Source organism: Homo sapiens, chromosome 5 (genome assembly GCF_000001405.40).
Source record: "Homo sapiens chromosome 5, GRCh38.p14 Primary Assembly".
Classification (NCBI taxonomy): Eukaryota; Metazoa; Chordata; class Mammalia; order Primates; family Hominidae; genus Homo; species Homo sapiens.
Genome location: NC_000005.10, coordinates 57,001,386 through 57,073,474, shown reverse-complemented (window position 1 = coordinate 57,073,474; position 72,089 = coordinate 57,001,386). Strand labels below are relative to the sequence as shown.

At 41.0% G+C, this 72,089-nt stretch overlaps 1 long non-coding RNA gene across 1 annotated transcript, besides 4 other annotated features; it reads right to left on the bottom strand.

Annotated features, from left to right (window-relative positions):
* Window positions 1–35,399: 35,399 nt before the first annotated feature.
* On the bottom strand, window positions 35,400–43,146 carry LOC124900981 (uncharacterized). Its single transcript, XR_007058778.1, has 2 exons — window positions 43,050–43,146; window positions 35,400–38,815 (listed from the first exon to the last, which is right to left on the bottom strand). It is a non-coding gene; the product is annotated as an uncharacterized LOC124900981 (long non-coding RNA).
* Window positions 35,759–36,053: an enhancer, noted in NCBI's record as "tiled region #9364; HepG2 Activating non-DNase unmatched - State 13:Ctcf, and K562 Activating non-DNase unmatched - State 12:CtcfO". NCBI's record gives its function as "activates a minimal TATA promoter and a strong SV40 promoter by Sharpr-MPRA in HepG2 and K562 cells {active_cell/tissue: HepG2 | K562}" and the evidence as "EXISTENCE:reporter gene assay evidence [ECO:0000049][PMID:27701403]".
* Window positions 42,908–42,967: a silencer, noted in NCBI's record as "silent region_16029". NCBI's record gives its function as "represses an Ori minimal core promoter by ATAC-STARR-seq in GM12878 lymphoblastoid cells {active_cell/tissue: GM12878}" and the evidence as "EXISTENCE:reporter gene assay evidence [ECO:0000049][PMID:35858748]".
* Window positions 43,088–43,237: an enhancer, noted in NCBI's record as "active region_22576". NCBI's record gives its function as "activates an Ori minimal core promoter by ATAC-STARR-seq in GM12878 lymphoblastoid cells {active_cell/tissue: GM12878}" and the evidence as "EXISTENCE:reporter gene assay evidence [ECO:0000049][PMID:35858748]".
* Window positions 44,979–45,273: a silencer, noted in NCBI's record as "tiled region #15622; HepG2 Repressive non-DNase unmatched - State 24:Quies". NCBI's record gives its function as "represses a minimal TATA promoter and a strong SV40 promoter by Sharpr-MPRA in HepG2 cells {active_cell/tissue: HepG2}" and the evidence as "EXISTENCE:reporter gene assay evidence [ECO:0000049][PMID:27701403]".

The window sequence follows — 72,089 nt, the reverse complement described above, 5'->3', positions numbered from 1 at the left end:
CTGCTTCTCCTCCTCCTCCTTCTCCTGCTTCTCCTCCTCCTCCTTCTCCTGCCTCTCCTCCTCCTTCTCCTGCTTCTCCTCCTTCTCCTTCTCCTGCTTCTCCTCCTCCTCCTTCTTTTCTCTCTCTCTCCTTGCCTCTCTCTCCCTCCTCTCTTCGCCATGTCTCTCACACACTATTTATTTATTTATTTATTTATTTTTGAGATGGAATCTTGCTCTATTGCCCAGGCTGGGGTACAGTGGTGCAATCTTGACTCACTGCAACCTCCGACTCCCAGGTTCAAGCAATTCTCTTGCCTCAGCCTCCTGAGTATCTGGGATTACAGGCGTGTGCCACCACACCCGGCTAATTTTTTGTATTTTTAGTAGAGACAGGGTTTCACCATGTTAGTCAGGTTGTTCTTGAACTCCTGACCTCAGGTGATCTGCCCACCTCGGCCTCCCAAAGTGCTGGGATTACAGGTGTGAGCCACTGCATCCGGCCCGCACCAATTATTATATTTCCTTCTCAGAGACCTATTCATTGTTTTAACATAACATAACTTGAAAGTATATTTTCTAGTTACTTACATTCATGACCAAAGTTTTTTGCAAGATAAGGCAGACAGCTCTTCCTTCTGAGATATGAGTGTGCTGATGGAAGCCTCTCAAGGAAAATTCTATATGATCCCACCCAGCAAGCACCTCCCTCAACTTGTGTGTCCTTCTGGCTCCACTTCTGCTATTGAGGAAGACCTAGGCACTCCTACCCTCAGTGACCCCTCCTTTCCTCCCTCTTTCTCTTCCCTGTACTCTGACAGAGATTCCCTAAATTCCTCCCATTCTTTCCATCCCAGGTCAGGTCAAGCCTAAGAGAAATAAAGTCCAGAGAAAATGTTCCTTTATTTCTTGATAGGAATAAGCAGGTGAGGAATGCATACAGAAACATTACATTGGATGCAGATATTTCTCATCCAGACTGACATCAGTCTTTAAAATTAGACTGGACGTGGTGGTGCATGACTGTAGTCCCAGCTACTTGGGAGGCTGAGGTGAAAGAATTGCTTGAGCCCAGGAGCTTGAGCCAGCCTGAACGACATAGTGAAACACCTATCTCAAAAGCAAACAAATACATCAAGCTGCATCAATGTTACATCAATGTTATATCTCAGCGAAAAGTTAAAAAATATGTTAGCTTCATCAAAGACCACTGACCATTTAGACCTTCCTCCTAGCTTTAGACTCTCTAACTGTATCTTTACTACTTAGATTCCTAAATAGTTGTAAATCTAATTCTCTTTAAGTATTTTCTGGGGAAGAAAGTTGATTGCTTTCATCAACGACCAATGTCAGAGCTTAATGGTTCTTAATGATTCTTCTATTTTCATCAGAGATAATTATTTTCATGAAACACTTGAATCCGCATTCCAATTTATGCATGTGTAAGAGTCAGTTTCTTTCACAGGTTGTCAACCCTGGCTACACTTGAGGAGCCTTTAGAAAATACTATTATAATGCCTAAGACGGTGTCAAAAAGAAGTTAGGAAAAACAAGACAGGTAACAAATATAAAAAGACTGGTGGTGGCTGGGCATGGTGGCTCACACCTGAAATCCCAGAACTTTGGGAGGCCAAGGCAGGTGGATCACAAGGTCAGGAGTTGAAGACCAGCCTGACCAACATGGTGAAACCCCATCTCTACTAAAAATACCAAAATTAGCCAGGCATGGTGGCTCACGCCTGTAATCCCAGCTACTCAGGAGGCTGAGGCAGGAGAATCGCTTGAACCTGGGAGGCGGAGGTTGCAGTGAGCTGAGATCACACCACTGCACTCCAGCCTGGGTGACAGAGCGAGACTCCATCTTAAAAGAAAAGACTGGAGAAAGTATGGTTCTAAGTACCAAAGAAATCAAACATAAAGATAAATGTCTGGGGATGGGAGGTGGGTTATCTATGAAGATAACAAACTACTCAACAAGATGAAAACTTTGGAAAACCACAAAGCTAGAGAGAAAGGAGGAGACAAAATGAAATTGGATTTGACTGACCAGCTAAAGACCTTGATCCACTGGTCAGCACAACCCAAAGCTGGGGGTTAAGAGCAACCTCTGATAATGTGCAAGAGGCTGCAGATATTTCATTATCACAAGGTAAACCTCTGGGGAGGGATTATGACAATAATGAAGAATGACCAACAATTAGTGACAATATTTGAGAAGAAATAATAATAGCTAACACTTGGTAGGCACTATTCCAAGTATTTTACATACATTAACTCATTTAACCCTGAAAATAACCCTACAATGTAGTCTGGGATACCATCTATTTTGTAGATGAAGGGGTCCAGAATATATCACCCCCAAATATGCCACTTTAGCATAGGTATTATTTTGAGCTGAAAGCAATTGAGAAATAACAGATGCAGGAAGAGACTCTGCCCTTCCTCCATCTGCCTAAAAGCAGGGCATACATTTTCTTTTGCGAAGCTGGCATAAATCTCCCCCAGCATTCCTGTACCAGGATGAAGAGAAAAACCTTTATCATCAAACAGAGAACTAACACTGAGATAAGTTTGCAGAAACAAACCTTACTCAAATAACTCTTATCTTTCATTAGTTTCCCCCATATATTGCCTAGTCACTTTTCCACAATTTTCCACCCCTAGAAGCCAAAACTTCCTTTCCTTTATCTAGTCACTTCTCTACAATTTATCATCCTTTGTTAAAATGATATAGAAACTCCTTTGTCTAGGTCAGGTACAGTGGCTCACACCTGTAATCTCAGCACCTTGGGAGGCTGAGGTGGGAAGATCACTTGAGGCCAGGAGTTTGAGATCAGCCTGGGCAACATAGTGAGGCCTTGTCTCTAGAAAAAATAAAACACAATAAGTGGAAAACAATGATTCACCATTTGATTGAGACTTCAACTCTCATTCTCTCAATGCCACCATTTGCTGTCTTTTATTGTGGAGGGGCTGATTTTGTCTTCACTGATCAATCAGAGCTTGTATTCAAGGACGGTTCCTTCACTCCTTACTCTGATGCATTAATCCAGATGCATTAATCCATTGCTCTCTCCAAAGACTTTCTGATTGGGTGGCTTCACACTCACATTTGTTCTTCTCACTCTGTAGGAAAACTAGTTTAGGACACCTTATAAAGAAAGGATTGCATTGTCCAGGATTCAATACGGAAGCTTTTTAGTCATCTTGGTCACCTTGGTTTCTTAGGCTTGACCCATACTCACACTCCCCAAAGTTCTGACCCTTCCTCCTTGTCTACAGAGCTATCTGATTAAAGCAGATCATGATCCTACAGACCCCCTCTAAGAACCCAGTTCCTAAAAACAGGTGACAGACACTCAGGTACCTGAGACATTAAGAAGATAAGCTCTGGAGTTAGATTGCCAGGGTTCAAATCCTAGTGCCTTCTATAATGTTAAATAAATGTTATTTATATTCAATAATTGAATAGAAGATACAAGGATACATTATGAGAGCACTCTACAACTTAGAATATACATATTGTTTCTAGAGTTTACATGAGATAAATATAGTCACTTATTCATTTTAGTTTATATTTGATATGTTTTATTTCATATTTTTTCATACAGGTGAATGCACTTAGAACAATTTTTACACTGGGGTAAAAGAGAATGCATAGTTTTTAGCATTTGTTGGGAATCCTTCAGGTGTTAGATACTGTGAGTTCTAAATTTCTCTTCAAAGAAGCAGTATGTCACTATGTTCAGTTCTTTGTCCTCCATTTTAAAGTTTAACTTCCTCATAGTTTCAGTAAACAACCTTTTCCACCAGTTTTAATCAGCAGTTCACATCTGTTCCCCGGGTCACCTGCTCTGTCCTGACTCATCCTGGTCACCTGCTTTGACCTGAGTCACCCCTGGTCACCTGCTATGATTTAAGTCACCTTTAGTTACCTGTTCTGTAACCGTCTTTCCCTCCAAACTGCTCACCCCACCACTCTGGCTTATACCCCTGCTCTCTTTAAAATAGCCAGTTGGGATTAGCCTAGACTGTGCAGTCCAACCCTAGCCAATGGGGAAATGACACAGCAGCAGGGGCTACCTGCATCAGGAATAAGAACCCCTTCCCCTCCCTTGTTCACGTGTGCTCTCACCGTTGCTCCATCCTCAAGTCGCACCCTTCTATAGAAGTAAAAATTGCCTTGCTGAGAAAATTAAATTTATCTTTGAGTGCTATTTCTTTGGTGGCACCAAAAATTTATTTATAACACAGTTAACTTGAACTAAACAGGAAAATGAAAAACATGAAACTTTTTTCTAGTTTATAAAAGAGCACAGGCTAAAATAACATTAATTTAAAAAGTAGAAAATCGAATTTTGTCTACAGTATAATTAAAACTGAGAACAGTTTGATTTATGGTGATATTAGAATTACGGGTGAAATTTTCTTTTATTTCAATTTATGTTAAGGCTGTTATAGCTATCATGTACAATAAATGAATAAAATTGAGCTATTAAAAAAACTACATTATAGTGTATATGTAAATTAAAAGATTTTCGTCAATTAGTTCCATGTTTAAAAGCATTGAAAACTAGTATAATGTCTCAACAATTTTTTTTTTGAGACGGAGTCTCACCCTTTCGCCCAGACCGGAGTGCAGTGGTGCTATCTTGGCTCACAGCAAGCTCTGCCTCCCGGGTTCATGCCATTCTCCTGCCTCAGCCTCCCGAGTAGCTGGGACTACAGGCGCCTGCCACCATGCCAGGCTAATTTTTTGTATTTTTAGTAGAGACGGGGTTTCACCATGTTACCCAGGATGGTCTTGATCTCCTGACCTCGTGATCCACCTGCCTCAGCCTCCCAAAGTGCTGGGATTATGGCGTGAGCCACCGCGCCCAGCCTGTCTCAACATTTTTGTAATTGCATCTGAGGCTATAATTTTCAGAGAATTGGTTATTAACATAGAATTAAAGCAGGTAAAAATCATATTGGTTGTTGACTATGAGAAAGATATAGTTATTATCTAAAGTGAATAATAAAAATTTTAATATAGTTGCATGCCACAGAATACATTAGTAGTAATTTCTCAATTAGAAGAAAATAAATCTACAGATAGAGTTTTCTTTGGTTGATCTCTTTTGGGAGAAACAGGAAAAATCTGTAGCATACATATACTATGTGTCTATATTCCCAAACTTTCAGTGTTTGGCTCTGCTGGAGATTCAAGTCCATTATTCTATCTCGATCTAGAAAATTTTCTATGAGGTTTGAAATTAAAGGTCAATACTGAAGCTGTAAAACTCCTAGAAGAAAACACAGAGGAAAAGCTCCTTGACACTGTCACTGGCAATGATTTCTTGGATATAAAGTAGTCCCCACTCATCTGTGGAAGATGTTCCAAGACTCCTAGTAATGTAGGATTTTTCTGCTCCTTAGCTCAGCTAAACCCAGGTTCTTTTCTCATGACCAGGAAAAATTGGGCATGCGGACATTGAAGAGTGAGTGGAGTAGAATTTATTAACCAAAAGGAAAATTCTCAGTAAAGAACAGGGTCCTGAAAGCAGGTTTCTAGTTGCCCCCCTTCACAGTTGAATACAAGAGCTTTTTTTATCCAAGCTCATGGGGCTGGGTTCCCTATTTGTATAAGGCATGAATTCCTGGTGGCTCCACCTTGTCCTTCCAGTGTGCATGGGGGGTTTTAATCTGAGCCACTCCATATTGATGTATTTCCCCTTACTGTATGTTTGTTAAGGAATGGAATTTTCCACTGTGGACATGTTTAGGCAAGCCCCTTGTGCAGCTTCCCTTATCTGCATAAAACATCTGGTATAAACACTTGTGGGGCAGGTTGGAGAGTCTCTGGGGGCCCTTCCCTTACTATCTTCCTAAAGTAAGCTAGCTAACTCCTTTCACCAGTGGATGCCTGAAACCATGGATAGTACCAAACCCAATTGCCATAAACAGGAACACATTTCTGTTTATGTATTTCACGGATAAATTTAATGCCTTTTCTATCTTAGTTAAGCACTTATCACACATTGGATGTAACTTTTGGAGTTTGAGATGTGATTCCCGCCAAGCTGCTGTTTGTTCCAACTATAGATCTTAGCAACCTCAGCATACAATTTTTTTTTTTTTTTTTTTTTTTTTTTTGCTTTCCTTATTAGGTTGAGAACTTTCACCTTTTCACTTAAGGAAATACTTTATTTTTGCTCTTTGGCATATCTGAATTGGCAACATCACTCCTCTTGTGCTTTGGTCCATTTTTAAGTAAAATAAGGGTGACTTGAACACAAGCATTCTGATACCACAGTAGATCTAATAACTGAGAAGGCTACGAAATGACTTTTGGGTGGGTCACACAGACAGTGTGAATCGGTTGGACAAAGGGATGATTTATGGCCTGGGTGGGACAACATGAGATTTCATTATGCTACTCAGAATAGTATACAATTTAAAACTTATGAATTGCGCATCTCTGGAATTTTCCATTTAATATGGTTGGACCCCGGTGGACCATGGGTAACTGAATGAAAAGAGAAACAACAGATAAAGAGGGACTACTTTAACACCAAGAGCTCTGGTAACAAAAGTAAAAATAAACAAGTGGAATTACATCAAACTAAAAAGTCTCTGCACAGCAAAGAAAACAACCAACAAAATGAAAAAGTAACCTATGGACTGGAAAAAAAATTTGCAAACTAAAAATATTTTGGATAAGGTGTTAATCACCAAAATACATACAGAACTCCTACAACTTAACCACAAAAAATCAAATAACCTGATTGAAAAATGGGCAAAAGAAATGAATAGACATTTTTCCAAAGAAGACATACAAATGACCAACAAGTATATGAAGAGGTGCTCAACGTCAACTATCATCAGGAAAATGCAAATCAAAACCACAATAAGCTATCACCTCATACCTGTTAGAATAACTATTATCAGGCCAGGTGCGGTGGCTCACACCTGTAATCCCAGCACTTTGGGAGGCTGAGCTGGGCAGATCACCTGAGGTTGGGAGTTTGAGATCAGCCTGACCAACATGGAGAAACCCCGTCTCTACTAAAAATACAAAAATTAGCCGGGTGTGGTGGCAGGTGCCTGTAATCCCAGCTACTAGGGAGGCTGAGGCAGGAGAATCACTTGAACCTCAGAGGCAGACGTTGCAGTGAGCCAAGATCATGCCATTGTGCTCCAGCCTGGGCAACAAGAGTGAAACTCGGTCTAAAAAAAAAATAGCTATTATCAAAGAGACAAAAAAAAAAATAGTTGTTGGTGAGGGTGTGAAGAACAAGGAACCCTTGGCTGGGCACGGTGGCTCACCCTGTAATCTCAGCACTTTGGGAGGCCAAGGCAGGAGGATCACTGGAACTTGAGACCAGTCTGGGCAACATAGTGAGACCTTGTTTCTGCAACAAATAATAATTTAAAAGTAGCTGGGTGTGGTGGTGTGTGCCTGTAGTTCCAGCTCTGCAGGAGGCTGAGGTGGGAGGATTGTTGAGGCTGGGAGATTGAGGATGCAGTGAGCTGTGATTGTGCCGCTGCACTCTAACCTGGATGAGAGAGCCATACCTAAGAAAGAAAGAAAGAAAGAAAGAAAGAAAGAAAGAAAGAAAGAAAGAAAGAAAGAAAGAAAGAAAGAAAGAAAGAAAGGAAGGAAGGAAGGAAGGAAGGAAGGAAGGAAGGAAGGAAGGAAGGAAGAAAGAAAGAAAGAAAGAAAGAAAAGCAAAGAAAACAAAGAAAAAGAAAAGAAAGAAGGAAAAAGAAGGAAAGAAGGAAAGAAAAGGAGGAGGAGGGAGGAAGGAAGGGAAACCCTTGTACACTGTTGGTGGATATTTAAACTGGTATGGCCATTATAGAAAACAGTGCAGAAGTTCCTCAAAAAAATTAAAAATAGTACTACCGTGTGATCCAGCAATTCGTCTTCCAAGTGTACCCGAAGGAAACAAAATTAGTACCTTAAGGAGGTATCTGTGCTCTCATATTCATTGCAACATTAATCATGATAGCCAAGATGAGGAATCAACCTAAGTGTCCATTGACAGATGAATGGAAAAAGAAATTGTGGTACATATACACAATGGCATATTATTCAGCCTTAAAAGAGGAGTAGATCCTGTCTTTTTTTTGTTTGTTTTTTGAGATGGAGTCTTGCTCTGTTGCCCAGGCTGGAGTGCAGTGGCACGATCTCAGCTCATGAGAGCCTCCACCTCCTGGGTTCAAGTGATTCTCCTGTCTCAGCCTCCCCAGTAGCTGGGACTACAGGTGTGTGCCACCACGCCTGGGTAATTTTTGTATTTTTAGTAGAGATGGGGTTTCACCATGTTGGCCAAGCTGGTCTTGAACTCCCAACCTCAGGTGATCCACCGGCCTTGGCCTCCCAAAGTGCTGGGATTACGGGAGTGAGCCATTGCGCCGGGCTAGATCCTGCCATTTTTGACAACATGGGTGAACCTAGAGGACACTATGCAAAGTGAAATAAGCCAGACACAGAAAGAAAAATACTGTATGATCTCACTTATATGTGAACTCTAAAAAAGTTGAATACATAGAAACAAAGTAGAAGGGAATGGGGAGATGTTGGTCAAAGGGTACAAGGTTGCAGTTAGGATGAATCAGTCTAGAGATCTAATAAACAGCATGATGAGTACAGTTAATAATGTTGTATCATAATCATTCTGTATAGTTAGTAACACTATATTGGGAATTTGCTAGAAGTAGGTTTCAGGTGCTCTTACCGCACACACACAGAAAGTAACAGAAGATAACTATACACACACACAGAAGGTAACTACATGAGGAGATGGATACTGTATTAGTTTGTTCTTGCTCTGCTATAAACTGGGTAATTTATAAAGAAAAGGGGTTTAATTGGCTCACAGCTCTGCAGGATGTACAGGAAGCATAGCGGTTTCTGTTTCTGGGGAGGCCTCAGGAAGCTTCCAATCATGGCAGAAGACAAATGCGGAGCAAAACATCTCACATGGTGGGAGCAGGAGCAAGAGAGAGCGAGGGCAGCACACTTTTAAATGACCAGATCTCTTGAGAACTCACTCACTATCATGACAATGGCACCGAGGGGATGGTGCTAATCCATTCATGAGAATCCACCCTCATGATCCAACCACCTCCCACCAGATATGTAATTTGCTTGACTGTAATAACCACTCACTATATATATGTATATCAAAACCTCATGTTGTATACCTTAAATATATACAATTTTTATGAAAAAAAGAAATTAAAAGTCAATACTAAGTTAAATAAACAAACCAATTAAAAACACTTTGTGTCCCCAAAGGGAATAGTAATTATTTTTTCTCAGTAGAAATTAATGATGCATAGTAAGATCATCAGAACCACAGAACCCCAACAGCGTCTTGTCTGACATGGAGTGAATATGAGAATTTTAGATGCAGACTGTGGGCTCTGCATGATGTTTCTTCCTTTGAATCATGCCATATTGCCTGGGCCAATTTAGTTCAGCCAACATTTATAGATCTGCTGCCTGGGACTAGATACTGTGCCAGGAGCTAGAGACTCCAAGACTGCCAAAATCGATCCCTTCACCTCTTGGCCACCCTGCATACAGCAATGGTATTTAGTTTGCTTAGCTATTTAAACAACTGTGAAGTATTACAGAAACACAAATGTATATTGTGTGATGTGAAATACAAATGTACACCCCATAATTGTAAAGCAAATACAAGTATAACCATTCAACTAGGAAAAGAAAAAACAAACAGTAGTGTAATCGTCCTCCAAAGCAAGAAATAAGACAATGGTAACACCCCTGAAGTATCTACCAGCTTTGTAACTCTTCCCCATGACATCCCCTCTCATCTCTCCCAGAGCTAACTTCTCTCCTGATTTTAAAGTAATCACTACTTTTTCACTCTAGCTATCTAAAAAAGTATAGATACATACTTTTTTTTTTTTTTTTGAGTCTCACTGTCTCCCAGGCTGGAGCACAACGGTGCAATCACTGTTCACTGCAATCTCCACTTCCCAGGTTCAAGGGATTCTCATGCTTCCGCCTCCCAAGTAGCTAGAATAACAGGCACGCACCACCACACCTGGCTAATTTTTGTATTTTTAGTAGAGACAGGGTTTCACCGTGTTGACCAGGCTAGTCTTGAACTCCTAACCTCAGGTGATCCACCCGCCTCAGCCCCCCAAGTTGCTGGGATTACAAGAGTGAGCCACCGCACCCAGGCTATGGATACATACTCTCTATGTATGCATCCCTTAAATAATATAGCTTAGTTTTGCTTGCTTTTGAATTTTATGTAGATGCAGCCATACTGTCCATGTTCTTTTGTGTCCTATTTCTGTTGTGCAACAGCCTAAGATTTATCCTTATTGCTCCATGTAGCTGAAAGCTTATCCATCTTGATTGCTGCACACTACCATTTATTTATCCGTTCTACTGACTGGGCCACAGAGCTGCTCCAGAGGCCAAGAACCTCCAGGACTGTCCCCACAGTTGATGTCCTTCTTGTTGATGTGCTTCAACCCACTAGCTTGCAGGTCCTTTTCTTCCAGTCAACCCAGCCAGCATGCTACATACTTCCATAGTCCTTGATGTTGTGTCAACCAAAAAGGAAAACATTCAGGAATCTTGGAAGCCTTTTATTCCAAAAATGATTCACTAAAAGAAATGTGGTCTTTCTAACAACAGCTTTCTGTCCTCATTTTATTCAAGGTGTATAATTTAAATTCTATTGGTGATGAGAATGGCAAGTTATCTGAAGATAATCAACACTATCTACCTTAATTTTTCCCTTTTCTTATTTCTAGTTCTTTCACTTGTAGCTATATACATTTTCTGATTTCAATAGAGGCTTTTCTCTCTTCAAAAAAAAAAACCCACATCATTTTCTTTAAAGTTAATATGAAATTCAAATCCATTCATATGGTAATTCCATCATTCAAATTTATGGCTGTATTGAGAATCTTACATTATTTGATCTAAGGATAATAAAAATGAATAGAGCTATGGTCAGATCAAAGTGAGTTTTCAACACATGCAACACCAAAACTAAATGAGGTTATTTAATACTGTCTAATATAATATTCAACAGTCATGGAATACTTCCCTCAATTTCTTCAAAGTTATTCTTCTCTATAAAGGACAAATATGAATAAAAAAACCACCACAGATGCTGCTGCCTATCAATTTTAACGCCTCGAAATTCTTACCACATGTGAACTACATTTCAGAGACATTCATTTGTTCGCGTATTCTATAATCATTTGTAGACTGCCTGTTAGGAACCATGTTAAGCACTAAGAATACAAAAGTAAATCAAAATAAGACAAAAAATGATTTGTCCCTTATTGATTATTTGGATGGCAAGGAGTTGGAGAAAGAGACTTAGGAAAGAAGCAGGACATCAACTAAAATTATTAAATAGTGAGATACATGCTGTAATAGAGCTAAACCTAGGATGCAAGAGAGAGATGGGAGGGGGAAGGAATACAGCAATGCTGGGTGGGATTTGGGAAAATTTCCTTGAGCAGCTGAATCTGCAAAATAGTAAGAACCAGGCAAAAGGAGATGGCAAAGACATTTCAAACAGAGGTGGGCAGAAAAAGCAAAGATCTAGAAATGAGAAAGAGCACCTTATGGTCCCTGAACTGCAAGTGGCTTAATACAACTAGCTTGGAATGAGAGGTGGAGAGTGGTAAGAGGTGAGGCTGGAGAAGTGAGTTGGTACCACATCATAAAAGACCTGTAGGCAATTGTAATGGGTTGAATATTGTCCCTCCAAAATTCACATCCCCCTGGAATCTCAGAATGCGACCTTATTTGGAAATAGTCTTTGCAGATGTAATTAATTGAGAATCTCAAGATAAAAAGTCATCTTAAGGTGGGTCCTAAATCCAGTGATCCCTGATTTTATAAGAAAAGACTCTGGCCTGGTGCGATGTTCATGCCTGTAATCCCAGCACTTCAGGAGGCTGAGGCGGGTGGATCACTTGAGGTCAGGAGTTTGAGACCAGCCTGGCCAACATGGTGAAACCCTGTCTCTACTAAAAATACAAAAATTAGCCAGGCATGGTGGCAAGCACCTGTAATCCCAGCTACTCTGGAGGCTGAGGCAGAAGAATCACTTGAACCTGGGAGTCGCAAGTTGCAGTGAGTCAAGATCGCACCACTGCACTCCAGCCTGGGAGACAGAGTGAGACTATGTCTCAGAAAAAAAGAAAAAAGAAAAAAAGCCTCAAAGAGACACAGAGAAGGCCATGTTAAGACTAAATCAGAGACTACAGCAATGCAGCTACAAGCTAAAGAATGCCAAGGATTTCAGGGAGCCATGAGAAACTAGGAAGCAGTAAGGAAGGAGTCTTCCCCGGAGCCTTTGGAGGGAGGATGGCTCCGCCGAACACCTTGATTTCAGACCTCTAGCCTCCAGAACTGTGAAAGAATAAATTTCTACTATGTTGTCTCTGTGGTAATTTGTTATGGCAGCCCTTAGAAACTAGTACAATCATATTAAGGAGTTTGAGCAGATTTGTAGATACTCATGTATCCTATGACATGTCTTACTCTTTTAAGGAAAAAAGTGACATCAAATGAGTACTTTCTTTTTTTGAGAGAGAGAGAGTCTTGCTGTGTCGCCCAGGCTGGAGTACGGTGGCATGATCTCAGCTCACTGCAACCTCCACCTCCCAGATTCAAGCCATGCTCATGCCTCAACCTCCCAAGTAGCTGGGATTACCGGCATGTGCCACCAGGCACGGCTAATTTTTGTATTTTTAGTAGAGATGGGGTTTCTCCATGTTGGCCAAGCTGGTCTCCAACTCCTGACCTCAAGTGATTCACACGCCTCGGCCTCCCAAAGTGCTGAGATTACAGGCATGAGACACCATGTCCGGCCGCAATGGGTAGTTTAGAAAGGTCATTTTGAGGCAGGGCATGGTGGCCCACACCTTAACCCCAGTACTTTGGGAGGCAGAAGCAGGAGGATCGCTTGAGGCTGGGAGTTTGAGACCAGACTGGGCAACATAGTGAGACTCCATCTTTACAGGAAGTTTTAAAAAAATTAGCCAGTTGTGGTCACATGCACCTGTGGTCCCAGCTACTTGTAAGGCTGTGGCAGGAGAATTGCTTGAGCCCAGGAGTTTGTGGCTGCAGTGAGCTATAATGGCACCACTGCACTCCAGCCTAGGTGACGGAGCAAGACCCTGTTTCTAAAAAATAAAAATAAAACATAAAGTCACCATTTTGCAAACTCTGGTGAAACATGGGCTATAAGGAATGCTCACGAATGGCTGCTAAAGCCATTAGGTGAAAGGCTGGAAGGGAAATTTGTTTATTTATTTATTTAGAGATGGAGTCTCACTCTGTCACCCAGGCTGGAGTGCAGTGGCACAATCTCATCTCACTGCAAACTCTGCCTCCCGGGTTCAAATGATTCTCCTGCCTCAGCCTCCTGAGTAGCTGGGACTACAGACACGCACCACCATGATTTTTTTGTATTTTTAATAGAGACGGAGTTTCACTCTGTTGGCCAGGTTGGTTTCGATCTCCTGACCTCTGATGATCCACCCACCTCGTCCTTCTAACATGCTGGGATTACAGGTGTGAGCCACCGTGTCCAGCCGGGAGGGGAATTTTATAATGAGTTGATCAGGTATAACAATACCTGAATTCATCCATCAATCTCAATATCACTATAAGTGGAACAACCAGAAATTAAGAACATCATGATGTGACACAATATGAAATATATCACACCACCTATGAAAAATACTCAACAACAACAAAATTAAACAAATATCAGAAATATCAGAAACAGGCTGGAGATACTTGCCAGCACAATTATTATTCAGCATTGTTTTGGAGGTTTTAGCTGAGGGAGTAAGGCATAAAATAAATAATATTAAAATAAAAATGTTCAAAAAGAAGACACAGAATTTGAAGATAATATGATTATGCATCCAGAAAATATAACTCAATTTAAAAACTATTAAAACTAACTAGAGGCTGCTGAGTAATGTAGTTAAATACAAATGAGGTATATAAAAATCTATTATTACCTTTACACTAGGAATAATCATTTGAAAATTAAAGATGAAGAAAAACATTCACAATAGAGACAAAAATAAAATACAAGGGAACAAATTAAATAGGGACAATTTTAAAAGACTAAAACTTTATTTAAAGGCATAAAAATGGAGTGTCAGATACAGCTTAATAATGGCTGTGAGGGTCGATATTATAAAAATGCCAATCCTTCTTTAATTAACATATAAATTTAATGGACTTCTAATTAGAATCTTGTTTTTTTAATGAAGCTAAGCAAAATTATATTAATTAAAAATATTTGGTCAGGTGTAGGGGCTCATGTAACTTCAGCACTTTAGGAGGCCAAGGTGGAAGGATTGCTTGAGCCCAGCAGTTCAAGACCAGCCTGAGCAATATGGTGAAATGCTATCTCTATTCAAAAAAAAAAGTTAGGCCGGGCGCAGTGGCTCACGCCTGTAATCCCAGCACTTTGGGAGGCCAGGGCGGGCAGATCACCTGAGGTCAGGAGTTCGAGACTAGCCTGAACAACATGGTGAAACCCCGTCTCTACTAAAAATACAAAAAATTAGCCGGGCGTGGTGGCTGGTGCCTGTAGTCTCAGCTACTCAGGAGACTGAGGCAGGAGAATGGCATGCACCTGGGAGGTGGAGCTTGCAGCGAGCCGAGATCGCGCCACTGCACTCCAGCCTGGGCGACAGAGTGAGACTCCGTCTCAAAATAAATAAATAAATAAATAAATAAATAAATAAATAAATAAATAAAGCCAGTCATGGTGGCACACACTTGTAGTCTCAGCTACTTGGGGACACTGAGGCAGAAGGATTGTTTGAGCCCAGGAGGTCAAGGCTGCAGTGAGTCATGTTTCTGCCGCTGCACTCCAGCCTGGGTGACAGACAGAGACCCTGCCTCAAAAAAATTATTTAAAATTTTGTATAGAGTGATATATGCCAGAATAATTAGGAAATATTTGAATAAAAGACTATGGAGGAGAATTTGTCCTATCAGAGAGTAAAACTTATTGTAAAGTATCTGTAATCAAAACAGTAAAGAAATAGAGAAATATGTATAAAGAGTGTAGAAATTATCTAAATGTACATAGGGTATTACTAGGTTGATGCAAAAGGAACTGTGGTTTTTGCCAGTTGTTTCTGTACCAACCTAATGTTAGATTACATTTAAGTGGGAAAAGGACCTTTTATATAATAAATGGTACTGGCATAATCTGCTAACAATTTAGAAGAAAGTTAGATAAACCAGATGGAAAGAAACATAAACTTTAGTAAACCAGTACCTAAGAGTAAGATTGAAATATACTCAAAAATATCTTTCATTTCACCACCTTCCATAAAAGCACTAGGCCCAGACAATTCTTGTGATTTCTATAATACTGTCACATTTATTAAGAAATAAATTATTCTCTTATCAAGCTGACTCAGAAAAGTAATTTTTTAAAGTATGATATTAGGTGGGTGGGAAGCTATTTGACTTATTTTGTGAGATAAATATAACATTAATGCCTAAACTGAGTAAGCCCAGTGTATCAGTTAGTTGCCTTTTGTTGCTATAGCAGATTACCACATACTTAGTGGCTTAAATACACAAATCTATTATCTTATAGTTCTGGAGGTCAGAAATCTGAAATGAGTTTCACTGGGTTCAAATCAAGGCATTGGCAGGGCTGTGTTCTTTCTGAAGGCTCTAGGGGACAATCCATTTTCTTGCCTTTTCCAGCTTCTAGAAGCTTCCTGCATTCCTTGGCTCCTAGCCTCCTTTCCTCTTCAAAGCCAGCAATGGCTGGCAGAATTTTTCTCACATGGGCTATTCTGACCCTGACTCTTCCATCTCCTTCTTCCACATTGAAGCGCTTGTGCTTACACTGGGCCCATCCAGATAATCCAAAAATATCTTTCTATTTTAAAGTCAGCTAATTAGTAAACATAATTTCGTCTGCAAATGTAATTCCCCCTTCCATGTAACATAACATATTCACAGGTTCCAGGGATTACATCGTGGACATCTTTAGGGAATGATTATTCTGCCTAACAGAAACAGTATAAGAAAAAATAACCATAGGTAGGTGAGTAACTACCCTGGCTTGACTGAGGGTTTTCTGGGATGTGGGGCCTTCTTTTTGTTTGTTTGTTTGAGATGGAGTTTCACGCTTGTTTCCCAGGGTGGAGTGCAATGGCGTGATCTCGGCTCACCGCAACTTCCACCTCCCAGGTTCAAGCGATTCTCCTGCCTCAGCCTCCCAAGTAGCTGGGATTACGGGCCTGCACCACCATGCCAGGCTAATCTTTTGTATTTTTAGTAGAGACAGGGTTTCGCCATGTTGGTCAGGCTGGTCTCAAACTCTTGACCTCAAGTGATCCACCTGCCTCAGCCTCCCAAAGTGCTGGGATTACAGATGTGAGCCATCAGGCCCGGCCCAGACCTCTGTTTTAAAACTAGGATGGATGGTTCTGGGCCAACAAGGACAGTTGGTCAGCCTAAGAAGGTTAATATAATTATAAGCACACATGTGAAAATCTTAACATTTAAGCCCAGGAATGAAAGATTGTTGCACATCAGATAGTTTTTTCATATAATTTACCCATTTATAGACTAAAGCAGCAGTCTCCAACCTTTTTGGCACCAGGGACTGATTTTATGGAAGACAATTTTTCCACAGACCGGGTAGTGGGGGATGGTTTTGGGATGATGTTTCTCTATTTTTGTGTAGGTTAATGTTTTTTCACGATAAATACTGAAAAAGGAATTAGGTATAATCACCACATATTTTACAACTGCAGCTTATGAAAGGAAGAAAACAGATGTATTTTTCCCAATTCCAAGAGAATCTGACAATTGCTTTACACTTGTTGAGTTTGGATTACAATAAAGATTGGTTATAATGTAGATGAGGAAATTCAGATTGAACTTTTTGTAACAATGAAGAAATAAAATTTCTCAAAACAAACAGTAAAACAGGCACCTTTGTCTCAAAATTAAAGGTTGTATAACAATAAACCATAGTAGTTAAAAATCAAGATGCAGCTGGGAAACTTCTTAAATGCACACTACGGCCGGGCGCGGTGGCTCACGCCTGTAATCCCAGCACTTTGGGAGGACGAGGCAGGAGGATCACAAGGTCAGGAGTTACAGACCAGCCTGGTCAATATGGTGAAACCCCATCTCTACTAAAAATACAAAAATTAGCTGGGTGTGGTGGTGCGCACCTGTAGTCCCAGCTACTAGGGAGGCTGAGGCAGAAGAATTGCTTGAACCTGAGAGGCAGAGGTTGCAGTGAGCCAAGATCATGCCACTGCACTCCAGCCTGGGCAACAGAGTGAGACTCTGTCTCAAAAAAAAAAAAAAAAAAAAAAAAAAAAGCACACTAGTCAGAATCAATTTCATGATGACAAGAAACATAAATCTGTGGAGAAAAGAACTTCACCCCAACCTAGCTAACGTTTACATTTTTAATGTGTTCAAGATATCTGATTGGTCCTTATCTCTATAATGAGCTGCAATGGCCAGTTTAGTATTCTGTAACCTTAAAATGCCTGTGTCAACATCTCACCTGGCCAAGGTTCTTGTTACTGAAACATATGGCACTTCTGGTACAAGTACAGTTTTATTCAAGGCTGACTTAAAGAGATTTGGGGCTTAAATGTTTTAAAAATGTCCACTGCTCTAGGTCTGTAATTTTGAGAGTCCATGAGTGGGGTAGGCTTGGGAAAGACTAATGCTATGTAAGGGAGATTGTTCTCCCCTGAAGACTTGAGATAGTCCCTGCAGGATCATCAAAGGAGTTGGCCACAGTTGATGATGTTCCAACATGTTGTTAGATGATGTAAATGTCAACAATATGTGTGCTAGCCAGAAGTCATGACACTGGGTCCCAGTCAGACTCCAGAGCCATCTCTACCTGGGGGTGGAAGGAAGACTAACCCCCTTTTGGCTGTGAAAACCTCTAAGGCTTTTAGACAATTCAGAGGAAATGTGGAGACTTCAAGAAGTAGATACTGAAGTTTTCTAGCTAAAAAGGCCTGTGGACTGAGGGTTTTGTGGTTCCAGACATCCTAAGTGTGTGGAGCACTTCCTTCTGAATGCACCTGCGAAGTAGAGTCAGTGTCCTCTTCTGGGCTTAAGGAGGGGTCTGTAGAGTAGGGGAGTTAAGGGTGGAAGTTTGGAACAACTGCCATGAGGAATTGAAGAAAAATCCAACAAAGCATTCATTGAAGGACTTTGGGTTATGAGGAAGAATAAGTTGAGGCTGGAGAACCTTATTACCCTAAAGCAGCTTGAGAGCGGGCCCTGAAGTTGGATGGGTAAAGGCTAGGGTACGATGGGAGGCAAAGGAGGGGCAAAGATGGGAGGTCCCTGATGAGACCATGATTAAACTGATGCATCCAGGGATCTGGTATGAATGAAGAAAGTAGGGAAGACAAAAAGGGTATGAAAGTTAGAGAGAAACACAGGGCAGTTCCTGGGTAGGGGGTGGAGGGGTGGGGCCTTGGGTAGATCAAAGGCCAAGTGGAGGAGTGAGATGTAGAAGAGCTAGAAGCTTGTGATCAGAGAGCAATTTACTGGAATTCAATATATCAGAGGTGGAGCACATAGCTGTGCAAAGGTCCCCAGGTGTGCCCATGGGAGGAGGCATCGATATGGAATAAAGGTCATTGTATATGAAGCCATCATGAAGTTAGGGTGTTGATGACTTATCTGACTTATCCTTGTGGGTGTTTAAACACTCAGACTCATGACAAATACCAAAGAGACTCTCTGGCACAAATTTAGAAGAATACCAGCAGATTAATAGATGACAGGCTGCTTTTATTTGTGAGTATCTGTCCCAGCCTCCAGTCTGTAGCCGTTGTATTCTGGAAACCTGGAGAAGAATCCAAGGACCCTGATCCCGCATTTTCTGAATATTCTCTAAAACACACACACACACACACACACACACACACACACACCTCTGAGGCCTCTTTCCTTCTAAACTAGGAAAAAGCAATTGAAAGGTCCTAAACATAAATCTCTCATTAACTCAAAGGAGAAGAAACTTAAAATGACAACAGTTTATAAGACAATTGGTTTATTGCAGTATTATGAGTCAAGAAGTCAGTACATTTATTGCAGGTTTATTTTATGCTTAGCATAGCATTTAAAGGTATGGCTTTTGGAGTTTAGCTGTCCTAAGACCAGATCTAACATTTAATATCTGCATGGAGAGGGCAAGTTACTTTATCTTCCTAAGCTTCAGATTGTTGTCTTAAGGTTATTATATTATGACCTACTTCACTGAGTTGCCTTGAGGATTAAATGAGATGCTGCATGTAAAATATAAAGTGCTTAGAATAGTAAGTACTCAGTCCTACTAAGTATTGTTATCACTCTCATTCCTCATTCTTGAGGCATGTTTCTCACAGGCCTCTCTTTACTCATTCTAGAATGAAGGTAAATTCATGCACGTTTAGTATTTTCTAGGGAACATGGTGGATCCAGCTGATGCCAACTCAGGGTTGTGTGCATCTCTTCCCAACTTGTGGTTCAGCGATGTTGATAGCTGAGGTCCACCATGGTGGTAGTATTTACACATGGAAATTGGCAAATACTACAACCAAAATAGCCCTCCTTCCCTGTTTTTTGTGGAAATCAGTTTACCAGCACACCATTGCATCTTGGGTTTCTGTTTGGGTGATTCCTTCTCAGATCTGTAACTAGATAGCAGGCTCATGTGCAGCTCCTAGCCTGATTCCCAGCCTCTTGCAGGTTTTCACTGGGTGAAACTTTCCAGGCCTTAGATGATAGCCTCTCCTGCTCCCACTGCCTCTGTCACCTTCTGATTGCTGGGATGTGTGAAACATACAATTGGCAGATTCCACGACTTTCACAGCTCTTTCTGTCTTTTGGTCTCTATAGTGTTAAGTTAGGGATCTATAACACCTCCAATATTACCCCAGTTCCTGCCTTGTTTTTGTCATAGTATTTAAATGTTTTTAGAAAGAGAATGGAAGATTGGGAGAGAACACGCCAGCTCCCTCAAAACATGCCTCCCATAAGGGGAGGTTTGGCTGTCCAGGGTCTTCATTGCTGCGGTCTTATTTTTCTTTTTCTTCTTTTTTTTTGAGATGGAGTCTCACTCTGTCACCCAGGTTGGAGTACAGTGGTGCAATCTTGGCTCACTGCAACCTCCGCCTCCTGGCTTCAAGCGATTCTCCTGCCTCAGCCTCCCAAGTAGCTGGGACTACAGGCGCACACCACCATGCCAGGCTAATTCTTGTATTTTTAGTAGAGTCGGGGTTTCACCATGTTGGCCAGGCTGGTCTCAAACTCCCGACCTCAGGTGATCCACCCGCCTCGGCCTCCCAAAATGATGGGATTACAGGTGTGAGCCACTGCACCCAGCCTATAATCTTATATTTAAATCAGAGCAAGGTGAAGATCTTTCCACCTGCTTTCTTGCGTAACGTTTATCCTTTTTCTCCAGTGGCATAGGAAGATAGAGCAATGGATTAAAATTTTCTAAATGGTTTCATCTGTCTCATTCTTAGTGGAGTATGCTCCCTGCTTCTGCCCGTAGGTTGTCAGTTTTCACTTTAATTTTGATTTTTATCTTTTTTTCTTCTTAAGTATTTCAATTGGAAATTTAAAAAGAATATGTCAGGATTTGTTAGCTGAATGCCATTTTATATTGGAAATCTTCCTATGATAAACACAACTTTACTTACAAACTTTATTTTTCTTCTAGCCCTTTTCATGCAAAAATGTTGTGATTAAATAGAGCTATTTCACATTATATTTCCTTAGAGCAAGAGCATGTAACGAGGACAGACCCAATTCAGTCTAGAATTTCTTTTTTTTCTTTTTCCTTGTCAGCAGGAAGTCATCTATCTAGAGTCTGTAAGAATGTGTTGGAATTTACAGTGGTGCCCTGAATAAAAAGATTCCTTTAATATGCACAAATGAATTAGCAGAATTATAAATTCTGCTTAGAAGGAGAGCTGATGGTGCTGTAAGGATAAAAAGCATCTACTGAAGCATGTTTTTTTTTTACTACACTGAACCTGGAAACATTGGAATTTCTAGACAATCATGGAACAGTTGTGTAGTCCACACACACAAGCAGCTGTGCTCATGCTCAGCATGCGGAGCTGGTCCCCCACCATGAGGAGGAGCTCAGGGACACCGAGTGTGACCACAAGATGAAGGAGACTCTATGGAGAGCCACACTGGGGGAGGACATATCCTCCTTCTTATCCACCAAACATCCTTTTAGCAAGACCAGGAAAAGTCAGGAGACCACTCAAAAAAGAAGGAGACTCTGAGAAACGATCTCAAACAATGTCAGCAAGACAGGATCATTGTGACATTTTCAAAAAAGACTTGTGATCCCAACGCTTGGCTTAAGCCTCAGCCCTGGTCACTGCTCTGTTCTCATCCTCCATGAGTCTGTGGCTCTCATCTGTAAAGTGGGCACAGTGGTGAATTTGCCGGACTGTAATGATGCCTGAGCTTATGTATGCTGAGATATTTGTAAAGCATCCCCAAATAGTCATATTCAAGTTATCATAACTATTAATAATAAATAATTGTTATTACTTTTATTTAAAAAAAAGGAGAGGTGAGAGCCAAAAAATAAAGACTCAAATTTATTAAAATATGTTTCCAAAAACTACCTTTTAACTTGAATAGCTAATGTGTATATTCAAATTGAAACTTTAAAATTCTCTTTTTATTATTATTATTTTTAGAGACAGGATCTCGTTTTGTTGCCCGGGCTGGAGTATAGTGGCACGAACATAGCTCAATGCAGGCTCAAACTCCTGGGCTCAAGTGAATCCCCTCATTTCAGCCTCCTGAGTAACTGGGACTACAGGCATGCACTACTATGCCTGGCTAATTTTTGTAATTTTTTTTGTAGAGATAGAGTCTTGCTATGTTGCCCAAGCTGGCCTTAAACTCCTAGGCTCAAGCGATACTCCCCTGCCCTCCCTGCGGGCAACCAATACCCACTAAGCTAAACCCCCCATCCTCTGGGGCTGTCAAAGTGCTGAGATTATAAGTGTGAGTCATCCTGCCCCGCAGAAAATTACCTTTTTAAAAAACTAACAGATTTAGGTCAAGCGGGAAATCAAGCCTCAAATATACATATGTATTAGATACCATCCACCAAAATAATTTCTGGCAGAGAAAAAAATAGCATGCCTAACAGTAGCATGGCAAAAACCATGCCAGAAAAACCTATATATTTGGGAACATCTTTAGGAATGCATGTTGTACAACTAATAGTGGAAATTTTCTGAGTAAGATCTGGTGATTCGAAAGGGAAAGGAACAGTTAACTGGGAGGGTATCCGCGGGTTTCTAAAAGGCTGGTCTGGTGCTGCAGAACTCTGTGGACCGCCTTGTCCTGGGAAACAACACGGGTGAGGCTCTCTTCCTGTGTTTCTCACCTATGGGCAGTCTAAGGGGCTGAGTCATGCCAGTTTGATTTACTTTACATGCATGCTGTTTATGTTTACGTGCATAGGCTATGATTAGCAGTAAAGAGGAGTAGCCTCTCTCCTGTGAGTGAGTCAACAAGTTCTTTTATTTCTATAAGAGTAACACCCCAGGCCGGGCGCGGTGGCTCATGCCTGTAATCCCAGCACTTTGGGAGGGCGAGGCGGGCAGATCACGAGGTCAGGAGTTTGAGACCAGCCTGACCAATACGGTGAAACTCCATCTCTACTAAAAACACAAAAATTAACCAGGCGTGGTGGCATGCGCATGTAGTCCCAGCTACTGGGGAGGCTGAGGCAGAAGAATCGCTTGAACCTGGGTGGTGGAGGTTGCAGTGAGCCAAGATTACACCACTGTACTCCAGCATGGGTGGCAGAGTGAGACTCCATCTCAAAAAAAAAAAAAAAAAAAAAAGAGTAACACCCTCCCTTCAACGTTGGGGGAGCCAAGCAAGCGTGGCAAATCCTGTGAGTGTTAGACATTGGTAAACAAATTAGAATCCTTTTATTTGGCAGTAGGCACCAGCTTGGGTTCACCACGGACAAAGCATGTCAAACTGACCTTATTTTCCAAATTTAAGAAAGACTGATAGAAGAGAGGAATGTTATAGAAAGTTATTTCTTGGTTTAGTGAGACACCCAACAAAGACAATTAGGATATCTTTGTGGATGAGTCCAGGAAATGTCATATGGGAAATAAAACAACTATCTGTACTTGATTTCTAGCTAATTTAACAACAGTGGCCAAACATCTCTGTTTACACAACCCATATTTGCTTAGAGGATTTTTTAAAATAGCTTTATGCAGGATTCATGAATTGTTCATATCTTTATTAGTTACCTTGATGAAGATCTAAAAAAATGGTTAGCAAATAGGAATATGACTCAAAGTTGAAAGAACAGATTACAGGTTGGGTGATGGAATCAAGATCTCCGCAGACTACATGATAGACTCTCAAAAGATAAAATGTGGCATGGGTTTATAAGTTTATATTTAAATTGTAAAGATTAGCCTCATAAATACAAGTTGAGGGAGACCTAGAGAAGAAAAAAAAGTCTTTAAAAAATAGTAAAGGGTTTTGTTGATTTTAAACTTATGTTACCTAATAGTTTGCCACTAAAGAAGAAGTCAAATTATTAGTTTTTTGTTTGTTTGAGACAGAGTCTTGCTCTGTTGCCCAGGCTGGAGTGCAGTGGTATGATCTCAGCTCATTGCAACCTCTGCCTCCTGGGTTCAAGAGATTCTTGTGCCTCAGGTTCCAGAATAGCTGGCACTACAGGTGCCTGCCACCACAGCCTGGCTAATTTTTGTATTTTTTGTAGAGACAGGGTTTTGCCACATTGCCCAGGCTTGTCTTGAACTCCTAGCCTCAAGCAATCCACCTGCCTCAGCCTCCCAAAGTGCTGGGATTACAGGTGTGAGCCACCTCCCCTGGCAAATGCTTGTATTAATAAAAGCACAGCAAAAGATTATTGAAGCCCATTGTTTTCTGTAATGATTAGACCACAGTCACTCATGATTATTTATTACCATGGCTCAGGTCATTATTCTAGAAGTTATCGGAATCTGAAGATGGATCAACCTGAGTTACTTAAGGAAGCTTCCAGTTTATTTAGAGGATAAATAAGACTGTATTTTAATAGCTAAAGTAGAAGTTAGGAATCAATACTGGAAAGAAGTACAGATAAAGCCGTATATAAATTCAGAGAAGCTAGAGATTGTTTCTGGGAGTAGTGATCAGGAGATGCGCATTGAGCAGAAGGAACAACTAGAGTCTAGAACACAGTCAAATCTCTTGTGCTGTGCATGAGCCTTGTAGGGGGCTTCGTGTTCGTGGCCAGCAGATATTTGGTGTACAGCTGCAAAGGACCAATTTAAAGTGCCAGAGGCAAAATCGATATAATTGGAAATCCGAGTGCAGAAATGGCACAGAAAGTAATTAAGTCCAACTGAGTTTGTCAAGGGCAATAGTATGAAATAAGTTTGGAAAGGTAGTTTGGAGCTAGAAAAATTTGCTTCATTAATATGAATAAGAAGGGACCTCAGGTCTTCAAAGAGGTCTTTTGCCCTGAGACAAAGGTTGAATTTCCTAGCGTTTCCTTTGTTCTCTGGCTGCAGTCTTACTCTGGGTTATTATTCTGCAGCTCACCCCACTGGGGATTTGCTGTTTCTTGCTATGCAGACATATATATGACTCTGATTTCCTTCATATCTGTTTTTGCATCCTGCCTATGCCCCCTCCAAAACCCAATCTCAGGCCACTCATGTCTTGTACTGTACTTGTAACACTTATTTCTCATGTAGAAGTCCTCACATGCCAAACGAATGTGTTTGCATTTTACAGAATATACAGCCAAGTGGAGTAATCACAGAAATAATTTGAACAACGAATCAACCCTGTAGGGTAGACAGAGTGGAAAGGAGAAGGCTGAGGTAGAGAAAACTGTAAGGAAGTTTAGGGGCCAGGCACGGTGGCTCCCACCTGTAATCCCAGTTACAACAAGAGTGAAACTGTCTCCAAAAAGAAAAAAAAGGAAGGTCAGATTTAGGGTTGTACTTATAGAAGTCTAAAGGAGGGAGCAGGTTTTTAAAATGTGTTTATTTGTTGTTGTTGTTGTTGTTGTTCTTGAGATGAAGTCTTGCTCTGTTGCCCAGGGTGGACTGCAGTGGCACAATCTTGGCTCACTGCAACCTCCGCCTCCCAGGTTCAAGTGATTCTCGCACATCAGCCTCCCACTAGCTGGGATTCCGGGTGTGCACCACCACGCCCAGTTAATTTTTGCATTTTTTTAGTAGAGATGGGGTTTCATCATGTTGGCCAGGCTGGTCTCAAACTCCTGGCCCCAAGTGATCCTCCTGCCTCAGCCTTCCAAAGTGCTGGGATTACAGGTGTGAGCCACCATGCTGGGCCAAGGGAACAGTTTTTAAAAATAAAAATATACATTGTCACTGCCAACGCAGGACCTTACTTACTGGGGAATTCTGTACACATTGTTGCTCAGGCAAGAATGATCACCAGCTCCACAACAAATTAACTGCCTAGGAGATTGTAGCCTATACAATCACACAGTGGAAGACAACTAGAAGGTTAAAAGATGGAAAGTAAGAGGCAAAACTGTCTTTATTTCTAAGTGATATGATAGTTTACCTGAGAAAATAAATAAAACTGTAAAATTGAAAAAAGATAAAAACAACTCAATCTAACTATGTATCAGATTGGTAATTCAACTATAAAGAGAAAAGAATTATTTCAGCTCTCTTTAGAACATAGAACTCTGACCATACATCCTTAGCGAAATGTAAGTGTAAAAAAGGACAAAGAAATCTTCCACTTTAGTAGTAACTTCATTATTGATATTGATATTATAATTTTGAAACTTTTTTCTTTTTTATTTTATTATTATTACATTATATTTCTGAAACTGTTTTATGCATATTATAGCATAAAACAAAAACTATGATAACATTATCAGGAATCAGTATTTTCAGCGTGAGAGAAGAGATAGAAAGTCAGAAAGAAGATAAGAAAAGCTTGTGTCATTCTAAAGCTGGGAAGGGAATTTAGCTGATTTTGGTAAGGTACTGCAGGGGAGAAAGAGTGAAATCCTTTCTTCTCCATCACTAGTTTCACGGATGAGGCATCTATAACAGAAGACAGATCAACAAGAGAAAAGCATGGGAGCCTTCAGAAGTGAAATGGGGAAACCTGTGTATTTTTATGCTTAAGTTTGATGAAGAGAGGACAGTCACGCAAAAGTACGATTGGACAAAGGGGGGTTATTACCATCCAATGGTAATAAGCTAGGGGGAGCTCTGCAAGGTCTGTTTGTTCAGATTAATCTCTGTGTCCCTGTGTCTTCAGAGAGAAGGGCATTCCTTTACTCCAGGTATAGAGCAGGCACGTCTGGAGCGAGAGTCATAGGCCCTACTTTACAGGACCCAGAACTGCTGAGGTTTACGACCTACTTCAGGGGAGAAGAGGTGAGGGGAAGGTAAGAAAGTCCTTCCTGCTTCTGTTGTTTTCTCAAATGCCAGGGTCTTCCACATTTTGGGGTTGTGTGTCCTGAACACCATCAGTGCACATACAAAACACAACCATAATAATAACTAATATCATTTAATGGCAAAATATTGAATTTTTCCCGCTTAAATTGGAACAAAACAAGACTATCTATGGTTATCACTTCTTTTCAACGTTGTACTGGAGTTCCTAGCCTATGCAAACAAAAAGAAAAGAAAAAAAGGACAAAGAAAAACAAAATAGAAAAACGTACAACTGGAAAGGAAGAAGTAAAATTGTCTTTATTGGCAGAAGATATGCTTATATACTTATAAAATCCAACCACAGCAACACATACATTTCTAGAAAAAACAAGTTGAATTTAGCAAAGATGGCTGGATACAAGATTAGTTGGAAAACTAATTAATACTCAGGAATGAAGTTAATCAAAGATATGCAAACTTCTATAATGAAAACTACAAAACATTGCCAAGAAAAATTAAAGATGGCCTAACTAAATAGAGAGATACACCATTTCGAGGATTGGGAGACTCAATTCAAAATGTCATTCTCCCTAAATTGATCCATCGATTTCATACAATTCTATTAAAACAATAATCTCAGCAGGTTTTTTCGTTTTGTTTTGTTTTGGAGATGGAGTGTCACTCTTGTCACCCAGGCTGGTGTGCAATGACGCAATCTCGGCTCACTGCAACCCCTGCCTCCCAAGTTCAAATGATTCTCCTGTCTCAGCCTCCCAAGTAGCTGAGACTACAAGCGTACACCACTATGCTGGGCTAATTTTGTATTTTTAGTAGAGACAGGATTTCACCATGTTGGCCAGGCTGGTCTCAAACTCCTGAATTCAGGTGATCTGCTTGCCTCGGCCTCCCAAAATGCTGGGATTACAGGCGTAAGCCACCGTGCCCGGCCTCGGCAGGTTTTTAACCATGGAATTTGACAAGCTGATTTTAAGATGTATATGAAAAAAGAAAAAAAATTATAATAGTCAAGCAATCTTGAAGGAGAACTGACTTGGAGGACTAACCCATGAGACATCAAACTTAAACGTGAAATCTAAACTGGGCACAGTGACATGCACCTGTAGCCTCAGCTACTAGGGAGGCTGAGGAAGGAAGATTGCTTGAGCCCAGTATGGGCAACATAGCAAGATCTTATCTTTTTTTTTTTTTTTAAGAATTAATCTGAAACTTAGCCTAAAAGAGTCATAAAGGAATTGTGGTACTGGCATAAAGACAGACGACTTAATGAAATAGAGTCCAGAAATAGATCCATGCACACATGGTTACTTGCTTACGATAAAGTCACCAATGCAATTCAGTGGGAAAAGGGTAATTTTTTTTCAATAAATGAAAAAATCGAATAGTTACATGGAAGACCCTTGTAATATGCTCAAAAATGAACTTATGATTAAATCATAGATATAAATGTGAATGACAAAACTATAATGCTTCTAAAAAAATATAGAAAATATATTCATGGAATTGGGGTAGGCAAAAAATTTATAACTAGGATACAGATGAATTAACCATAAAAAGGAAAAGTTGATACATTGGGCTTCATTAAAATAAAAAACTTCTATTCATTCAAAGCACAAAATAAAATAATATATCTACAAAGAGACTTTTACTAGAATGTTCATAGCAGTTTTATTCATAGTACCCCGCAAACTGGAAATGGTGCAGGTATCCATCAACAGGAGGATGGATAAATCAACTGTGAGTGTATGGGTGACCACTGGATGATCCTTTCAACTTTTCTACATTTTTGAGATTATTCATAATAAGATTTTGGAGAGAAAAGTGTGGGAAAGAAACAAACATGAAAGGGTGCAATACTAAATGTGCTTTTTAATTGTCTTTCAGTATTCAGATGTGAAATGAATGTATGAACTGACAAGGACACACGTCTTATTATATAAAATCATTTCTACTTTCTGTTCCATACAGCATATCTGGATAGTTTAAAATTTAGTGTATATATATTTTAATAAATCATAAGTTTTACTTTCTCACATGGTATAAAAGAAGTTTATTCACATTCTGTTACTGCAAGTGCACCTATAATTGAGCCAGTGCCAATACATTTTCAATGAGATTTTAGAGGCACATTGAATTGTCTGACTTTTCACAATTACTCTTTGAGTGTATAGTACCAAGTAAGATGGTTATTTTAAAAACATGGAAAACGTGGAAATAACTAGTGCAGCAGTAATTTGGATGTAGTTCTTTGTTATTTAAGTTGGATATTTCTTATATTACTGAAATTGTTTTTAGAATTTTTTTACCCCAAAATGCAGGCAGTATTTTCACAGAAGTTAATGTAGACTGATTAGAAGTATTTTAAAAAAGAAGGTAATGCATGCTTTTTCTATACAAAATATATGAAAACAAAATTTTCTTCTTTTGAGACAGAGTTTTGCTCTTGTTGCCCAGGCTGGAGTGCAGTGGCGTGATCTCAGCTCACTGCAACCTCCACTTCTTGGGTTCAAGTGATTCTCTCTTGCCTCAGCCTCCTGAGTAGGTGGGATTATAGGCACGTGCCACCATGCTCAGCCAATTTTTTGTACTTTAAGTAGAGATGGAGTTTTATCATGTTGGCCAGGCTGGTCTTGAACTCCTGACCTCAGGTGATCCACCCACCTCAGCCTCCCAAAGTGCAGGGATTATAGGCGTGAGCCACCGTGTCCTGCCAAAACCAAAATTTTAAAAAAGAAGATAAAGGCCAAGTGCAGTGGCTCAGGCCTGTAATTCCAGCACTTTGGGAGGCTGAGGCGGGTGGATCACTTGAGGCCAGGAGTTCGAGACCAGCCTGGTCAACATGGTGAAACCCTGTCTCTACTAAAAACACAAAAATTAGCCAGGCGTGGTTGTGGGTGCCTGTGATTCCAGCTACTGGGGATGCTGAGGTGGGAAGATCACTTGAACCTGAAAGGTGGCAGAGGTTGCAGTGAGCTGAGATGGCACCACTGTGCTCAGGTCTGGGCAACAGAGTGAGATACTGTCTCAAAAATAATAATAATAAATAAGTAAATAAATAAATAATAAAGGGAAGAATTGGAACGGTAGGGAAGGCACTGATATAAGGTGGAGATAGCACAGAGCTTCAAGCCCATGGGAATGCTGAATGGGTTCTGACCCAGAATGCCAGCTCCACCCAGCCAAGCCCTCTGAGAGGTTTTTCGCCTGAACCCCACAGGTGGAAGCAATCCCAGGTGGTGGTTTTCAGTCGTGCTGTTATCCACATGTGCCTGCTTCAGCTGATTGCAGTAAGTTGGCCCCGCGGGCGCTGCAGTGATTTTCTGGACAAATCAGATTCTTTCTGTTGAGGAGTTCAGAAAGTTTCAAGAGAGAGCTGTGTTGCTGACACACTGGAGTAGAAGCAACGCTCATACAGAGGGAAAGCAACATGCAGACGCTATGGGGGAGTCCAGGCCTGAGGAAGAAACCATGAGTGGAGGACATGAGCATGAGAAACACTAGTGGAAAAGTAGTTGGCTGACAGGAATGGAAAGAAGCAGGCATGAATTTGAGCTGTGCCAGAATGCTTACATGGGGCTGGTTGCTTGCCAGGGAATGTCCACATTTCATCCATAATTTAAGGTAGATATGTTTATTATTCCCATTTTTACAGATGAGGAAACTGAGGTGGAAAAGTGTTAAGTGTCTTGGCAGCCTGGTTCTTGAGCCCTGCTTTCAGCCACTGCACTGTGCTGCCCTTGTCCCCACCTTATGCCCACCAGGAGAGCAGCTGTGGGTCCTCAGGCCATGTGCCACAGCCAGCGAGTCCCTGCTGTACAGCTGGTCCCATTCTCCTGTGAGACCTTTTTTTTTTTAATGATGTCTGACTCTACACCTGAGGCTCTACCTTATGATACATGGAGGACAGAGGAGAAAAAAATGGCCCCAGGAGGAAAACAGTCATGGTGAGAGGTGAGACTTGAAGAGTCAGCAGTAAGCATCCTATGAGCCATGTTAAAGAGTTTACACTTTATCCCCAAAGCAAGGAGTACCATTGAGGTGTTGTTGCAAGCGTGGTGGGACAGATAGGGAGGAGAGGCAGGAATCATGATGAGATTTGCTTCCTGAGAAAGATATCCTGGCAGGCTTAGTGGAGGAGGGAGCTGGCAGTAGTGAGTGGGGGAAGCTGAAGCAATCTAGGTGAGGGTGATGTCAGCCTGCATTAGGAAGGCTGGCAGGGGAGATAAAGAGGTGTGGACAAGTTTGAGAGGTATTTAAGTGGGAGAATTCAGGACCTGGTGATTTACTGGCTGTTAGGAGAGAGAGAGAAGAAAAGTCAAGAGTGATAGTCAGAGACACTATAGATGATGATGTCATTCTTGAGATAGAAAACACAGTAGGAGAGAGTCCATCAGGTCGGGCTGGCTTCACGGGCACACGATCTGTGCACAGAGGAACCATGAGTGGCTAATGCTCTACTGCTCCTGCCTTGATTTTTTTTTTTTTTTTTTGGAAGAGATGGGGTCTCCCTATGTCACTTATGCTGGTGTTTTGAACTCCTGGCCTAAAGCAATCCTCCTGCGTTAGCCTCCCAAAGTGCTGGGATTACAAGCATAAGCCACCATGCCTGGCCTGCCTTAAAATTCTTAGTAGCTTTTGAACAGGGAACCCCACACTTTGGTTTTGTACTAGGCCCTACACATGATGTAGCCTATCCTGCCATCAGGGACTTAGGAGTGCAGCCTCAGAGCACAGAGGAATAAGGATTTGAGTACTGTTCCCCAAAGAGTGTTTTCAAAGGGTACTAACAGGTATTGTGTGGGAGGAAAAAGTAGGGTCTATAAAATGAGGCTCCATGGTCAAATAAATTGAGGAAGAACTGGTTAAGCAAAGTTAAATCTTTTTTTTAACCTACAGACTATCCCAGAATTATTAATATGCCAATGAGCTGTGGCATAATAAAAAATATCTGAGTTTTGTCCCTTGCTCCTGACACAGGGATTTAAAAAATCTTTGGAATTATCCAAGTGATAGAGGGAGAGGGGCCCTGATGGCCTCAGGATGGGGGCTGGTCATCAGAGAAACCAAGCCTGTGATTAGGGAACTGGAAATTTCAGCCACCCAGCCTCCAAGGAGGGGAGGAAGGCTGGACAGTGAGTTCAATTACATGGCCAGTGATTTAATCCATCATGCCTGTGTAATGAAACCTCAATAAAGAACCCTGGACTCTGATGCTCAGAGGAGCTTCCTGGTTGGCAACACTGATGTCCTGGAGGGAGGACATGCCCAGATTCCACGAGGAGAGGGCATCAAAGCTGTGTCCTCCCCACCATCCCCAGACCTTGCCCTGTGTGTCTCTTTCATTTGGCTTTCCTGAGTTGTATGCTTTACAGTAAAACTGTAATCATCAGTATAATTTTTTTTGTTTTGTTTTCTTTCTTTTCTTTTTTTTTTTTTTTGAGACAAGAGTCTCGCTCTGTCACCCAGTCTGGAGTGCAGTGGCGTGATCTCGGCTCACTGCAAGCTCCACCTCCCGGGTTCACGCCATTCTCCTGCCTCAGCCTCCCGAGTAGCTGGGACTACAGGCGCCCGCTAATCACGCCCGGCTAATTTTTTTTAGTAGAGACGGGGTTTCACCGTGTTAGCCAGGATGGTCTCGATTTCGTGATCTGCCCGTCTCGGCCTCCCAAAGTGCTGGGATTACAGGCGTGAGCCACCGCGCCCGGCCTCATCAGTATAATGTTTTAAGGAATTCTATGAGTTATCCTCGTAAGTTATTGAACCTGAGGGGGTCATGAGAACCCCCAAGGTTATAGCCAGCTAGTCAGAAGTGGGGGTGGCCCCAAGACTTCAGCTGATGTCTGAAGTGGGGGCAGTCTTGTGAAGGACTTTGTGCCAACTCCTGGTGGTTAGTATCAGAACTGAATTGAATTGTAGGACACCCACTTGGTGTCAGAGCACTGACGTTGGAACAGTCGAGCTGTAGCAGTTGCTTTGGTATGCACCATCCAGCCCAGATTTCCCGTTCAGGACGGAGGCACTCATTTCCCCAGCTGAAGGAGGGAGGTGTTGATTGACGACTGCTTACAGCTCCATCCCTTTCTGGGGAATGTCCTGGCAGAAGAGAGCTGAATTGCCATGGTTACTTCCCCTCATCCCTGGTAGAGCCTACCTCCAATGACTAGAGAAGCACAACCCCTCTTGCCTCAATACAGAACAACTCTGAAGGGCTATTCCAGCTCTAGAGCTTCCTGTAGGATCAGCTGACAGTGCTGTGGCAAGTGTGGGACTTATATCCAGAATTATTAAAAACTCTTACAACTAAAAAATTAGAAGACAACCCAATTAAAAAATGGGCAAAGGATTCTAAAGAAGAAATACAAATGGCCAGTAAGCACACAAGAAGAGGCTCAACATCATTACCCTTTAGGGAAGGATCCAGTGAAAATTGAGGCAAATGCACAAGAGAGGCCAGAATTAATGGTGCAAAGTTTTGTGAGAAAGCCGAAAGTTAAACTAAGGAGAAATGGGAGACTTACTTTTGGAAAATGGGCAGGATATTTCTCTAAGACAGCAGGAACGGACCACCCAGTACACAAAGACGTTTGGAGGTCGTGAAAGAAAATCTGATGGAGTCCTCGTCCCATGGTCTCTACCTTCACAGTAAATAATTCTGTGAAACAAAGTTATCCTAAGAAAGTGATGAAAGTTGAATATTTCATTTAGCTCTATATAATACAGATTTTTTATGAGTTCAAAGTTTGGGTGGGGTCGGGTGTGTTGGCTCACGCCTGTAATTCCAGCACTTTGGGAGGCCGAGGAGGGTGGATCACTTGAGGTCAGGAGTTCGAGACCAGCCTGGCCAACATAATGAAACCCCCATCTCTACTAAAAATACAAAATTAGCCAGGTGTGGTGGTGGGTGCCTGTAATCCCAGTTACTTGGGAGGCTGAGGCAGGAGAGTCACTTGAACCTCAGAGGCAAAGGTTGCAGTGAGCCGAGATCATGAAGCCTGGACAATAAGAGCAAAACTCCATCTCAGAAAAAAAAAAAAAAGTTTTGGTGGGGTATAAGGAGTCTTTAAAAAAAAAAAAACTTTTATTTCCAATGAAAACGTTATAGAACCCTTTTATAGAAAATTTTGTACGGCAATTGAAGAAGAAAATGCTTGTAATCCTGTGACCCTAAATATAACTACCAGTAATATTCTGATGAATTTCCTTCTAGCCTTTTTAATGCACCCTTTAAAATTTCACTGTACTTAAAATGTCCAGTTAATTAGTATCTTGAGTTTTTTGTGTTTCTTGTTTTTCCCTTATGAGTCTCCCTGCCCGTTTCCTCCACCCTGCCACCCCATGATGGTGTATAGCCTTAATATAGTGGTAATTTTTAGGGACTGCATAAAGTTGATAAATAAATTTATTATAATTAAACAATAAGTTCCCAAGAATTGAACATTGGTTTCACTTTTCCAACATCATTAACTCTAGAAAAAAAATTTTTATACTTAGTACAGATTATTTCCTTAGAATAAATTGACAGGTAGAATTACTTGGCCAGGAATTATAAATACTCATATGCCTTGTGATACAAATTATTGGTTTCAGTACACATTGAGAAACTGTTTTGCCCATCTCACCAATAATTGAAACAAAAACGAGGTATCATTTTTGGCCTACCATCAATTTGGTTGACCAAATCTGCCAAAAAACTTAATAAATGAAAGTATTCACATAAGTGATTATGAGTTTTTATAAAGCAATTTGACAGAATATACCAAGGGCCATAAATGTTTTTATACTCTGTTCACCACATGTTTAAGGGACATTGCCAAATTAGAGCATGCTGAGCAAAAGTATTCAAGATTTTCCAAAATGGGAAATCCTCAAAGAGATTGCGATCTACTTAAATTTCAAAACCTGAAAACAATGAAAATAACCAGCCTTCAGTTGAGTATGATCATCATAAAATTAGCAAACAAGACATTACATTACAAATTCTAAGTTTAACAAAGATTTAATTACTCATCAAAAACAATGAAAATGAGCAAGAAAATTATTCTCATCAAACACACAACCACACAACTTGAACAAATAGATAAAATTTCTGCAACTGCAAATTTTGTACCAAATGGAGGTTACAATTATTGATTAAAAAGAAAATGTGAGTAAGCTTCAGGTGTACGCTTGCCTCAGGCCCTGTAAATGTTAGGGATGGGTCTGTGGAGGCAGGAGGTAGTGTTGAGGCAGAAGAGGTTAACCAGCAGGCCAACATTTTGGTGTGGGTAAGCCGTTTGTTTTTTTTCTGAGCTCTACTTTTGTATTATTTCTAAATAAAATATAACAGCTTTCAAGTACATAAACTTTGAATATATTTACAAAAATATAAAGTGAATTTTCAAAAATAAAAAATTATTTTATATATGTGAGATGGTTAATTTTATGTATCATCTTGGCTAGGCTATACTAGCCAGTTATTCAAGTGAACACTAATCTAGGTGTTATTGTGAAGGTATTGTGTAGATGTGGTTAATGTCTACAATCAGTTGACTTTTAAGTAAAAGAGACGACCCTTGATAATGTTAGTAGGCCTCATCCAACCTGCTGAAAGACCTTTAAAGAGCAAAAACTGAGGTTTCCATCAAGAAGAAATTCTGCCTCAAGACTGCAGCATCAATCCTGCCCAAGAGCTTCCAGCCTTGCTGGCCTGACCTACAGATTTCAGACTTGCCAGCCCCCACAATCGCCTGAGCCCATTTCTTGAAATAAATCTCTTTCTGTCTCTCTCTCTCTCTGTGGCGAACTCTAAAATAATATGTTTTTAAAATAAGGTATTTTTTCTTCTAAAATATTCAAGACCATTTATTAAAACTAGAAGACCAAATCAATTCAAATCATAATGCATTAATATAAAAAATGCAAACTTAAAGTATCTTAATAAAATGGAAGTTTATTCAATTCGTTAACAGTTTAATTAGCTCTTATATGAAATAAGTTTGGAAAATAAAGCCATTCACAATCCCAGTGCACTCTGTCCACGTAGTTGCACTGTAAAGAATTGTCATGTTGCTTGCTTCCCACATTTAGATCCACAGTGTTGATCGGGGCAGTTAGGAAAACAGAAGCCACACTAGTTGTTTTCACAGCAAAAATTAAGGGATTGGTTGAACAGGTATCAGAGGACTAAAAAAATGAAAAGGTGACATGAAGGTACATGCACATAGTATCTGCAGAAGCCATCATCTGCAGAAAGAAGAAACTAGAAGCTCAGAACCCTGCAGAACTGGGGCACGGATTTTGAACAGGAGGCGTTGCCTGGGTAGTGCTGATGTCTCCAAAGGGGTGTCATGAGGCTGGTTCTGGGACTGCGCAAAATAGCTGGACACTGGACAAGCAGTGGCAGTTCCAGCCATGTTGAAGGGCTATTGTGGGGCTGTTGCCAACAGGAACATCCAGTAAACAGGGGGAGGAGCCAGCCCCTCCCTTCTCTGGCCTTGCAGTCTCCCTCTAGCATGCCCTATTGGCAGAAAGTAAAAATGTAGTTTGCAGAGCTTCAGTAACGCCTCACAAAAAAAAATATAGGTGGATTCAGATCTGAGGGATAATACACATTTAAGAGTAAAACGATTTATTCGGTGTTACAAAATGTGCCTCTGCCACCATATGCAATTGTGAATACAGCATTAATTCGTCAGTTACTCCAGAACCATTAATTGGAACACACCAAAAAAATAAGAATGCTTGGTGCTATTGGGACATGCTTCACTATGGAAAATTTGTTGCTTTCATGCTCTCTGAGAAGGATTTGACAAACTAACAAATCAGTCTTTTTTGTTACCTAAGCAGATCTGCTGCTCAAATCTGTCCTGAACTCCTAAAAGGCACTGGCCTCCAATGTCAGTGGTGGAACACTCTACAAATCTTCTTGGTATTTTGACACAGCTGGCTTTTGTTTGGAGGATGGAAGAGCCATGAGAAGATGTATTCCCCTGGGACCAGAAGAGTGTTACTCATAGGAGCAGGTGTTTAGGGTTAGAGGTTGTGCCATGCCAGTGCTGATGGCAGGATTCCAAGTGAGACATGCTCTTTGATTTTTCTCTGTATGTATACTGATGAGAGGCAGGGTTTGTGATCTACAACCGAAGCATGAAGCCCCGGGCAGCGGTCCTTCTTGTCTGGATCTGAGAGTGATACTGCTCAAGTGTGACCTGGCAGTGTGGGGGAGTTGATGCTCCTGAGGGAGAAATTTTGACCAATGAAAGATGGGAGTCAATGGATAAATTCTTCCTTTGTTTCCTTTCCTTCCCCAAGATGATGCTGAGATGGTGTGTATGTGGTTTCGCAGGGGTACAATCTTATGGCTTGGGAAATCAGTTGTGTTTATTGGTGGTCAGCTTGATACATCATCTTGGTATTGGTCCTTTCTCCTTCTCTGCTTCTCTGCCCTGGAGCTTTACTCCTGCTCTTTGGAATTGCATTTCCTGGTAAGGTACCCATGCATAAGGCCTCTGCTTCAGGCTCTTTTTTTTGGGAGCCTCAGCTAAGACACTGTCAGTACCGTAGCATGAAAAACACAATTGGAGAGTACTTCTGTTCTGGTTAAGAAAGGTAAGACCAGTTCTCTAAGACATGGTTGGGATCAGAGTGAGGAGAGAGAGATACCTAGGAAGCAAAATTTAAGGGAACATTCACTCCCAGGGTCATGCAAGTATAGAGTTGGCCTTAAAAAGGAGTGCCTCCTTAAATTTTGTGCCCTAGATGTCTTTCTTGCCCTACCCTAGTCTGCCTTTCTCTGAGATCACTCTGTTAGAGGTTAATGGTGTCAATCAATCACTCCTGCGCCTGGAGTACCAATCAGTTAGAAACGGATGTAATAAACCAATATAGCAGAAGCTATATTATTAACTGGGCAGTGCCAACAACTATAAAATAGCGAGTTTCTATTGTGTTGGAGAATGTGGATTTACACTGTAATTTTCTTCAAATCCACATTAGTGACATTTTCTGAATACTTCTGTATAAGTAGACAAACAAGCTCATCATTGTTTTTCAGCAAAAAATATCTTCCTATCATTAGGCTGTAGGTGCAGAGAAATGAGTTAATCATTCTCGGTGTGTGGCATATTATTTTTGTTTCCAGGATGTCTTCTGAACATTAATGCCCAGCCTTCTTTAAATGTCCCTTTTAAAAAACTTTATTTTTTGCTTTTTTGCTTTTTTCTAATTATTAATTCCTTTTAATTGCAGAAAATTTAGAAAGTTTATTAAAATATAAAAATACTCATAACCCTACATCCAAACAGTACCATTGTTAACATTTTTATAATTCTTTCTAGACCTTTCTCTGTATATTTTAATGTTTTAGGATATATTATGTATATACTTCATGATTTTTTTTATCATGCTTTTAAACTTAAGAGTATATTGTGATAATTTTGCAATGCCATTAAAAACTCTTAGGCTGGGTGCAGTGGCTTATGCCTGTAATCCCAGCACTGTGGGAGGCCGAGGCGGGCAGACCACCTGAGGTAGGAGTTCAAGACCAGCCTGGCCAACATGGGGAAACCCCCATCTCTACTAAAACTACAAAAATTAGCTGGGTGTGGTGGCATGCACCTGTAGTCCTGGCTACTCAGGAGACTGAGACAGGAGAATCACTTGAACTTGGGAGGTGAATGTTGCAGTGAGCTAAGATTGTGCCACTGTACTCCAGCCCGGGCAAAAGGGCCAGACTCTGGCTCAAACAAACAAACAAACAATCCCCCCACCCCCCAAAAAAAACCTCTTAATAAAATTTTAAGATAGAAATAACTTGATTTTGGCAATAAAAGTAATACATGCTTATTATAAAAATTTTGCTAGCACAGAAACATTTAAATAATAAAATAAAAATCACCTGTAATTTCATATCTCAAATATGCACTGCTAACATTTTAGAATATAGTATCTTTGTGTCAGATTATATGCAAAAATGGCCACAATTATTTCCTCTCCTGAATTCACACCTCTTTGCCGTGTGACCTGGCAGTTCCTTATATCAAGAGATACAAGATATGAAGAGTCTATTTGCTCTCCTCTTGAATCGGAGCTAGCTTTGTGACTTACTTTGGCCAACAGAATGTGGCAGAAGTAGCACACCAGGTATCAGCTCAGGATTCACTCTTGCTCTCAGAACCTTGGGGGACACTCTATGAACAAAGCCAGCCTTGTTTTCTGGGGAATGAGAGGCCAGGTAGAGCAGAGACTGGTGGGACCAGTTTTCAGGCAACCGGCTGCAGGCCACAGATGCATGAATGAGCCTAAGACTAGAAGAACGGCCCAGCTGAACACAGCCCAAATTGCTGCCCTGCAAAATGATGAATGAAAGAAATGGTTGTTATTTTTTAAGCCATTGAGTTTTAGGGTGGTCTGTTATGCAGCAAAAGTGAACAATGCAGTCTTTCCAGACTTCCTTCCTTTCTTCCTTTCTTCCTTTCTTTCTTCCTTCCTTGCTTTCTTGTTTTGCTTTGCTTTCTTTTCCTTCTTTTTCAGACAGGGTCTTGCTTTGTTGCCTAGGCTGGAGTGCAGTGTGCAATCATGGTTCACTGTACCCTGAACCTTCTGGGCTTAGGCAATTCTCCCACCTTAGCCTCCTGAGTAGCTAGCACTACAGTGCGTGCCACCACACCCAGCTAATTTTTTATTTTTCGTACAGACAAAGTTTTCTTATGTTGCCCAAACTGGTCTTGAACTCCTGAGCTGAAGAGATCCTCCCACCTCAGCTTCTCAAAGTGCTGAGATTACAGGCATGAGCCATCGCACCCAGCCTGGACTTCTTTTTCTATGCTTCATACACACATAGACTTTAAAAAAAAAAAACAACACTATCTTACTCTATGTATTATTTTGTTTCCTGCATTATATCTCTTTAATAACATAGCATGTGCTAAATAAATATCTTTCTGTGCTAAATAAATTAGTTTAATAGTTGCTTCATATTATTTTCATATTAATATTATGATCTTTTAATACCATAATTTATTTAACTACTTCTCTATTGGTGGACACTCAGGTTCTTTTCTGTTTGATTTTTCTACTGTAAAAGCCCTGATTAACATTCCATATATTATATCATTGCAAATTTGTACTGCTATTTCCTCTTATTAAATTTTTAGAAATGACTTGTTGGGTAAAAGGCCACATATGTATTTAAGTACATTAATACATGTTCTTTTTTGTTGCCCAGGCTGGTCTTGAACTTCTAGGCTCAAGCAATCCTCCCAGCTGAGTCTCCCAAGTATCTAGGACTACAAGCACGTGTCACCATGCCCAGCAACATGTTCTAAACTGCCTTGAGAAAGGTGACATCACATTGCCAATTCTGTTCCTCATTATCTCTATTATGAATTTTAACTCTGCTATCCGAGTTCATCTCCCTTTTCCTTTCATTCCATTGCCTTTCCACCTCAACCTGTTCTATGGTTTTCTGATTCTGCTTCAGAGAGGTGAGTTACTTTGCAGTCTTCTAAGGATGTAAATTTTTCTCAATTTTTCTTTTCTGTTTCCTGTAGGAATAAATGAAGCCCAGATATCTAATTTTCTTATTCATTATTTATTCTCTCTCTGGAGAAGCCACCTCTATCTAGGGACTTCACTTGGGTGTGCTTTTTGCCCACAGTGCTGCTCCCTGTTCACTTGGGCACAGGTCAGGTCCATGAGTCAGATCCATGGCAAATGGCCAGCAGGTACACACCCCACTCTGGATCCAACTCAAGTATCAAGTAGATTGTCATCAGCTGTCTCTGTTGGAATGTGGTGGGATCTTCTTTCCTCTTTTTATTTTTTTTTTAAGATCTCAGCTCACTGCAACCTCTGCCTCCTGGGTTCAAGTGATTCTCCTGCCTCAGCCTCCTGAGTAGCTGAGACTACAGGTGCACGCCACCACACCTGGCTAATTTTTGTATTTTTAGTAGAGACAGGTTTGGCCAGGCTGGTCTTGAACTCTGGACCTCAAATGACCCACCCACCTCAGCCTCCCAAAGTGCTGGGATTACAGGCGTGAGCCACCGCACCTGGTCTGGGCTCTTCTTCCATACCCACTCTGAACAGATACCATTTACAAAAAATTACAGTGTCCAGCATGCACCTCTCAAGGGCTCTTTCTTTCTCTGCCCCCATCTATAAGGACTCTACTTGAGAAGCAGCCACATCACAATTTAGTTGAGTTTTTTGTATCTAACGGCTCTCTAATTACTAGTTAGGTTGTCATGTAATGACATTGCATTAATTAAAGACTTAAATGGCACACCTCTATCTATTGGAGAGGCTAGGGTTCAAAATGTCCACTGTGATTTGACATTCCATTTGTATTTCTGCTCTAGCAATTTTCAGAGTTCTAAGCAGTTGGCCAACATTATCTCCAGTCCTCAAAACAACCTCAGAAGACAAATAGGAGGCAGGTGTTCTTGTCCCTGAACTTCATGGGGAAGCAGAGGCACAGGGGGACAATGTGACTCATCTGCCCAGTCTGTGGACATTTGTCAGCTGCCTTGCTTCCCCTCCTTTGCTCCATGCTTCCTATCTTGTGGCACCATGCTGCCAGACTGCCCATCCCTGAGGCTGGTTGGACTGCAGTAGAAGGTCAATTAGGATGAGTCATTCAAACATTTGAACTGCCTGGTTGCTGCTTAGAGAGTGCCCTTAACACAGGTTGCCCTGCTGAGCATTTGAGGTGTGGTGCTGAATAAAACTGCATGCCACCGATCTTGCCCTAAAAGCCCTGCATCATGCATTTACCACTCAGACTCCATAAGTCTTAATCCACTTCTTCCTCAATAACAGCTTAGTCAGTATGAAGTGACTCTAATAATAGCAGCAGCAGATTGAGCATACACAATGCCTGCCATCCTGAAGGTGTTTTAGGAAGCTCTGCTGAGGTGCTTCTCTGTCTGTCTGGTCATATCTTTAACCATGCATCTGAAACCAGATGCTCATGGTAAGGGAGATGAAAATATTTGGCAACTGGGAAGTCACGGGGCTGTACCTAAGGGGTTCAGAGAGATTATGACTAGGTCCAGCTGAGCACATTAGACTTGTCACTTGCCATGAATGTGCATCATTAGGAGAATGGAAACAGTATTTACTAAACATGTTTTAAGAGTCTTTTGGTTTCCAGGAAATGTAAAACTATGATGGATACAGCAGGTGCAGAGGCAAGCCAACTGTGAAAAGGTTAATAGGTCAGCTAGCCTAATGGCTGATATTAGGAATCAGAAGGTAGATATCTGTTGGACTTACAGAAATGGAAGCTAGTAGAAAAGGAGAAAGAGAGAGAGTGAGAGAGAACGGAGATAATATCATTGCTCCTGTTTCAGAAGAGGAGGCATTTAATTTATTGATTAGAGAGATCCTGGGGCTGGTGGGTTCCCAGGAGGTCAGAAGAGTAAACAAGACAATTTGCTGGCGAATGAAAATGAGGGACTGGGCGCAGTGGCTCACGCCTGTAATCTCAGCACTTTGGGAGGCCAAGGCAGGCAGATCACTTGAGGTCAGGAGTTCAAGACCAGCCTGGCCAACATGATGAAACCCCGTCTCTTCTAAAAACACACAAAAAAATAGCTGGGCATGGTGATGCATGCATGTAATCCCATCTACTCAGGAGGCTGAGGCTTGAGAATCACTGGAACCTGGGAGGCAGAGGTTGCAGTGAGCCCAGATCGTGCCGCTGCACTCCACCCTCGGTGACAAGACAGAGACTCTGTCAAAAAAAAAAAAAAGAGAAGAGAAAGAAAGAAAGAAAAAGAGAGAGGGAGGGAGGGAGGGAAAGAAAGAAAGAGGAAAGAAAGGAAGGAAGGAAGGGAGAGAGAGAGAAAGAAAGAAAGAAAGAAAGAGAAAGAAAGAAAGAAAGAGAAGGAGAAAAGAAAGAAAGAAAGAAAGAAAGAAAGAAAGAAAGAAAGAAAGAAAGAAAGAAAGAAAGAAAGAAAGGAAGGAAGGAAGGAAGGAAGGAAGGAAGGAAGAAAGGGAGAGAAAGAAAGATGGAAAATTAGGCTGAGCAGATATCAGAACCAGGAAGGCTGTGAGATGCTTTAGCTCCTCTCGTCACTCTGCAGACAAGATGTGGTCCTTTGCTCAGAGCCACACTGCAAGTATGAAATACTGAGATGGAAGTAATGGGCCCTGGAGAAGAAAGATGATGACAAGGAGAGAGGAAAAGATCTGAGATGAATCTGTTGCTTCAACCTCCTGAAATAGAAACATACATAAGTAGCAAATATAAACATGTATAACCCAGAAACACCTATGACTCTTCCAGGAGAAAATCCTAATTCTGTGATTTCACTCCATGAATAAACCCACACTGTCATTTATTTTGATAAATAAAATTTTACCTGTGGACTCAAGTCTATTTAGAAAACTTTTCCTGTTTCACAAATCTCATCAGTGTGAAGACTACGTGAAAATCATTATCTGTGGAAGCTCCTCATTTTGATCTCCACACTGTAGCAATTCAGTTTCTAGTCAGCCATAGAAAGATAAATAATCTTAAGACAACAGTCCTAAAGGTAGAAAACTACTGTTAACATTCAGTGTACAAGTCATACCTCTGGAGGGGAACATACTCAGTATCAGAAGAATTATGGTGGGTACGGCAGTTTCGAGTTTCACTTCCTTCTTCTTCAGCCATAATTTTAGAGGCGTGGCATCCGGAGCCATAAACCTAGAATTACATGCTAAATCACGCTCACAGGCTAGGATATGCTTTCAGGGGTTTCTGGAGTGAATGGAAATATTTTCATGGACCTTAAATGGCTACACTGTGCATTCCTTTCTCTCCAATTTTTATTATAAAAATTTCCAAACATTCGGAAAAGTTGAAAGAATAGTTCAGTGAACATCCATATATCTCCTTCTTAGATTCAACAGTGGTTAATGTTTTACCATATTTGCTTTTTCTCTCTCTGAAAATGATCTTACTTATTTATTCCCCTTTGGAAGTAAGTTATAAATACTATGATATTTTACCCCTAAATACTTCACCAGGTTTAACACTTTTCTTTTTTTTTTTTTTTTTTTTTTTTTTTTTTTTTTTTTTTTTTTTTTGAGACGGAGTCTCGCTCTGTCGCCCAGGCTGGAGTGCGGTGGCACGATCTCAGCTCACCGCAACCTCTGCCTCCAGAGTTCAAGCAATTCTCCTGCCTCAGCCTCCCAAGTAGCTAGGACTACAAGCGTGTCCCACCACCTCTGGCTAATTTGTGTATTTTTGGTAGAGACGAGGTTTCACCATGTTGGTCAGGCTGGTCTCAACTTCTGACCTCAAGTTATCTTCTCGCCTTGGACCCCCGAAATCCTGAGCTTACAGGCGTGAGCCACGGTGCCGGCCAGACCAAGGGAATTCTTAAGGAAGAAAAGTGAAGCTTTGTTTAGAAAGAGGATGAGCAAGATGAATTGTCAGCATGACTCCTGGGAATGGTTTCCAGCACTTAGCTAATTCTCACATCGATTCTCTGATAAGTGGTGCTATTTTACAAAACATGGGTAATAAATTCCGTCTTGGTAGTTCTTGTTTCAATAATTTCTAAAGAGACAAAGCAAATCCATTTTAATTCTGCTGCTTTCATATCCATTTTCTTCATTGCTTATTTCAAAAATATATCTTTATTACAATGTCCTATTGTACATACCAGAAGTTACAACTTGTTTTTTTCCTCCCAGCATACTAAGCACTAGAGTTATTTTACGATACATATTTGGAACTATTAAGAAGGGAGTTAAGCTCTTTGATTATTTTGCCTGTGACTTGAATGATAATAAAATACAGTACTCACTTTTCAAGGCAAAAGATGTAAAACATCACATTAACAGTTGCTGATTACAAGGCATTACTGTATGGTACATTATAATAATGGTTATCTTCTCCAGAAAAATAATTATATTATTTAAATGCACTCATAATATCACTGTAATTTTTAACTGCTGTTTTGTTCCCAAGCCATCTTGTACACAAATAAAGAACTTAGTGCCAGTTAATCAGGGCTAGATTATAGAAGGGAGAAATTATTCATTAGGAAACTACAGATGTCCTATCTTTGTTTCAGAATGCACCAGAGAATTTAATTCAAAGTTCTAAAAAAAAAATGTTGACAGACAGATGGGATATGAACCTAATGAACCAGCTATAGTACAACACTCTCTAATATGCCAGGCCCCTCTCTGGCACTTTCCTTTCTGTCAATCCCCAATTCCTCACAATAGGTCAACACGTGGCACCATGACAAATAGTCAACAATAATTGTCTAAAATTGGACAAAAGCCATTGTAATTGAACAATAATGATAAATAAAACAGAGTAAGAGCCAGCTGTTTTAGGTAAAAAGTAGTTTGGGGCTCAGGAATCTTTATTCTATTTGGTTCCCTACGTTATTCTGATGCCGACCATGAAGAAACATATTTTGACCTACACTGTTTCCAGCACCTGACATACTAAGAGGATGGGTCATTGCTAAGCGCAATCCATCATATGTGAACTGATTTAATGCTGTCTCCACTGGTTGACTAGTGCTAATGGTTTCTATTCTATCCTACATCAGTCACTGGTCAGGAGGAGCCAGGGACCCATATCCTGCCACTAAGAATCATTGTGTTGGCTGACTCTGAAGAGGGTACTTACTTCTCTTATCAGCCCTGAACAAATGTATATGACAGGAAATCTGCCTAGTAGTAGCTAAACAAGGGGTGTGTGTGTGTGTGTGTGTGCACGCACATAGTACTGGACCCAAGATCAGTCTTTTAAGGATCTACTTCACACTCCCAATATAGTTCTGCTATAATAAACATATGCCCTCAAAAAAGTCAGTATGCAATGCACAATAGGAAAAAAATGGGCTTAGGGTGTCAACACTCAAAATTTTCTTCAGTGACAGATTTCTAAAAAGGCATTGGAGCCTAATAAAGACAGTAGAACAGTTTTACACAGTTAAATGGTTAAGAAATTCACAAAGAATACAACAAATAAGGCACCTTGCTTTAAACAAGATCTGAAATTTGTGGAAGTGGGCATGGGAAAGGTTGCAGCTTGTGACTTGTTGGGGAGTGTGGGAAGGAAGTTACCTGAACTCAGTTACCTGAATAATAAGAGATCACCACAAACCTATCAGGATGGCAAAAATTAGGATGGAAGTGTTGTAACACCATAAGTGGATGGGTGGGAATCATAACACACATAGTGAACTGAAGTAGCTAATAGATGTTTGAGGTGTGTGCTGTGTGTGCATTTTGCGTATTATCAAGCAGCTCAGTTCAGCTGAGAGCAGTTTTCTGCTTTCACCTAGTGTTTCTCATTCATAAGATCTCACGTCACCAAACCAAATTTGCATTATGCTCATATTGTTTCCTAAGACAGATTGAGTATCCCTTATCTGAAATGCTTGGGACCAGACATATTTTTGCTTTTGGATTTTTTTTTGGATTTTGTAATGTCTGCATATACATAATGAGCTATCTTGGGGGACAGGGCCCAAGTCTAAACACGAAATTCATTTATGTTTCATATACACCTTATACACATAGCCTAAAGGTAATTTTATTTTTCCCTTGGCAATGCTGAATAAACTGTATGTTGTGCACTTGTGTTTTGACTGTGAGCCATCCCATGAGGTCAGATGTGAAATTTTCCTCTTGTGACATCATGTTGGCATTCAAAAACTTTCAGATTTTGTAGCATTTTGGATTTCAGATTTTTGGATTAGGGATGCTCAACCTGTATATCAATCACGTGTGCAATAACTTTGTGTTTTTAAGACCAGCGTTACAGCAGAACTGGTCGTGGCTGTAAGGAGTTCAAATCCTGTGTTGGTTCCAGGTTGCCTAGACCCTGAGGGTGGCCAGGAAGACAGTGTTGCTATAGCACTGACAATGCTTCAAGGCCACCCACATAGCCATGAGGGAACTCAGCATCTGTTGGGTATCATTCTATATTTCCATAGACTGAGGTTTATTATAACTATTAGATACTGTATAGAAAGAAAACCAGCATAGGATTAAGCCTCAGAGAACCACATTTTATTTTTAGCTTTGTAAGCTGTGTGACCTAAGGCGAGTCCCTTTATCTCTATTGGATTCAGTTCCTGATCTGTAAAATAAACTGGACTTCATTTCATCTTGCTGAGATCCCTTCTAGCTCCAATATCTTGTGACGCTGAGGCCTTCCACGCTGATTAAATGCAGAGCAAACGAACCATTTTCAATCTCTTCAAAACTCTCCACGTTGCTCAGCAACATTTGTTCCCAGGTTGTCTTCCTTGGTTGTTTCCCAAAGTAAAAATTCCAAATTGTTATGATTCTCAATCTCCACCAACAGATGGAATCCGCCAAGGCAGATCAAGTCTGAGTTCATAAGGCTGTCTTTACTGAAATAAAATTGACCTACAATAAGCTGCACATATTTAAAGTGTGTAATTCGATAAATTTGGACTTATGTATATATATCCATGAAACCATCAACACAACCAAGGTAATGAAAACATCCCATTCCCCTAAAAGTTTCCTCGTGCTCCCTTGTAATGCCTTCCTCCCCTTCTACTTCTTCCCCCATACGCAGGCAGTCACTGATCTGCTTTCTGTCATTATAGACGGTTCACATTTTCTAGAATTTTATATAAATGGAATCATGTAGTATGTTCTATTGTTTTGTCTGGCTTCTTTAACTCAGCATAATTATTTTGAGATTCATTCATGTTCCTTTTTTTAAATAAAAGCGTAGTAATAAAAATGAGCTGGGTAGTAGTCTACCATGTAGATATACCTCTATTTGTTTATCCAGTCACTTGTTGATGGACATTGGGCTATTTCCGGTTTTGAGGCACTACAAAGGAAGTGACATTGCAGTGCCTCAAAATGTTGTAAACATTTTTGTACAAATTTCTGTGTGAGTATATGCTTTCATTTCTCTTGGGAGAGAGAAAGATTAGCACCCCTAATCCAAAAATCTGAAATCCAAATCCAGCCAGCGTGGAAGGTATAGATTATATGCAGTAAGTGTATATTTCACTTTTTTAGAAGCTGCCAAACTATTTTCTGAAGTGGTTGTACTATTTCATATTCTCACCAGCACTGTATGAAAGTCCCAATTCTTCCATATCCTTACCAGAACTTAGTGTGGTCAGTCTTTTTTAAATTTTTGCCATCCTAATAGGTTTGTGGTGATCTCTTGTTGTTTTCACTTGTGTTTCCCTAGTGACTAATGATTTTGAATATCTTTTTATATGCTTATTTTCCATCTGTATATCTTCTTTGGGGAAGTATCTATTCAAATGTTTTGCTCAATTTATAAAATTGGGTTGTTTTCTTATTATTGAGTTTTTAAAAATTGCAGTAAAATACACATAACTTAAAATTTACTGTCTTAGCCATCTTTATATGTGCAGCTCTGTGGCATTAAGTACTTTCACACCATGCTACCATCATCACAATTTCATACCATGCTACTGTCTCCAGAACCCCTCATTGTAAAATGGAAATTCTGTGCCTATTATACAATAACTCCTCTTTCCTCTCTCCTTCCCTTCAGGCCTTGGCAGCCACTATTCAAATTTCTATCTCTATGAATTTGACTACTCCTAAGTATCTCATATAGCCAGGGGATACGGTTAGGCTTTGTGTCCCCACCCAAATCTCATCTTGAATTTTAATCCCCAGGTATTTCGGGAGTGACTTTGTGGAAAGTGATTGGATCATGGGGGCAGTTTTCCTCATGTAGTTCTCATGATAGTGAGTGAATTCTCATGAGATCTGATGGATTTATCAATGGTAGTTTTTCCTGTTCTCTCACACACTCTGTCTTGCCTGCCACTATGTAAGACGTGCCTGCTTCCCCTGCCATGATTGTAAGTTTCCTGAGGCTTTTCCAACCATGCAGAACTGTGAGTCAATTAAACCTCCTTTGTTTATAAATTACCCAGTCTCAGGTAGCATTTTTGTCACAGTGTGAGAACGGACTAATACACCGGGCATGAAGGCTCATGCCTGTAATCCCAGCTACTCAGGAGGCTGAGGAGGGAGGATCCCTGGAGTCCAGGAGTTTGAGGCTGCAGTGAGCTATGATGACACCACTGCACTCCAGCTTGGGTGACAGAGAGAGACTCCATCTGTCTGTTATTCTTATCTGTTATTCTTAAAAATAATAATAATTTTTTAAAAACGTACTTCATATAAGTGAAATCATACAGTATTACTCTTCCTGTGACTGGATTATTTCACTTAGCGTAATGTTCTCAGGGTTTGTTTACATTGTAGCATATTTCAGAATTTCCTTCCTTTTTAAAGCTGGAATAATAATCCATAGCATGTTGTCCATACATTTATACCACATTTTGTTTATCCATTCATCCACGGACGGGCACTTTGGCTGTTGTGAATAATGCTGCTGTGAACATGGGTGTGCAAATAACTCTTTCTGTCCCTGCTTTCAATTCTGATTATTGAATTTGAGTATTCTTTATTTTTCTGAGTATTCTTTATACATTCTGGACACAAAATTTTTATCAGGAATATAAATCACAATTTTTTTCTCCTAGTCTGTGAATTTTCTTTTCATTTTTTATCAGTATCTTTCAAAAAGCAGAAGTTTTAAATTTTGATTAAGTCAAACTTATAGATTTTTAATTTTGTTGGTTTTATATCTGAGATGTTTTTGCCTCACCTTAAATCATGATGATTTTTCTCCTATTTTCTTATAGATAGTTTTTGGTTTTACAATCCGGTCTGTAATCCATTTTGAGTTAATTTTTCTTATAGTATAAGATACGAATCAAAATTCATTTTTGTGTATATAAATATCTAATGCTCCAGCATCAATGTGGAAAAGGCTGTCTTTTCCCCCACTGGATTGTTTTTGCACCTTTGTCAAAGTCAGTTGTTCATATATGTGTAGGTCTCTTTCTGGACTCTAGTCTGTTTCATTGATCTATTTGTCATTATAATATGCTGTCTTGATTACTGCAGCTTTATAAGAAGTCTTGAGATGAGGTAGTATTAGTTCTCCAATTTTATTTTTCTTTTTCAAAGACATTTTGGCTGTTCTAGGTCCTTAGCATTGCCATATGGATTTTAGAATCAGTTTGTCAATTTCTACCAAAAAAAAAAAAAAAAAAAAGCCTGCTGGACTTTTGATTGGGATTGTGTTGAAACTATAGATCATTTAGGAGAGAATTGATATCTTAGCAATACTGAGTCTTTCATGAACACCTTACCTCTTCCATTTATTAAAGTCTTCCTTAATTTCTCACAGCAACGTTTTGCAGTTTTCAGTGTATATGGACAACTTTTGTTAGCTTTATCCTTAAGTATTTCATATTTTTCTGCTATTTTAAGTGCTATTTTTATTTCAATTTCCAAGTGTTTATTGCTAGTATATAGAAACAGTAGATTTTTCAATATCTTGACCTTGAGTTCTGTAATATTGCTAAATTCATTTATTAGTTCTAGTAGCTTTTTAATATATTCTATCAATTTTTCTATTAATATTAATATATAAATAATGGTACCTTCTGTAAATACAGTTTTACTTCTTTTTTTCTAATTTGGATGCTGTTATTTATTTATTTACTTATTTATTTATAGCCTCATTGCACTGGTGCGTATACCAGACCTTCTGGTATAATGTTGAATAGAAGTGACAAAGAAACACAGCTTTGTCTTATTCCTGAACTTATAGGGGTGAACATTTAGTATTTCACCACTCAATATAATGTTAGCCATAGGTTTTTTTTTTTTAGATGTACATTATCAGATGGAGGAAGTTCCCTTTTATTCCCAGTTTGCTGAGAATTCTTCTCTTTTTTTAATCAAGAATTGATCATGGATTTTGTCAAACGCTTTTTTTTCATCTATTGAAATGATCATATGAGATATTGTTTTATTTTTTAACTAAAAGCCAACAAATTGTATGCTAAATTATGTTGATTGCTATTTAAATGTTGATCTAATCTTGCATTCTTTGTTATTTTTTTGAGATGTGAATGCTTTTTTTCATCCATTGAAATGATCATATAGGGTATCATTTTATGTTTTAACTAAAACAATTTGTATGTTAAATTATGTTGATTGATATTTAAATGTTAATCTAATCTTGCTTTTTTTTTTTTTTTTTTTTTTTGAGGCAAAGAAGTCTCTCTCTGTTGCCCAGGCTGGAGTTCAGTGGCATGATCTCAGCTCACTGCAACCTCCACCTCCCAGATTCAAGCAATTCTCCTGTCTCAGCCTCCTTAGTACCTGAGACTACAGGTGCCCACCACCACACATAACTAATTTTTGTATTTTTAGTAGAGATGGGGTTTCATCATGTTGGCCAGGCTGGTCTCAAACTCCTGACCTCAAATGATCTGCCCGCCTCAGCCTCCCAAAGTTCTGAGATTACAGGTGTGAGCCACTGTACTGACCTAATCTTGTACTTTTTGGATAAACCCCATGAAATCATACGGTAGTATTATTTTTATATATTGGTGGGTACAATTTACTTAAAATTTGTTTTTGAATTTTTGTATCCATGTTCATGACAGATATTGGTCTGTAGTTTTTGTCAGGCCTCTGAGCCCAAGCTAAGCCATCACATCTCCTGTGACCTGCATGTATACATCCAGACGGCCTGAAGCAACTGAAGATCCACAAAAGAAGTGAAAATAGCCTTAACTGATGACATTCCAACATTGTGATTTGTTTCTGCCCCACCCTAACTGATACGATATATTCTACCCCCACCTTAAGAAGGTACTTTGTAATATTCTCCCCCGCCCTTGAGAATGCGCTTTGTATGCCTATCCCAAACCTATAAGAACTAATGATAATCCCACCACCCTTTGCTGACTCCTTTTTCTGACTCAGCCCACCTGCACCCAGGTGAAATAAACAGCCTTGTTACTCACACAAAGCCCATTGGTGGTCTCTTCACATGGACGTGCGAGACATTTGGTGCCAAAGACCTTGGACAGGAGGACTCCTTCTGGAGACTGGTCCCCTGTCCTCACCCTCACTCCATGAGGAGAACCACCTATGACCTCGGGTCCTCAGACCAACCAGCCCAAGGAACATCTCACCAATTTCAAATGAGGTAAGCAGTCTTTTCACTCTTCTCCAGCCTTTCTTGCTACCCTTCAATCTTCCTCTCTCGCTACCCTTCAGTCTTCCTCTCTTGCTACCCTTCAATCTCCCTGTCCTTCCGATTCCAGTTCTTTTTCCTCTCTAGTAGAGACAAGGAGACACATTGTCTCCGGCCCAAAACTCCGGCACCGGTCACAGACTTGGGAAGACAGTCTTCCCTTGGTGTTTAATCACTGTGGGAATGCCTGCCTGATTATTCACCCACACTCCATTGGTGTCTGATCACCACGGGGACGCCTGCCTTGGTCATTCACCCACATTCCCTTGGTGGCAAGTCAATTGCGGGGATGCCTTCTTTGGCTGCTCATCCACATTGCAGCCCAGGGCTGCTCACCACCTTCCCTTCCATGTCTCTACCCTCTCTTTTCTCTGGGCTTGCCTCCTTCACTATGGGCAACCTTCCACCCTCCATTCCTTCTTCTTCTCCCTTAGCCTGTGTTCTTAAAAACTTACCTCTTCAACTCACACCTGACCTAAAACCTAAGCATCTTATTTTCTTCTGCAATACCGCTTGGCCCCAATACAAACTCAACAGTAGTTCCAAGTAGCCAGAGAATGGCACTTTCGATTTGTCTATCCTACAAGATCTAGATAACTCTTGTCAAAAAATGGGCAAATGGTCTGAGATGCCTGATGTCTGGGCATTCTTTTACACATTGGTCCCTCCCTAGTCTCTGCTCCCAGTGAGACTCATCCCAAATCTTTCTCTCCTGTCTATTCCCTCAGTCTCCACCCCAAGCTCTGAGTCCTTTGAATCCTCATTTTCTACAGATCCATCTGACCCCTCCCCTCCTCCCCAGGCTGCTCCTCGCCAGGCTGAGCCAGATCCCAACTCTTCTTCAGCCTCCGTTCCCCCACCCTATAACCCTTCTATTACCTCCCCTCCTCACACTCGGTCTGGCTTACAGTTTCGTTCTGCGACTAGCCCTCCTCCACCTGCCCAACAATTTCCCCTTAGAGAGGTAGCTGGAGCTGAAGGCATAGTCAAGGTTAATGCTCCTTTTTCTTTATCTGACCTCTCCCAAATCAGTTAGCATTTAGGCTCTTTTTCATCAAATATGAAAACTCAACCTAGTTCATGGCCCATTTGGCAACAACCCTTAGATGCTTTACCGCCCTAGACCCAGAAGGGCCAGAAGGCTGTCTTATTCTCAACATACATTTTATTACCCAATCCACTCCCGACATTAAAAAAAGCTCCAAAAATTAGATTCCAGCCCTCAAACCCCACAACACAACTTAATTAACCTTGCCTTCAAGGTGTACAATAATAGAGTAGAGGCAGCCAAGTAGCTGTGTATTTCTGAGTTGCAATTCCTTGCCTCCACTGTGAGAGAAACCTCAGCCACATCTCCAGCACACAAGGACTTCAAAACGCCTAAGCTACAGCAGTCAGGCATTCCTACAGGACCTCCTCCTGCAGGATCTTGCTTCAAGTGCTGGAAATCTGGCCACTGGGCCAAGGAATGCCCACAGCCCGGGATTCCTCCTAAGCCATGTCCCATCTCTGCAGGACCCCACTGGAAATTGGACTGTCCAACTCACCCGGCAGCCGCTCCCAGAGTCCCTGGAACTTTGGTCTAAGGATCTCTGACTGACTCCTTCCCAGGTCTTCTTGGCTTAGCAGCTGAAGACTGATGCTGCCCAATCACCTCAGAAGCCACCTGGACCATAACAGATGCTTTGGGTAACTCTTACAGTGGAGAGTAAGTTTGTCCCCTTTTAAATCAATGCAGAGGCTACCCACTCCACATTACCTTCTTTTCAAGGGCCTATTTCCCTTGCCTCCATAACTGTTGGGGGTATTGACGGCCAGGCTTCTAGACCCCTTAAAACTCCCCAACTCTGGTGCCAACTTGGACAACATTCTTTTATGCACTCCTTTTTAGTTATCCCCACCTGCCTAGCTCCCTTATTAGATCAAGACATTTTAACTGAATTATCTGCTTCCCTGACTATTCCTGGGCTACAGCCACACCTCATCGCTGCCCTTTTCCCCAGTTCAAAGCCTCCTTTGAGTCCTCCTCTTTTATCTCCCTACCTTAATCCACAAGCATGGGATTCCTCTACTCCTTCCTTGGCGACCAATCATGAACCCCTTATCATCCCATTGAAACCTAATCACCCTTACCCCACGCAATGCCAGTATCCCATCCCACAACAGGCTTTAAGAGGATTAAAGCCTGTTATCACTCACCTGTTACAGCATGGGCTTCTAAAGCCTACAAACTCCCCTATCTTACCTGTCCAAAAACTGGACAAGTCTTACAGGTTAGTTCAGGATCTGTGCCTTATCAACCAAATTGTCTTGCCTATCCACCCCGTGGTGCCAAACCCATATACTCTCCTATCCTCAATACCTCCCTCCACAATCCATTATTCTGTTCTAGATAAACCTAGCTGACCCTGTAAATCCTAAATCCTTTCCCCACTCCCCTTTCCATTCCTTAATAAACAGCCCTAAAAGCTGCTCCCACACTAGCTCTCCCTAACTCATCCCAACTTTTTTCATTACACACAGCCGAAGTGCAGGGTTGTGTGGTCGGAATTCTTACACAACAGCCAGGACCATGCCCTGTAGCCTTTCTGTCCAAACAACTTGACCTTACTCTTTTAGCCTAGCCCTCATGTCTATGTGTGGCAGCTGCCACTACTTTAATACTTTTAGAGGCCCTCAAAATCACAAACTATGCTCAACTCACTCTCTACAGTTCTCATAACTTCAAAAATCTATTTTCTTCCTCACACCTGACACATATACTTTCTGCTCCCTGGCTCCTTCAGCTATACTCACTCTTTGTTGAGTCTCCCACAGTTACCATTGTTCCTGGCCTGGACTTCAGTCCGGCCTCCCACATTATCCCGGATATCACATCTGACCCCCATGACTGTATCTCTCTGATCCACCTGGCATTCACTCCATTTATCCATATTTCCTTCTTTCCTGTTCCTCATCCTGATCACACTTGGTTTATTGATGGCAGTTCCACCAGGCCTAATTGCCACTCACCAGCAAAGGCAGGCTATGCTATAGTATCTTCCACATCTATCATTGAGGCTACTGCTCTGCCCCCCTCCACTACCTCTCAGCAAGCCAAACTCATTGCCTTAACTTGGGCCCTCACTCTTGCAAAGGGACTACGCATCAATATTTATACTGACTCTAAATATGCCTTCCATATCCTGCACCACCATGCTGTTACATGGACTGAAAGAAATTTCCTCACTACACAAGAGTCCTCCATCATTAATGCCTCCTTAATGAAAACTCTTCTCAAGGCCACTTTACTTCCAAGGGAAGCTGGAGTCATTCACTGCAAGGACCATCAAAAGGCATCAGATCCCATTGCTCAAGGCAATGCTTATGCTGATAAGATAGCTAAAGAAGCAGCTGGCGTTCCAACTTCTGTTCCTCATGGCCAGGACTGGACAGTACTTTTACCTCTCGCCCTTCTCAGAATTAGAGCCTGTCCTTGAGATGCTACAGGGTATAGTCCATTTGAACTTTTATATGGACGCACTTTCTTGCTCGGCCCCAACCACGTCCCAGACTCCAGCCCTCTGAGCGACTATCTTCAAGTCCTCCAGCAGGCTAGACAGGAAATTCCCTAGGCTGCTAATCTTCTCTTGCCTACTCCAGATTCCCAGTCATATGAAGACACCCTAGCTGGACAATCAGTTCTTGTTAAGAATCTGACCCCTCAAACTCTACAACCTCGGTGGATTGGACCCCACTTAGTCATCTATAGTACCCCAGTGGCTGTTTGTCTGCAGGAACCCACCCACCATTAGGTTCATCACGCCAGAATAAAGCTGTGTCTGTTGAACAGCCAGCCTGATCTCTCCTCTTCCTCCTGGAAGTCGCAAGTACTCACCCTTACTTTCCTTAAACTCACCCGCATTCCTAAAGGATAATAGTAACCCTTATAAGCCTAATACATCCTTTCATTTTTATTAAGTCTCATCTTCCTTATTCTACTCTTTACAACAGGGCTTTACACAGTCACCCCCACCCACTACTTGGACTGTACCCCAAAAACTTGTCATCCCTTCTATCTTCTGTCTAGTCATACTCCTATTCACCATTCTCAACTACTCATAAATGCCCTGCCCTTGTTTACACTGCCGGTTTACACTTTTCCTCCAAACCATCGTAGCAGATATCTCCTGGTACTATCCCCAATCTGCCACTCTTGACTCCCTCTTGGAGTGGAGGAGTGGATGGATGATCTCTGCTGACAGGGCACGCTCCAATACTTCCACCCTGATGAGGTCCTATTCTTTACTTTTATACTCACTCTTATTCTCATTCCTGTTCTTGTGCCACCCTCTACCTCTCCCCAGCTATCTCCACCACACTATCAATCTCACTCACTCTCTCTTAGCCATTTCTAATCCTTCTTTAACAAACAATTGCTGGCTTTGCATTTCTCTTTCCTCCAAAATCGCCGAGGCCTCAATTTACTCACTGCTGAAAAAGGAGGACTCTGTATATTTTTAAATGAAGAGTTTTTTTTGTTTTGTTTTGTTTTTTACCTAAATCAACCTGGCCCGGTATATGACAACATAAAAAAACTCAAGGATAGAGCCCAAAAACTCGCCAACCAAGCAAATAATTATGCTGAACCCCCTTGGGCACTCTGTAATTGGATGTCCTGGGTCCTCCCAATTCTTAGTCCTTTAATACCTGTTTTTCTCCTTCTCTTATTCAGAACTTGTGTCTTCCATTTAGTTTCTATATGACAAATGCTCCTTCTAACAACCCCACAATATCACCCCTTACCCCAAAATCTTTCTTCAGTTTAATCTCTCCCACTCTAGGTTCCCATACTGCCCCTAATCCCACTCAAAGCAGCCCTGAGAAACATTGCCCATTATCTCTCCATACCACCCCCAAAAATTTTTGCTTCCCCAACACTTCACCACTATTTCGTTTTGTTTTTCTTATTAATATAAGACGACAGGAATGTCAGGCCTCTGAGCGCAAGCTAAGCCATCATATCCCCAGTGACCAGCACGTATATATCCAGATGGCCTGAAGCAACTGAAGATCCAAAAAAGAAGTGAAAATAGCCTTAACTGATGACATTCCACCATTGTGATTTGTTCCTGCCCCACCCTAACTGATACGATATAGTCTCTCCTGCCCTTAAGAAGGTACTTTGTAATATTCTACCCTGCCCTTAAGCAGGTACTTTGTAATATTCTCCCCCACCCTTAAGAAGGTACTTTGTAATATTCTCCCTGCCCTTGAGAATGTACTTTGTATGCCAATCCCAAACCTATAAGAACTAATGATAATCCCACCACCCTTTGCTGACTCCTTTTTCAGACTCAGCCCGCCTGCACCCAGGTGAAATAAACAGCCTTGTTGCTCACACAAAGCCTGTTGGTGGACTCTCTTCACATGGACACGTGTGACAGTTTTCTTATAATAACTGCCTGTTTTTGGTATCAAGGTCATGCTGGTCTAATAGAATGAGTTAGAGAGTATTCCATTCTCTTCCATTTTCTAGCAGAGTTTGTATAGAATTGGTATTATTTCTTCCTTAAATGTTTGATAGAATTTTGTAAAGACATATGGCCCTGGAGGTTTCTTGGGGGAGGGTATTTCACTACAAATTTAATTTTTTTAATAGAAACAGGGCTATGTAAATTATCTATTTCTTCCTGAGTAAGCATTGGTAGTTTTGGGGGTTTGTTCATTTTATCATCTAAGTTGTTCAATTTATTGGCCCAAAGTCATATGTAATATTTCCTTATTGTTCTTTTAGTATCTGTAGAAACTGTAGTGATGTCATTTCTCTCATTCCTGATATTGGTCATTTGTTACATATTTTTTTCCTAATCAATTTGGTTTATCAATTCTATGGATCTTCTCAGAGAACCAATTTTTAATTTCATTGATTTTTCTCTATTGTTTTCTGTTTTCTACTTCATTGATTTCTGCTCTGACCTTTACTATTTCCTTTTTTCTGCTTACTTTGGATTTACTTTGAGTATTTTTTCTTCCTACTTTCATAGGCTAAAGCTGAGGCATTTAGTGTCATAAATTTCCTCCTACGTACACTTTTAAGGGCTGTACTAGTTTCTTATGTTCTCTGTAACAAATTACCACAAATTTAATGGCTTAAAACAACACAACTCTTAGTTTCGGAAGTTAGTAGTCCAAAATCAGATTTGCTGGGCTAAAGCATACCTGTTGCAAAGTGCATCACTCCAATCTGTGCTTCTGTCATGATGAGAGGCAGGACTAGCTGGATTTCCTAAGCCAACTAAGAATTCCTAAGCCTAGCTGGGGAAGGTGAATACACCCACCTTTAAACACGGGGCCTGTAACTCACCTCACACCCGACCAATCAGGTAGTAAAGAGAGCTCACTAAAATACTAATTAGGCTAAAAACAGGAGGTAAAGAAATAATCAAATCATCTATTGCCTGCGAGCACAGGGAGAGGGACAATAGTTGGGATATAAACCCCAGGCATTTGAGCTGGAAGTGGCAACCCCCTTTGGGTCCCCTCCCATTGTATGGGAGCTCTGTTTTCACTCTATTAAATCTTGCAACTGCACACTGTTCTGGTCCGTGTTTGTTACGGCTTGAGCTGAGCTTTCGCTCACTGTCCACCACTGCTGTTTTCCGCCATCACAGACCCACTGCTGACATCAACCCCTCCAGATCCAGCAGGGTGTCTGCTGTGCTTCTGATCCAGCGAGGCACCCGTTGCCACTCCTGATCAGGCTAGAGGCTCACCATTGTTCCTGCATGGCTAAGGGCCCAGGGTTCATCTTAATTGAGCTGAATGAACACTAGTTGCTGGGTTCCACAGTTCTCTTCCATGACCCACGACTTCTAATGGAGCTATAACACTCACTGCATGGCACAAGGTTCCATTCCTTGGAATCCGTGAGGCCAAGAACCCCAGGTCAGAGAACAAAAGGCTTGCTGCCATCTTGGGAGTGGCCTGCCACCATCTTGGGAGCTCTAAGAACAAAGTCCCACCCATAACAATGACATTGCCCTCTTCTCTAACTCTGACTTCTCCTGGGTTCCTCCTATAAGGACTATTGGCCCACCCCAATAATTCAGGATACTCTCCCCACCTCATGATTCTTAACTTATCACATCTGTAAAATCCCTTCTGCCATGTAGAGCAACATCCACAGATTCTGGGGATTAGAATGTGGACATATCTGGGGGCTCCTTTTCAGTCTACCACAAAGGCATCCCATACAATTTGATATGTTATGTTTTCATTTGTACTAAGTTGAAAATACTTTCTAATTGCCATTTTCATTTTTTTTGCCCCACTAGTTGTGTATGTGTATTATTTAGTTTCCAACCATGTGACAGTTCCCCAAAGATCTTTCAGTTATTGATTTTTAATTAATTCCACTGTAATCAGAGAATATACTTTTTATGACATGAATCCTTTAAAATTTACCAAGACTTGTTTTATGGCCCAGAAGCCCAGAACATGCTGTATATTGGTAAATATCTTATTTACATTTGAAAAAATTATGTGTTCTACTGTTTTTGGGTGGTGTGTTCTATAAAAATAAATTAGATCATGTTGGTTGATAGCATTGTTCAAATCTTCTATATTCTTATTGACTTTCTCTTTACTTGCTGTATTAATTATTGAGACAGGGTATTTGAAATCTCTGACTGTAATTGCTAATTTATCTACTATTTCTTGCAGTTCTGTCAGTTTTTGCTTCATATTTATTTGAAGTTCTGTTATTAAGTGCATAAACATTTAAGATTGTTGTATCTTCCTGATAGATTAACCCTTTATCATGATGAATTTATTTTCTTTATCCCTGGTGGTATTCTTTGCTCTGAAATCTTTTTTGTCTGCTATTAATGTAGCCTCCCCAGCTTTGTTTTATTTAGTGTTCACTTGGTATATCTTTTTTTATCCTTTTACTTTTAACCTTTTTGTGTCTTTGTATTCAACATGTGTTTCTTGTAGGCACCTCTACAGTGAATCTTGCTTTTATAACCAGTTAGACAATTTCTGCCTTAAAAATTAATAGACTTTATTTTTTTTTTGAGCAGTTTTAAGTTTACAGAAAAAGTTAAGTGGAAAGTACAAAGGATTCTCCCTCACTACCCCCACCCTAGTTTTCCCTCTCATTAACATCTTGCATTAGCATTAGTGTAGTCCATTCGTTACATTTTGTCTTAGTCTCCTTGGGCTGCCATAAAAAATACCAGAGACTGAGTGGCTTAAACAACAAAAATTTATTTCTCACAATTCTTTCTGGATTATTTACTTTTTGGTGAGGGCTCTTTTCCTGGTTTGCAGGTGGCTGGCCACCTTTTTCACTGTGTCCTCATGTCGCCTTTCGTGTGTGTGTGTGTGTGTGTGTGTGTAGAGAGAGAAAGAGAGAGGTTTTTCTTTCTCTTCTTATAAGGCCACAGTCTTAACAGATGAGAAACCACCCTATGACTTTATTTAACCTTAAGACCCTACCTTAACCTAAAAACCTTATCTCCAGATACAGTCACATTGAGTGTTAGGGCTTCAACATATGATTTTGAAGGGGACATAATTCAGGCCATAGCACAATTAATGAGCCAATATTGATATTTTACCATCTCTGTCTTTTAATTAGGATGTATAAACATTTACAGGTGTGATCATAGATATAGTTAGATTTAAATTGATCATCTTTATATTTGTTTTCTGTTTTTCTCATATGTTTTTGTTTTGTTTTTATTTTCTTTGTCTGAATAAAGCTTCTTTAAACCTAGAAGAATTTACTACTTTTGTCCTGTTTTCAATGACTAGCCGTAGGTGTGGATTATTGCTCTCTAGCCCCAATCCATTTCTTATCCCAATGACCTCCTCTTCTCCCATCAGCTCGTGCAGCTGAAGTTCCAGTATGGCTTATCCCTACTCTGACGAATTTCAAGCAAGAGTAATTTTCAAAACCTTTGGAATGTGAACTTAAGGTTTTGTAGAACTTAGTTCCACCTACTTATCCAGCTTCATTTCCCAAATCCTTCCTCAGACAGTCTCCATATTTTCTCTGTAACTTTGTATCTAATCGTGCTCACACCTTAAATTACTTTATCCTCAGCCTCAGCTCCCTCCTAGCATACATTTGTTTATGCTTTTCCCTTTCCTCATCTCTTTGTCTAATGACATTTTATGACCTTTTAAGGACTCAGTTCATGTTACTTCCTTGTGAAGCCTGTCCTGACTGCCCATGCTCACTCTAAGAGGGAAAAGTCTCCCTCCATAGGGTTCCCAAGAGTCTTTCGCAGGTGCATCTATTATAGCACTTTTCATAGGATGCACAGTGAGATCCCTGTGTGTCTGTTTCCCCCATCAAGTGCTAAAATCTTGAGGTTACAGAGGCCATGTATTATTTCAAAGTCTCTTTCAGATTGTTCTTATATAGGCCAAGAATCTTGGTTGTAAGCAACAGAAATCAATTTTGGATAACTTAAGCAGGAAGGAATTTGCTAGAAAGATGAATATACCTAGTAGAATTGGTGGAAAGGGTGTATAACTAGAGAAGAAATGTCCAGGACCCAAGAGACTAGGTGACATGGAGATGTGCAGCTGGGACCACCTCACTGGGCATTTGTCACCTCTGTTGCCACTGCCAGACTGTCCTCCCTGCTTCCATGACTTTCTTCAGAAGGAGAAAACATATGCCTATGGATGACTTTGAAAATAATGGAAAATCTAATTCAAAAGAAAACCCCTCCCTGTGGGGCAGAGTTCAGGTGAAAATACAATCAGGGCTTCGGTTCCATTTTTCTGAGGTCCTTTTGATCCTACCTTCACTTTATAAATGTCAACTTTATTCTTAGGATGGATACCCTTATGGATGCAAGATGGCTGCTAACCAGGAGTATGAGTCCTTCTCTCCACTCTGATGGTGCGCATTTTTGGTTAAGTACCTACCCCTCAACATTCACCTGGGGGCTGCCATGGGCTGATTGATATGAATCTGGAACATGGGTTCCTGAACCAGTCACTGGCAAGAATCAGCAGGACAGAGGGGAAGAGTGGATGTTTGTAACACACTGCCCAGAGATGCCCAGTGGCTCCCAATGAAGCCTTTGGGCTACAAGGAGGTACCTGCACACAGCAGGCAGCCTGGCTCTCCCACTCTCCCAAGTATGGCAAGAAGAAAAGATAGCTCCTCCTTGTCTCCTCTGGGGATCGTCTGATGTCCATGGCCTCCAGCATATCAGTGAACAATATCTACCACAGAATCAGTGATTCTTCCAAAACAGGAGGCTGTTGAAACGCCACAAACTGATAGTAGCCAGAAAGAGAAAAAGAGAAAAACATTCACTCTAATTGTATTATCACTAGTTCTTCGGGATATTAAAAAACTCACATTTGTTTAAACTACTGATCCTACTTCATGGAGGCCCATTTCCTCATGAGATTTGTAATATAATACAAAAGTATTACAAATATTTATAATGTAATATAAAATATTATAATATAAAAGTATAATATATAAATATAATAAGCTTTATTTTTTGAAAAAGTTTAGATTTACAGAAAAATTACAGAGATAGCACAGAATTCCCCTGTACTTCACACTCGGTTTCCCTGATTATGAACCTCTTCCATTAGGATGGTATATTTGTCACAATTGAGGAGCCAATATTGATCCATTATAATTAACTAAAGTCCATACCTTATTCAGATTTTCTTAGTTTTTGCCTAATTTCCTTTTTCTGCTCCAGGGTCCCATCCAGGATCCCACATCACATTTAGTTGTCATGTCTTCTTAGGCTTCTTTTGGCTGTTACATTTTCTCAAACCTTCCTTATTTTTAATTTATTTTTTTGTAAAGATGGGGTCTCACTATGTTGCCCAGTCTCATCTCAAACTCCTGACCTCCAAGTGATCCTCCCGCCTTGGCCTCCTAAAATGCTGGGCTTATAGGTGTAAGCCACTACAACTGGCCTCCTTCCTCATTTCTGATGTTCTTGGCAGTTTTGAGGATGATTGATCAGTAGTTTCATAGACTGTCCCTCCACTGGCATTTGTCTGATATTTTTCTTATGAATAGACTGGAGTTACGTGTTTTGGGAGGAAGCGCCGTTCTCATCACATTGTGTCAAGGGTACATGCTATTGACACGACTTATCACTGACATCCTCCATATCTGTGATGGCCTGGCTGAGACAGTGTTTGTGAGGATTCTTCACTATAAAGCTCGTCTCTTAGCAAGAGGGACTGTATCACTATACACAACCCACACTTAAGGAGTGAGGAGTTGTGCTCTACCTCCTTAAAGATGAGGTTTGTCAGTTTGTAACTCTGACATGACCGTCACTGAGCTGTGCTCCCTGGCAATCTCTCATGCCCTTGTTGTGGAAATGTGCAGAAGAGAGTTAACATAGCAGGCCTGAGACTGCTGTCCTTAGAAATGTCTGCTTGCAAGGTAGGGCCCTTGGCTGGAGTTTGGGAACTTAGATTTCAGGAGGGCTCCCACTATTCTCAGAACTGATAAGAATGATGCTTAAATTGTTTGTAAAAACAATGTGGATTTTTTTTCTTCCTTAATTTTTTTTTTTTTTTAAAGAGATAGGGCCTGGGTCTGTTTTGTCACCCAGGCTACAGTGCAATGTCATGATCGTAGTTCACTGTACCCTTGAACTCCTGGGCTCAAGTGATCTTCCCATGTCAGCCTCCGAAGTAGCTAGGACCAGAGGGGCATGGAACCATGCCCAACTAATTTTTTTTTTTGAGACAAAGTTTCATTCTGTCCAGCTCAGACTGGAGTGCAGTGGCACAATCTCAGCTTACTGCAAACTCCGCCCCCCAGGATCAACTGATCCTCCCACTTCAGCCTCCTGAGTAGCTGGGACTACAGACACATGATACCATGTCCTACTGATTTTTATATTTTTAGTACAGACGCGGTTTCGCCATGTTGGCCAGTCTGGTCTCCAACTCCTGACCTCAAGTGATCCGCCCGCCTCAGCCTTCCAAAGTATTAGGATTACAGGTGTGAGCCACTGCACCCAGACTACTTTTTAAGTTTTTTGTAGAGACAGGGTCTCACTATGTTGGCTAGGCTTTTCCTTAGTTATTTTTATTTTGGAGGTCACATATCATATGATTCCATTTGTGTGAAATGAACAGAGTGGGCAAATCCACAGAGTCAGAAAGGAGAGTAGTGATTTCTAGAGGCTGAGGGAAGGGGAATAGGGATTGACTCTGATGCACGCAGGGTTTCTTTCTGGAGTGATGGAAATGTTCATTGATTGTGATTATTGGAAAACACTGTGAATATACTAAAAACCATTGAATTGTACAATTTAAATGGGTGAGTTGTATGGTATATGAATCATATCTCAATAAAGCTGTTACCAAAAAAAATAAATAAGTAAAGCAAAAAACAATGTAGTTTATGCTGAAGACATTCTTTCCTTCTGGGATTCTTGGATTTTGTCATGAGTTAGGCAGAGGATACCTAGTACCTTCATGACCAACCCCCAAATAAAAACCCTAGGCACAGAGTCTCTAACAATCTTCACAACTAGACAACATTTCACACATATTGTCACAGACTCTTGCTGGGAGAATTAAGTGTGTCTTGTGTGACTCCATTGGCAGGGTACTCTTGGAAACTTGTATCTGGTACCTCTGGAACTTCACCCATGCATCTTTCCTTATGTTTTGTATCCTTTCCCTGTAATAAGTCACAGCTGGCAGAACTATTTTCCGGTCTTGTGAGTCCTCCTGTTAATTGTTGAACCTGGGAATGGCCTAGGGGACCCTCCACATGGGAGACACGTCTACAAGATAGGTTTGTGATGCTTTTTCTGGAGCCCTAAGAGTCACTGCTTCTGGGAGAGTTTCTAGGTTAATCTTTTAGCATTTCTTCTTCCATAGGGAAGTATAAATTTGTAGCCCCAAAATCTTTTTTTTTTTTTTTTTTTGAGACAGTTTCTCACTCTGAGGTTCAGGCTGGAGTGCAGTGGCACAATCACAGCTCACTGCAGCCTTGACTTCCCAGGCTCAGGTGATCCTCCCACCTCAGCTTCGCAAGCCGCTGGGACTACAGGCATGTGCCACCATGCCCAGCTAACTTCTCTATTTTTTGTACAGAGGAGGTTTCACCATGTTGCCCAGGCTGGTCTCGAACTCCTGGGCTCAAGCAATTCACCCACCTCAGCCTTCCAAAGTTCTGGGATTACAGGCATGAGCTGCTGTGCCTGGTCCCAAAATCTTATGGCACAGATTTGGGGTTCTGATTTCTGATGGATGCCATTTTCCCCTGGTAGATAAGTAGCTTCGCTGACACTTCTCTAGATAGTGGTTCATTATTGTGGGTGGAGCAGCCCTGCGAGTCCTGGCTTTTTTATTATTTATTTATTTATTTATTTATTTATTTATTTATTTATTTTTGAGACAGAGTCTCGCTCTGTCGCCAGGCTGGAGTGCAATGGCACAATCTCGGCTCACTGCAAGCTCCGCCTCCCGGGTTCAAGCAATTCCCCTGCCTCAGCCTCCTAAGTAGCTGGGACTACAGGCGCACACCACCACACCTGGCTAATTTTTGTATTTTTAGTAGAGACGGGGTTTCACCATGTTGACCATGATGGTCTCCATCTCTTGACCTCGTGATCTGCCCGCCTTGGCCTCCCAAAATGCTGAGATGACAGGCGTGAGCCACAGTGCCCGGCCGCCCTGGCTTTTTTTGGAGGCCCCAAGCCTCACCTCCCATCCATATGAGAAAACTAATACTCCGGTCTTCAGCCTCTGGGCCCTATATTGATATTGTTTTGAGAGATTTGGCTTCAACTCCCGTTTTGTGCCTCTGGCATCTGGGGATTTCTCTTGTTTGCTTTCAAGCCTGGCCATGTATTAAAATTATTTTGTTTTCCCCAGCAATATTATTGTTTGAAGGTGATCCTTTTATATCAGCTCAATTCAACCTATTGCCTGTATCACTCTCCTCTTGAGTCCTCTTTAGCATGGAACCCAGACAAGGTACCTAGAAATGGTGAGCAAACGTTGAAACGTTATGAATGAATAGATAGAGCACAACTCTTGTTGACTCCCTCGCTCCCAGTTCTGCCTCTCCACCAATTGATGTCCACGATCCTAAAGCCCATGTTCACAGCAGGTCTCCCCATTCATGACCTAAAATAAAATTGTTAAAAAAAAAAAAAGATGTACAAATCAAGACCTTTCTCAGTTTGTGAGTGCTGTATTACCTCATCAAGATAGTAGATACTGACCTGTCATATATGTCTGCACAGTGATAATGCTCCCCACCCCTAAGGGTGCAGCAGAATGTAAATATGACTACTAGGGTTTCACTTGAGATACCATCTCAGCGATGGCACTTCCGGTGCCACTGAGAGGAACAGAAAGGGCTGTTTGAGGAAATGGGCCATGGATGACTGTCACTTAATGGAGATTTCTCACACTACATTGTGTGGACAATGCAGAGTCACTTTTGGAATGATAGGAATCAATAGAATCTTCTCTGAGGTTATCCATGACTATGATTCTTCTAATGAGCTATGTCCAGGATAAGATGCTATGCAGAAAAGGACTATAGATTTTTCCAAATTCTGGATGCATGAAAGTGACCCACAGCTCTAATCATTTGCCAGAGCTCTAGAGAAGAGGATGGGCTGGAACAGACAAGGCTGACATGATGAGTAAAGGGAAGAGCTACACAAATTGACAACTAACAGTAGCAGTAAATACTACAGGTCTGGAGGCCAAGAAATGAGTTGGGGTGGGGACCTCTGTTACACAATTTCAGATCACACTGTATACATTGACTTCATAGCAATTATTGTCACCACAGCAAAACAATCATTGGCACAATCATTTGTTAATTGTCCATCTCCTTCATTTAACAATAAATTTCATGAGGAAATAAACCATGTCTGTCTTACTCATCCCAAGGCCTGCAGTAGCAGGCACATAGTAAATATTTGTTGAATAAATTAAGAGTCAAGAACCAATCCTACACTGAACCTTCTTACACAATCTGTTCCTGCATCTGGATTAAATTCTGTACAGACCCTCCAAACTCACTGACTGCCCCACAGTTTCACAAAGGAAGCCCCACCACACAGTTATTTAACCTCTTCATTCATGCAGCTCTGACTAGAGTGTCATGGCTGCCATGAGAAAGCAAAGAATTACTTTTTTGGCTTTTTGCTTTGTTTTCTTTTACTCTTTCCGTTTTGGTTTGGCTAGGTTTTATAACTTCTTTTTTAATTATTTATTTATTTTCATTTTGAGATGGAGTCTCACTGTGTTGCCCAGGCTAGGGTGCAGTGATGGGATCTCGGCTCACTGCAACCCCCACCTCCCAGGTTCAAGTGATCCTCCCACCTCAGCCTCCCAGATAGTTGGGATTACAAGAGTGAGCCACCATGCCCAGCTAATTTTTGTATTTTCAGTAGAGACACGGTTTTACCATGTTGGCCAGGCTAGTCTCAAACTCCTGACCTCAGGTAATCTGCCCACTTCGGCCTCCCAAAGTGGGAGGCTCACAGGCATGAGCCACCACACCTGGCCTGGTTTTGTAACTTTCATACAAAAGTAGAGGAAACATCCAAGTGACAGAGGGAAATGAAAACAAACACCACTGTAATTTTACAGTAGTAACTCTCTGATACAAGGTGACCACAGAAAAGAAATTCAAAAATTATGGCCGGGAGTGGTGGCTCACACTTGTAATCCTAGCACTTTGGGAGGCCGAGGTGGGTGGATCACCTGAGATCAGGAGTTTGAGACCAGCCTGACCAACATGGTGAAACCCTGTCTTTACTAAATACAAAAAATTAGCCAGGCGTGGTGGTGCATGCCTGTAATCCCAGCTACTTGGGAGGCTGAGGCAGGAGAATCGCTTGAACCCAGGAGGTGGAGGTTGCACTGAGCCAAGATTGTGCCATTGCACTGCAGCCTGGGCAACAAGAGCGAAACTCCATCTCAAAAAAAAAAAAAAATTAAAAATTTAGTCCTCCTTTCTTCTAACCACACACCACTGTGTCAACATGTCACTTTTGACCTTCAAGCTTTTACCTGTGGAGTGGTAAAAAGAAAACCTTTTCTCTGTAGTTAGCCTCTTAAAAATGGGTACCAGGCCAGGCGCGGTGGCTCACATCTGTAATTCCAACACTTTGGGAGTCCTAGGTGGGTGGATCACCTGAGGTCGGGAGTTCGAGACCAGCCTAACCAACTAGGAGAAACTCTGCCTCTACTAAAAACACAAAAATTAGCTAGGCATGGTGGTGCATGCCTGTAATCCCAGCTACTAGGGAGGCTGAGGCAGGGGCATCACTTGAACCTGGGAGGTGGAGGTTGCGGTGAGCTGAGATCATGTCATTGCATTCCAGCCTGGGCAACAAGAGTGAAAATCTGTCTCAAAAAAAAAATAGTGTTTGCTCTAAGTTAATAGATACTATTAACTTTAACTTTTGAAGGCAAGGGTGTGAGCTGACTCTGGAAGCCATAGTTTTATTGGTACTCAATACAGTAATAGGATAGGTAATATTTGTAATTGAGGGGAGTTAGTGTAGTCATCCATTCCTTTTAAAGAATCATGGTCTATAATTTTGAAAAGCACACTACTGTTCAAGGATACCCATATAAAACCTATGGTAACAGCAAGTCTCCTTGTTCATGACTTAAAATAAAATAAGAAAAACTGCTGTAAAAATTAAGCTGCTCCCAATGGGAACATTCAAGAAGGCTAACGTACCTTACAAATCTGACTGCAAAATTTCGCAAGATGGCATTTGTTTATACATTTAATGGAATATCTACTATGAGTCAGGTGCTATTCTATATACCCTAGGGGTGCAAAGGTTCTTATCACCTATTACTGTAAATAACATATATGCAAAAAGCCTATGTCATGAGTCATAATCCGACATTCCAAAAGAGAGGTGAAGTGTTACAGAGAGTTCAGAGAAAGCTGAGAGGTAGTTAAGGAAAGCTGTTGGTGGGGGTGGCCTGAAAATAAAGAGTACGCCAGCAGGTAAAGATGGGAGTGTGAATGAGGAACACTGCCCCAGAAAGACCAGGGAGGTTCAGTGCGACTGGGGCATTGGGTACACAGAGGAGAAAGGAGGACATACGCCTGGAAACATGGGCTAGAGCCAGGTCATGGAGGGCATTAAATGCCAATCTAAGAAACCTGAACTTAGTTTCCCATAAGTAATTATATGTCATCAAATAATTTTGAACAAGAAACCAACAGGAAGGCTTTGAGCAGCACAATCACAAGATGAATACTCTGCATTTAAGTCATTGTTTCCCAAATCAGAGGGATCTTTAAAATCATCTTAGGGAATTTATTTTAAAATACAAACGTATAGGCTATACTCCTGGGGGTTCTTATTCATTATTCAGTCTCCCGGGGATCCTGATTCTTCATCCTGATTCACCCTGTTCCTAGAGGAGGCAGCTCCCCTAGTGATGGTGAGAGCAGTGGTGCCCACCAGGGCCCAGGACCAGCAGAGGCCTTGGCAATGTTCTGTTCACAGCTATGGTGGTGGTGGTGGCAGCAATGGCCCCCCGTCAGGCCAGCATGACCTTGGCAGTCAGCTCAGCTGCTCAACCTCCCTTGCTTCACATTCCCTATCTGAGCTAGGTTCTTCAGCTTTCCTGACGATAAATTCCTTTACAATTTTTTTTTAAATTTTTATTTATATAGGTTTTGGGGGAACAGGTGGTTTGGTTACATGAATAGGTTCTTTTTTTTTTTTTTTTTTTTGAGATGGAGTCTTGCTCTGTTGCCCAGGCTGGAGTGCAGTGGCATGATCTCAGCTCACTGCAACCTCACCTCCCAGGTTCAAGCGATTCTCCTGCCTCAACCCCCTGAGTAGCTGGAATCACAGACATGTGCCACCACACCCAACTAATTTTTGTTTTTTTAGTAGGGACGGGGTTTCACCACATTGGCCAGGCTGGTCTCGAACTCCTGACCTCAAGTGATCCACCGGCCTCAGCCTCCCAAAGTTCTGGGATTACAGGCTTGAGCCACTGTGCCCGGCCATGAATAAGTTCTTTAGTGGTGACTTCCGAGATTGTGGTGCACCCATTGCCTGAGCAGTGTACATTGTACCCAATGTGTAGTCTTTTATCCCTTGCCACCCCCCACCCTTTCCCCTAGTCCACAAAGTCCATTGTATCATTCTTATACCTTTGCTTCCTCATAGCTTAGCTCTCACATATGAGTGAGAACATACAATGTTTGGTTTTCCATTCCTGAGTTACTTCACTTAGAACAATAGTCTCCAATTCCACCTGATGATAAATTCCTATTCTGCATAATTACCCTAATTCTTTTTCTGTTGTTTGTAGCCAAGTCCTCTAGCCAGTATAAAAACCAAATGGAATTTTCAGTAATGTTCAGTGCCTGCTTATTCCCCTCTACCTGCCTCCATCAGACAGAAGAAAACTTACAGATTATTCCTTTGTCTTCTGGGAGAAAACCTAATTGCTTGACAGCGAATCTTTCCCTGGCTGTGAAATACGCTGGAAAGGTCTTCAAGTCCCAGGAGGTAAACATGAGATTAGTCTTAGTCACTCAGCATCCCTCCCTCATTGCATTGTTTCCCTCCTGGTTTTCTCTCTCTCTTTTTTTTTTTTTTTTTTTTTTTTTGAGACAGGATCTGGCTCTGTCACCAGGCTGGAAGTGCAGTGGTGTGATCAATTGACTCATTGCAGCCTTGACCTCCTGGGCCTCCTATCTCAGCCTCCCGAGTAGCTGGGACTACAGGCATACCACCACCCCCAGCTAATTTTTGTTTGTTTGTTTGTTTGTAGAGACAGAGTCTCACTCTGTTGCCCAGGCTGATCTCAAACTCCTGGGCTCAAGTGATCTTCCTGCCTCTGCCTCCAAAGTGTTGAGATAGATTACAGGTATAAGCCACCACGGCTGGTCTTTTTTTCCTACTTTGACATAGATTTATTTGGTGTAGAATATTTGCTTAGTCAATCAAAATTCCTCTTTCCTTGGAATGCTTTGGTTTTCTAAATTCCTGATTCTTATAGCCCTCAGCTTTCTCTCTTGAATTCAATTCCTCAGATTTCAGCAAAGCTGGCACTATGAGCCTGCTAAGACAATTTGGGAAGCCAGCAGCTGTCCACTAAAGGTTTTCATTCTTCCTGTTTGGTATCAGAGGTAACCTGTGTGTCTTTTAAAAATCCCCGTTTGGCTTAAATAGATATTCGAAGAAAGCGGTAACTCTTAGCCTGGCTGTAAACCTTCACCCCAAGACAGGAATGTGTGAGCACATAGGGTCCAAAGCCTTTGTTTTGATTGTTTTGACCGGGGATTTCTTCTAATTCTTTTCCTTTTAAAAAAGTAATTATAGAGACAAGGGTCTCACTATATTACCCCAGGCTGGTCTTGAACTTCTGGGCTCAAGCGATCCTCCCTCCTTGGCCTCTCAAAGTTAGGATTAGGGCGTGCTAGGATTACAGGCGTGAGACACAGCACGCGGCCTCTTCTCATTCTTTCACATTTGCAGGATCAGGAAATGTAGAGGTATGAGTTTTAGTTTAAAGTTAGCTCATTTGTCCTTTTCAAAAAGTCCTCATTTTGACCCAAAGACTGAATGTCATGTTTTTTTCCTCCACGTGAACTAAAGGAGTCACCTGCCATAGCCCAGAGAGGTGAGGAAAGCTGAAGGTGTTTGACACACAGGGAGTAGGAGGCTGTGCTCTGCTCCAAAAGGAAGCACGTCCTATGAAACAGGAGGAGCCAGACTTCCTTGGAAGATGCTTCAATAGCAAAGTTCAAGGGCTGCTGCTCCATCCTGCCATTGACACCACATGGTCACTTACAGATAGCGTTGGCATGTTAATTTAGAATGATGGGGAAAGATGCCAAATTTCACCTAAAGAAGTGTTGAATGTGCTTCAGAACTATCTGGGATGATTGCTAGAAATATAGATTTCCAGATACATACCAGACCTGCAGACTAGGATTATCTAAAATCTAAGTCTGTGTGTACATGTGTGTGTTGAGTATGTTGGAGTCAGGGAGCTTGGTCATTTTTTAAAATTAGCAAAGTGAGCTTAATAGGGACATAGCAAGTATTAGGTTGGTGAAAAGTAGTTGTGGTTTTTGCCATTACTTTTAACAGCAAACGCTAAATTTTTGCACTGACCTAATAAATCCAAACTAACTTATGTTCAATATTGGTAAATGATGACACTATTGAACAATTGTTGAATACTAATTAACATTTTCATTTTTCACCAACCTAATAAATCCAAACTAACTGACATTCAATATTGGTAAACAATGACAATATTGAATAATTGTTGAATACTAATTAACATTTTCATTTTTCATTATGTATTTAAACATTTTATTTAGAAGTAATTATAGATTTACATGCAGCTTTAAGGAGCAATGCAGAGAGATCTCATATTCCTTTTACTTATTTCCCCTTAATGGTAACATCTTGCAAAACTATAGTACAATATCACAACCAGGATATCGACA